Raw genomic sequence first — 67635 nt, 5'->3', positions numbered from 1 at the left:
AACGCTATTGGACATTAGCTGGTGCTTTTTGTAACGATTTGCTATTTCATGCTGGAAAGAAGGAAACCCGACCAACGTTTGCTTTCAGGTGTGGTTCATTCACATAATGGACATCTATTTCTGAGTAGTCTGATTTAAAATCACACGAACCCGGTAGAAGTCGAACCCACAATCTCATGATGCAAAATCAGACGCGTTATCCATTAAACCACTGGCCAATCATGTAACTGAATGGCACCATGGTGAGTTCAGCACTGCAACTAGTAATACACCATCCCATCTAAAATTTCTAAGTGAGAAACGTGTTTTCTACATTTTTATCAGTTTTAAAATATCATCTCTTTAATACAGACAAAGGGTTTGTGTGTCACTTTGAAATTCTGATTGATTTAGAATTCAAAGAAAAAGATGTTTTCTTCAACAACGCAGTGAAATTATGACATCTTCACTCTACTTCTCTCTAGCAGTAAAGCAGACCTTGCAGTGTGAGCATTTGCTACAGTAAATTAGGTCATGTATCATGTTAAATCACTTCTTCAAAACCAAACATTTCCTGGTGCACATTTTCTCCTTGAAAAAAATACATTTTTTCCTTACATGCTTTCTCGTTTTTTTTCCATCAGAGTACAGAAAGAAGAAAAAAGGGAAAAGCAGTGTCGCAAAAGAACTCCGTCACCCTTGGGAGATGTCAAGCTCATCGGATATGAAAAGTGCCCACTAAAAGCAATTTCTCTTCATTTATCTTAGCTTCTGGGCTGCTATTATGTGTGAGGAGGCAACTAGCTCAGCCAGCAGACTCAGCGCTTACTGAATAGAGGTATGTTTTGAGTGTCATGCTGATCGTCTTATAAATGCAAAGGAAACTTTTAAAGCTGATAAAGTAATTTGCATGTGGCTACAACATCCCTGGAAGAGAGATTTTATCAGTTGCACATAATCGGTATTTTTTACTTTTTGTTCAGCACTGGAAATATATTTTTTACGTTTTCTTAAGAAGATCTCATGAAGTATTGCCAGGACCTACCTTTAGGACTCAATAGCGATATTAATGGAGTAGAAATGTAAGATAAATTGATGATCTGAGCTAAAATAGTCCTTACGCGCCTCCTGTAACAGTGTTCGTATTCATAGCAAGTAATATTCTTTTTCAACCCCAAACGTTGCTAATGCATTAAGCTTTGTGCGACCATTAGAGGTTTCGGTAGCTTCTGGAGAGCGCACTTTTCCAAACTGAAACCTATTAGAACATTATTTAAGGTACACCATGTCCCGGAATCGTTCATCGGGACTAGGATTAATATCAATGGAAAGTACTTCAAGATTTAACTGAAATATTAAAAGAGTAGGAAAGCATTTAAAATAGAAAAAATCAGTTCAGATGATATTTAATTTTTGAGAAATGGGCACATACTGTACATCAGCTCAGTGAGCAGTGCGAGGTGCTCTCCTGGAGATGATGTTAAATTAGTTAAAATCATGTGATAGTTGAAAAAGCTTAATACTTAGTGAAACAGCCAGCACAAATGGTTGCGTTTGTGATTATGTTACTTCTCTACTATAGCAGCATTGATAAAAGACCCTCTGAAAGCAGTAAAGCACTGCACAACTGAATTCATTGCTATTTGGAGAAATCCACAAACTCGTGTTTTTCATGTGCTTTTAAAGACAGCAATACTCACCAACAAAATAACGACACTGCAGCTGATTTTTTCCGAAGCACAGTTGACCTTTCTGAGCCAAATGATGAAGCTCACCCAGTGAATACTATAGCAGAAGGTGGAGGAAAGTGAGACTTTGTAACTACTGCAACCACAGGAACAACTGCAAGAAGCAGAATCAATTTCCCATCGAATGGTGGTGTTGTCTGAGGTACGTGATGTGAACGCGTGCAGAGAATCCCACAATCTCTTCAAAACTTGGACAAAGTATTTCTGATGGAGCGCTGTGCGCAAAGATTGAATAAGCTTTGCTCCTGCCGATGATTCTGCGTGAAAAAGCACAGCCTTCAAGTTTCACAGACAAATGCACCATGCCTACAAAACCAATTTTAAAAACAATTGCGGCACACTACGATTCACACTGACTCAAAAGTGATCACGGCAGATGTTGTTCCCTGCATAATGCTGAAGGGACCAAAGAGCATTGCTGTTGGGAACACAAAATGAGGCTTTTTCATGCCTTGATGTTAAGCTGACAAAGACTATCTTGAAACACCTAGTTCAGTCTCTCGACAGACTGTCAAGCAAAGCTTTTACCCATTGAAGTCGCAATAGAAGGAAGGTCTTAACCCACCAACACTTAGCAGCGGCAAGATTCAAACCTAACCCAGCGAAGAAAATGGAGCACAAACCCAGCACATAGACCACCCAGCCACACTCCCAACACCTTACTCTTTTGGAGAACGTCGGGTGGGTTCAGCTCTTGTTGTGCGACGCGTGGAAATGACTGCATCTTCGTTTTCCGAGATGTTTCCTATCACATCTTTGTCAGCTCTGAATATAGTGCTTCTTTGGAGCAGGCTTCAGACCTTTTATTTTATTTATAAAGGAGGGCGCATTCAGAAACATGTAATTTCTGTTTTAGAAATGCTTTGGGCGGTGTGTTTTATATAATGCACAAACAGTATTCTGATTGTATACTGTAGACCTGTGTAGCAATCATACAGGATGTGACTGGGATTCTGAAATGTTTCTTGAAAAGGTATTCAGGGCTGCTTGAATCTATAATAAAAAAGTGACCCGAAACTTCCAACCTTCCAATAACTGATGTCGCTCTCCCTAAACCTGTACGTGATGTTTTGCAGATGTGCAATGTGCCTTTACTCCTGTATTTAAAATGACCTCTGTTGTTGGGCGGAGTTGAAGGAGAACTAAACTGCATAGAAAAAGTACGTAACGATAAAATATTTCTGCACGTGAAACACATCAATCGTTCAGCATTTCTAAAATGTTTAATTGAATTGACAAAGAAATCCTCTCCTTAAACTTCGAAAAGGATTATCTGTTGAGCCAGCAGACGAAACACTGCAGGTGCCTGTTTCTCACAGGTGTTTGAAGTTGTGGATAACATTCAGCAGGTTTGTCACCGTTGCTTAGCTGGTTAAGACGCCTCACTAAAAACCAGGAGACCCTGGGTGCGAATCCCAGCGGTATCTCTTCGTAGACAACAGGCCACTCATTGTCAATATTTATGGAGCTTAATTTAAAGACAACGGGAGAAGCATGAGTTACAGCTTTCTGTAGCTGTTTTATATCGCAATGGTGAGTGCATTGGACTTCTAGGCCTTGATTGAATGAAGTCATTCAAAGGTTGTGGGTTCAAGTCCCACCAGAGTCATGTATCATTTTGATTCAACCTTTCAAAATCCTCTAGGGATTGGTGTTGATCAAGTCAAATAAAGGACTTCTTAAGAGTCCACAGTTGAAAATGAACCAGCAGCCACAAGAAAGAAATTAGCACTGGACTGTGATCACATTACTCCTGTCCTGGAGTCCTTGCACTGGCTTCCTGTCAACTTCAAAATCCTCATGCTCACCTATAAGGCTCCCCATGGCTTGGCACCTCAGTACCTGTCTGGGTTATCGCCCTACTCCCCACCTCACAACCTTCGCTCTTCTAATTCTGGTCTCCTATCTGTTCCCCCGTCCATCTACACTCTATGGGTGACAGGGCCTTCTCCTGTTTTACCCCAAAGCTCTGGATCTTTATCACCGAGGATATCAGAGAGTCACCTTCTCTAAACTCCTTCAAATCCAGACTCAAAACCCTCTTCTTTAGAAGAGCCTTTAATGAACTATTCTTTACCCCTCTGTTCCTACTGCATTTAATACCACCATCTATTGTCTCCTCTAACTGTGTATTCTCATCCTGCTTATCTTGTGTATTTTTTTAACTTTATTGTTGTGATTCTGTAAAGCGCTTTGAAAAGCCAGCTTTAAAGGTGCTATATAATGTAAAGATTATTATTATTAATAATGAACAGTGCATTTAACATTGAGCACATGCGGTCCTTCTTTGCAAAGGATTGCAAAGGTTGGGAATTAGCTTTTCACTCGTGTTGTTGAAGACCATATCCTGGCTTTGTTGCAGGAAATGTCTGGATGCCATCACCAGATCAAGGAGAGGATCATGGTTTTGGGAAGTCTTCTTGATGCCTGACACTGTGTGTTTCCTGGTTGTAACAGGTGTCATTCTGGACCTAAACAACAGAAAACACCATTGAAATCGCTGAACTGCCTAGCGGACACTTTGTCGCCTTCTTCTGACCTGCACTTAATGCGATTCTCTGAAAACGTGGCACATAATATCTGTGCTACCTTTATGGAGGGTGAGCACACTCATAAGAATCATAGATTCGATCACAAGCATCTAAAAATGAGAATGAGAAAATGACATCACGCTATAAGGCTGAATGGCACAAATTCTCCTGTTCCTTCTGCAGCAAATGTGTGTTTTTTGCTTCTTAACACTGAGATAGTTGGAGATATTTGGCAGCAGTGGGATTCCAACTCACACCCCCAAAGAGACTAGAGCTTTAATCCAGCTCTAAATTAAAAACTGGGTGACTTGTAAGGGCTGGTAGGAGAGGAAAGGAATAAATGCTTCTTTTTTGGACTAATTCTTTATCTACTAAAAGAAGGAAAGATATATTTGATTATTATTTTTTCACCAGTTGTTTTGATCAAATTATTGTAAATAAGTGCCATATTAAGGTATAATATGTACATGAACGTCATGTCTGTGTCGATTATAGCAGCTGAGTATCGCTGGAGGACAGTTCATCATGAGTGGGTAAGCCTGCATAATGAGGGAGAAGAGATTGGCCTCTCTAACACAGTGTCCAGTGACACTAACCTTCTGTCCTACTGTTCTCTGCTAATGTAGAGGGTGAATGTTTATTTAGGTGAATGTAAGGTTTCATTCTTGTAAAATATTTCCGAGCACTTTTTTTGTTGCTTTAAAAAAATCTTGAGTGACACATACCTTCTGTTTTACTGCACTACACTTCTCCAGAGGCCAGTTCAGCACACAAGGATCCTCAGTCAAACAAACACTGCAATCGCTTGATAAACGCCATTTCTCATCCTTTCTCTTAGTGTCGGAGCTACTATTGTATGCAAAGGAGGCGACGTGACAATGAAATCTTAAAGAGAGTCTTCATGAAGGTGTGTGTCGGCAAGCTCTCCACTGGCAATTGACTGGGCTTGTGAAGAAATCAATCTCATTCAACAACCATACAAATTGCACAGCTTAAGGCACATGAAGTGAAATCTGTGAGCTGATTGACACAAAACAATGTCACTTCACATTATCTGCAAAGTTGTTTTGCTTGTCTGACCACCTCTTCCTACTTTACAGTGAGCACATATATTTCAGTTTCTTTCCCCCATGTGGAGATGTATCCACTGCCAAAACTGCTGTCTGATTATTTAAATTATCTGTAAAACTGTTACATGACTTCATCTAATTGTAAATGTATAAGACGGTCTATGAGACATTTGTGAGAGTAGCTGAATCCCAGGGCTGGTATGGAATCACACACAGACAGGTCTTCTGTGTGATCTGAGTCCCACTGCTCAGAGCTACAGACTGGTCAAATGGTCACTATTGTAGACACGACCATCGGACCATCGGCTACAAATAATCAATATACTGATCATAGAGTCACTATTGGTGTTTATTACATAAATACTATATATAAATAATAAGATAATTCCACAGTCATATGTGTTATAAAACATTTATAAACATTTTGGGAGGCTGACATACAGTAAAGAAAGTAATACTGAAGGGCTGGAAGTCCTGGAAAGCGTTAATAGAACCTTCTTGCTTTCGACCTGGATCAGAGCCCACAACTGCCAGATCAGTGACCCCTGAGCCCAGTTCACAGAGAGGAGAACCAGGAGCTCTTTTATGTCTCTAAGAGGGCTGGGAGGAAGGATAAAAGGGGGAAATGTGACATGAGTCCAGGCTGTTCTGTCTGATATTGTTCATGTAGCAGCACTGATTGTCTGAATATCTTCTGGTTCTGGATTGTGAGGATAGAGAGCAGTACGGAGTTGAGATCCTGTCTGAGTGTGAGTCTGAGCTGTGAATCTGACTGAGAAGAGAATAATGATTTTTTATTCTGCCTGAGAATTTTTCCTGAGAATTTTTCTTCTTTTCCAAGTGGTGTTACATCCTCTTCAGATACTCTGCACAGACTGCCAGAGAGAAGAGGAGAGAGAGATGGACAGATAAGAGCACACACAGCAAGAGACACATACGTCTTGATTTACTTTGAAGCAAGTGTTCATTTCTTTTCTGGAACAAGCTGTTTCTGAACTTCAAGAAATTCATACAACTTCTGAAAGATAAAATACAAATCTTGCTCCTCAGGACAGAAGAAATGCTGCAAAAAAATGCGAGTGATTTGTAAAAAGCAACGGGAATGTGTCCTTGTGCAGCTGTTAAACAAAGGGCTGGTGGGTCAAACGCACTCAGGGATGCGCTTCAGATTGTGATGATGTAAACATAATCTCCGCTTAAAATTGAAGGGATTTCTTCGCAAACCCTCTTGAATGTTGCAGGAAATATTCGTGTTTTACTCGTGTGCAACTACAACAAGTAAACAATTAAGTACCTTAATTAGTCAATGTCCAAGAAAACCATCTTCACGTGTGGAATTTTTCTTTAACTGGCTGTTGGGAGAATTCATCTATACACCCGTTGTATCCTTAGCAAAAATATTTTAAAATTAGTACACAGATTTGTTGGAGAACTTGACAATCCTTGACAATCATTATTAAATGAGCATTATACAAATGTGCGTTGATATTTTTAATATGTACCTTAATTGTAATATATATACATAATTGCTTTGATATGGATGTTCATTTGAAGGAATTGAGGAAACTATGAAGGATCGCAGAACAACCAAAGATACACTTGGGCATCTGCTATTGGTAAAGATGAAAGAGTACCTTAAGTGTAAAGCTTGCATACACACGAGAGAAAAAAAACAGTTTTAATGCACTTCATTAAATTGATGGTGTGCTTATCAATCGTGCATAAAGTGTACATAGCAGAGGATGGTTTCGATCCCTCGACCTCTGGGTTATGGGCCCAGCACGCTTCCGCTGCGCCACTCTGCTGACAGCTGTCATGTGGCGATTCAACACAACTGCTCTATCTTTGCTTTCTAAAAGTGCGCCCGAGATGAAAAGTCTAAACGGTAAACTCAGACGTCATTGTGAGCACTTGGTCTTTTATAGTACAAAACATCACCCGCTGCTCTACATGGGCGTGTCTTCAATATCGTTGAGAACCAAACCTTCTGCTTTCCGAGGCAACTGATTCTTTCGTCAATTCCCAAATCTTCAATGAGAATCAGTGAAACGAAAATCAAACACATGTACACACTCGCGTCCTAACCTGAAAGAGAAATCTACACCCACTTTTTAATACTGAAAATGATTCAGGAAGTACAGCAAAGTACTAAAACCAGCGAATGCATCTGCATACATAAAATGTCAATTTTTCAAAAGTAAAATCTTCAGCTTTGAAAGATTGTCATCCATATATTTTCGTTTTTCTCTTTTTTTTACATAACACGCTTTCGAGAAACAAACTGTCTTTTAATTAAGGCTTCATTAGAAAATGTGTATCTTGGTTTGCTAAGTTAAAATCGGCACATCCCAGTGAGCAAAAGATGTAGAATATACGACTATTAAACGCATACCTTAGACGTGTAAATGTGCTCCGTAACTGGTCTTGAATGAAATTCTAATATACGTATATCGTTATACATCAATTAGACATCTATGATTATATGTTTATTATACATAAATGGTTGGAGTTCTATTATACGGATAAATTTAGAAGATTATAATACATATATAGTTAAAGGTCTATTATACATCAAAGAAAGATTTTTATAGGTGTAGAAACTAGTAAATAAAGCCAATGATTTATTTTAGATATGTATTCTTAAAATATACAAATATTCACACATGAAAAATATGTAGTTCAAATTATAGATTATATACAATATTGTAATCAACAAATGTCTAATCATCATAAAAAACACAACTAGTAAACTTCAGTTACAAATTCTAGTAACATGGCAATATATATATAGTAATGACAAACACAAACTAATTACATGAACGCGCTAATATTTAACTCAAAACCACATTTCGATTCAAATATAAATTTTAAAATTTACAACTTCTTTATTTCCACGAAAATATTATTAATGTAGCACAAACGCTACTTTATAATAAAGACAGAAAGAAACTGTTTGTTTTGTGTCTCATGGTGATCCTCCTCTCGATACTAATGAAATGTTTAATATGATCCCTCGAGAATAAAAAAGGAGTCAATTTCCGACTGGAATGATTGATGCCCCATCAAACATTTTGTAATATCCCTGGAAGTTTATACAGTAGAATCCTGGTTCGTGGCTTAAATTCAAGGTAAACAAGACTAAGGAAACGAGTTGGAAACTTGATGTTGAAGTGGGATTTAAATCACCCGGAACATTTCACTACATTGGGCAGTATGTGCCAGAAAGTAGTAGATGACTTTCCTTCGATAGCTCAGTTGGTAGCGCGAGGGACTGTAGAAAAATCAGCGGGGTATCCTTAGGTCGCTGGTTCGATTCGGGCTTGAAGGAAGGTGCTTTTTGTGTACTTTAATCAAAGAGTTAAAAAAGCGAATCTGTTTCAATCAGACATTGATCAATAGCTCAATAAACGACGAAGTAGAGGTTCCTGTTCCGAATTCAGCCCACGTCTTATTGTCTTGTTTTGGCCAAGATCTGATCTTTGAATTAAGGGACTACACTGTCTGCTTTGTAATCCAAAAATACATACCAATGTCAAGTTTTTTTGTAGATATAAAGGTGTTCTCTGTTTTCAAAGGATAGGTACTTAATTGGCATAATGATTTGGTATTGATTTTGTATCGTTGTATTATAAAGTTTGTGCTTTCTGTGTTTTTATCGTATTGTGAACTTATTTTTTAAACAAATGCTAACAAAGGCAAACACGGCACACATCTGTTTATACCAGTGGTGAATTGTACATTTTTATTAAGTACAAGCTACTGTGCCCTTCTGGGAGTATAACAGGTTCGATATAAAGTGGCAAAAATATAAAAGGGGAAAATACCCCACACTGCGTGTAAAGCCCTTGTTGTGACTGTTTTAGATTAAAATGGCGTACTGTGCACGAAATGTTGCAGAAACACAGTCTGATATTTTGATAATTATTATTTTAATAATTTGATCAAATTGAGGCCCAGGATCCAAATCTTCAGTTCTGATTTTTTTGAGTGATATTTTTCCTTCCTTTCGTGGAAGTCACATGATGTGAGCAATTGTTTTTTTTTTACGTTACGATCCAAAGAGCCTCAGACGCACTGTAACCAAACCAGGATGGATTGTGCTGGGAGCCGGACTGAGCTCATTCTCACTCCCTGTGCTAAAAACAGAATTAGCTCTTCCCCGAACATCGTCTACAGCTGCTGGATGGTGCTTTGCGTCTTACTGCTCCGGCAATTACTTTGACGAAAGACAGCTCAATTGTGCACTTTTAACCTTCTCGCAGCTACGGGCGAGACTGACGCTCGCGATATAAAGGCACCCGCTGGTACACCTTCTCTAACTTTCACAATCGCGACAGACTTCGCTTTTTTAAAAAAAAAAAGTAGATATAGCCCTGAAAAAAACATAAGCTTTATCAGTTTTTACATTAATCTATTTTGAATCAAAGTTTGATATTTTTTTTCATTTTTTATTGCATTTTACATCATAATAATAATATTAATCATCATCATCAACACTTATATAGCGCTGTTCTGGATACTCCACTCAATGCGCTTTACAGGTAATGGGGACTCCCCTCCACCACCACCATTCTCTTGAATGATCACAGAGAGTCAAGACCTCGGTTTTACGTCTCAGCCGAAGGACGGCACCTGTTTACAGTTTAGTGTCCCCGTTCTTGTACTGGGGTATTAGGACCCGCATGGACCACAGGGTGTACCCCCAGCGACAGGAACCAGACGTGTGTTGGGCTCGGCTGCGAGCAGGACAATGACGTCACGGGGACAAAGTAGAGGAATTCAAAACGGTTCTGTAAAAGACCAGTGTCAGCTGTTGGTTTGCAGTCTGGACTCTAAAAAGTATAGTATGTAGGATGTGACAAATTTATGATTTCTTGGAATAAAACGGTTTTTATTTGCATTCAAAATGAAGCGGAATTTTAGCGCGACACACAAACCCTTTGTCTTTTTTAGAGAGTGATTTTTAAACAGACATAAATGTAGAAAACGTGTTTTTTTAGCACTACAATAGCAGGGTCAGCGGCGTAATGAATAACGCTTCAGGCCTCGCATCAGAAAATTATAGGTTCGACTGCCGTCTGACTCCTTGCGTTTATACCACTTACATTCTTTAATATAAATGAACTGCACCTGAAAGCTATAGAAAACACCTTGGGTAAGTTGTCTGCAGCCTCATGCGAATTTCGACAAATTACCCAAAACACTGTATTGTCTGGAGATCAGCTCCAGCTCTGAACTCATTTGCAATGAAAAACCATGTGTAACAAAACTGGAGAACAGCTGAACTTGTGCTCAGTTCGGTGATGAGGGTTAAGAACTGTCGTTGTTGTAATTAGCACGAACTGCACAGGCTCTGAATCAGACCATGTCAATTAGTCTGATCAGTGTAGGACACGTTAATGTAGAATTATTAATAGGTTTGTTAGTTAGTTCAGGTGTACCCACCTGAACTAATGTAGAATTATTACTTGGTCTGTCTCTTGTTTGTATATAAATGAATGTCTCTGACAACTTAATGTTAGTTTTACGATGTAGTTCAGGCGTTGACATATGCACGAGTATACGAAATGGCTCACTCCTGATTCATCTCACGTTCTATAGGAGACTGGCGATTCCTCCTGTTTCTTGTACAACCATATCAGAACAAAAGCCCGTGTCACCGAGCTAAGATTCAAGATTGACTCGCATCTTTATCCCTTTTTTGTTCGTGATCATTATTTTCTTTAGTTATGATCAATATTGAACTTTTTTTAAATGAAGTGACAATAATCAAATATGCAGGCAGATTTTTGAAAAGTATTCAGAATTGTCAGGGTGCCCCTTTGGAACAGTCGTCAGAAAATGTGAGAAAATGAAAGTTATGTAAGCTCTCACACAAAGCATTGAAGATTGGAATCTGAGTGTAAAAAAGCTACCCGTCTCCCAATGATAGGCAGGGATACACACCATGACTCGAATAGACTCAGCGAACTTTAACGCCTATGATATTACGAGTGCTTTGCACGTGTCGAACTTCAAGAAGGAACTACTACAATAGTTGTGGACATAATTCAATACCACCGGCAAAGTCCAATGCCGGCAACGTCTGAGAAAATAATATTCACTCATGGAATTTGGTCTTTGAATGGCTGGCGAGAAAATTCATTTATACTCCTGTTGCACCCTCAGCTGAAACATGTTAAAATAACAATGCAGATTTGTTGGAGAACCTGACAAGAATTATTGGGTTAGCACTGTATGTTATTTGGTGTCTTTACTTTATTTTATTTATATATTTTAATATAAATGTTAACATACATGCTGTATAATCTATTGTCATTTTAAAATATGTTAGCTGAGGATGCGAGGGGGGGTATTATACCTTGTGAAACATTCAAGGAACTGTAAAAATGGCTGGTATTTGAATAAAATTGGCGATCACAAGAAAACCACAATTTATGTGGTATTATCATCAATATCCTTCAAAATCTACGTTCAAATGAAGGATTTGAAGAAACTATGAAAAAAGCAATAGTAGTAGCAGAGGATTTTGAATTTTGCTTTTCAAGTCAGTAGATCACCATAGAGTTGCGCCCCTACAAACAGCACAAAGGATGAATCCCACCTCCTTCGTTATTGCTGTTTGTGCCGGTGAAAGTAGCGTTTGTGCTATTGAAAGTATCTCGGAAGATGAAGGTGCAGTCACTTCCATATATCATGATATCATTAGATCCGACGACAAGAGCTGAAGCCCCCGGCATTTTCCAAGCCAGCAATGTGAGGAAGATGGGTGTGGAGGAAGGTAGTGTGGCCGAGCAGTCTAAGTTGCTGGATTTTAGGCTTCAGTTTCTCTGGGGGTGTGGGTTTGAATCCCACGGCTGCAAAATGTTAATGTTTTAAGACCTGCAATACGATCAGTAAAAGCACCTTTTGTTAGGCTGCGGGAGGTGTTTAGAGATAGACTTTCTAAAATACAGGCTTAACATCAAGGCAGAAAAAATATTTTGTTTTCTTAACATAAATTCTCTTTGGCATGTTCAGCTTTATGTAGGGAACAACATCTGCCGAGATCACTTTTGAGGCAGTGCACATGATAGTGTACCGGCAAGTACATTTAATATTGGCTGTGGTGGTGAGCTGCTTTTGTCTGTGAAACTTTTAATTCTTCACGCCAAATCATTGGCAGGGGTAAAGCTTATTAAATCTTTGAACATAGCGCTCCATCGGAAATACTTTGTTCATGGTCAAAAGATTTCAGAGGATTAACTTCATGAATTCACATAGCATAACTTACAGGAAAGATTTAAAAGGGGAATTGATTGTGCTTCCTGATGTTGTTCCTGTGGTTTCTTTGGATACAAAGGTGAATGTTCTTTGACGTTCTGCTAGAGTATCCACTGGGTGGGCTTTATCAATCAGCTCGGATAGGTCATCAGTGCTCCGTCTCTGGAAAATAATCAGCACTGTCGTTTTTTCCTGTGCTGTCTTTTAAAACATATAAGATCACGAGTTTACAGATTTCTCCAAATAACAACTATACATTTTAACCCAGCGCTTAGCATTCCTTCAATCCAATAGTTTTACTCTGGGTAAAAAGCAGCGCAATATACAAAGAGATGATATTCAAATATTTCAACGTTCTTATTGGATTACCTGTATGGAGATATCGCTCAGAATTCCTAATATGATTTTGAGTTCAGTTTTGCTTTACTACTTTCAGAGTCTTTTATTGACCTTGCTGAAGCAGAGAGAAGTGACATAATCACAAATGCAACCTACCTGTGCTGCTACCTGTTTCTGGTTAATAATGATTATTGCGAGGAAAAAAAAAACAGCTCCTTGCATTAAGAGCAAGAGCAACCAACGCGCTCGCTTGTTGAGTTGGGTTTTTTCCGTGGTGCTCTTCCTCAGATGCAAAGTTATTTGGCGAGCAAGGACCTCTGAGAAGGAGCCTGAATCCGTCAAAAACTCAGAAATTCTAATATCGCACTACCGTCTTGTGTACAGAGACCTGCTTCTTCCTTTTTGAGTGTTTTGGTGTTTAAGAGCATGCTTCCTACCTCGAATGTTAGTTTCAGGAGATGTGTTACCTGATCACAGATCATCTTGAAAAGATTTGGGATGCACTGGCTCAGTTATTTGAAGGAACCTATACCACCAACGCACTTCTGAGAAGCACCTGCACATTTTCGCAATCCTCTCTCTCACCTACAAAGTTATGAAGACACAGACGACCAACAAAAACTGATTTGATTCACTCAAGGCTTCACTCTTCTGTTGTGATGTCGTTTTAATTAGTGTTAGCTGTGATGAGGTGTTGTTTCTGCCTCTTAAAGTTTAAGAGTCTGCTCCTTTCTTCCTGGTATAGAAATAACATGTTCCATCTTTGTTTACAAACACCACTGTAAATTATTTGTCCATCTCTAAAGCCTGCGTGTATTGACAAGGCAATTCAAAAGCACATATTAAATAAGAACACGATCCTTCTTGTTACCATTCACGTGGTTGGAGCGTTGTTTCGCCCTTTAACGTTCTTCTACAATATTTACAGACAGGGCTTTATCACTGGAGTTGTGTGCATCGGTCCATGAACATCAATTGTACTGCTGTTTTTCTATGCGTAATTTAATCGCAAGCACTTAAAAGATGCAAAAAGGTTTCAAGGAAAACATAATTGAAAGACAATCGAGTAAGGAGGTAGAAAAACGCACCCCCCCCCCCCCCGTTGAAGAATCAACCACCGTCGCCCATGTGACTGGATATAAAAATAAATTATTCATTTTGCCCAGTCTCTGGAAGCTTCGATGCGATTATTTTCCCTTCCTTATTTCTTCATTCCCATTAATTTACTTTGTAGTAGAAGAAACGCGAAAGTGGGAAACTGCAGGCATTCTTCGTGAAGGGTGGATTGTGTTCAGTAAACATATGAACATCTTTACGTCAGTTCCACCATCGGTAGGCTAGGGGATGTAGCTCAGTGGTAGAGCGCATGCTTCGCATGTATGAGGTCCCGGGTTCAATCCCCGGCATTTCCAGGTGTCTTATATTACTGTGCTCACATCGCAATCTTCTGGTGAGTGAGAACTCTTTGCTCGTGTTCATAGAGAGCCAGGTTTACACAATTAATTTCAGTCACACACGAAGTGCTACAGTGTTGCTCTGCTGTTTTAAATGTACCTCCAAAGCATTTCGTTCTGTTAACTACCAAATGATTTGAACTAATTTAACGTCATATTCAGAAAATCCAGAGAAGGTCATCAGACTTTTAGTGGCTGTTGAAGAAAACACCTGTTGAATCTCACCAGGGATTTCTTGAGAGATCATTCAGCGAGCGAGTCCTCCCTCTGGACTCCAAACATTTTTAGTTAAACTGTTATTCACATATTCTAACGAAGAGAAACGTTAGTGTCTTCCGGTGTGTGAGCCCATTTCTCAAAAAAAAGTTATATAAATTTAATTGTTCTACTTTTTAGGCTTGCATAGTCTTATTAATATTTCAGTTAAATTTTAACTGTAGTTTTTTTCTGTAGTAACATCAGTTGATATTAATATTAGTCCTGATTTATATGTTTTTGTCATGGTTGATCTTAAGTAATTTTGTAATTAGTTTCAGTTTTGAAAAATCGCGCAGAGAAGCTACCAAAACTGGTAATGTTCATATAATGTGTAATGCAATAGCAGCATTTTGGGTTGAAAACAAAAAGTATATCTTGGTATGAATCCTAACACATCATAGACAGTGTTCTAGGACTTCTCGCTTCAGATAAAGTTGTCAATACATCATCGATGTCTACTCAATCAATATCAGCAGTGTTATCGCTACCGAGCGGTAATATAGATCCTGGCAATACTTCGTGAAATCATTGTAAGAAAATCCAAAATACTACGGAAGGAATCAAATTTATACGTTTCTTTGGATCGAGAATATGATCATTATGAGACTCAAAACATGCCTGTCTTTTCTTTTTTCGAGGACAAATGGATTATTGAGGTGTAAAGATGGGTTCAAAACCAAAATCACCTGCTATCGCTGCTGTTTCTCCAAATCCTTCAACTGATCATCGATATCGAGGAATAATATATAGTTTCTTCAAATCCTTCAACTAATCATCGACATAGAGAAATAATATTATACAACTTGTGGTTTTCTGTTAATTGCCAATTTGACTGTAATTACATCTTCGTTTACAGATGTCTTGCATGTATCACATGGTATAATAGTCGTCGTGCGTCCTCAGTTAAAATGTTTTAAAAAGTACGACAAAAGTACAACATTTATGGTTACATCCATATTAAAATGAAGGTAAATATACCAAGATATTAAAATACAATTATACAGTTCTAACTTAATAATGCCTGTGAAGTTTTCCAACAAATCCGAACTGTAATTTTGAAATATTATAGCTGAGAATGAAAAGAGAGTACAAAGATCAAATTCAATGAGTGAAAATGCACCAGTAGTTCTCTAAACTGAGTTTCTTCCCTGAAATGACTCGCTAGCGAAGCACCAAGCAGCCTTGAACGGATCGCGGAAATCAAGTATACAGTACAGATGGATTCAGAGTGTGCTTTCCAACTTTTGTGCAACATTTTCCTTTGATAGGGCAGAGTTGTTTTCACAATCTGGGTTAAATAAAAAGGAGTGACGACAGTGTTAAACAGCTTTCCTTCTTGGGGAACAACGGTTGTGTTCCATATTTCTAATTATTTTGGTTTCAAGATCGCAATTTAGTGTGAAACATAAACGCCAGCTGGATAAGCTTTATTAATTTCCCTCACGGGATCAATAAAGTATCTATCTATAAATCTCTTACACGTCATTTACAATGACCTTTCAACTAATAGCCCGTGCAGGGATCAAACTCTAGCTGTTCGTACAGTACGAGTTGCGTAAGGCTCTGTAACGCGCAGATGAGAAACTAACCTCTGCTTCTTCATTATACACACAGTGAGCTATATATGCGGGCTTACTGCCTCCTACGGGATCTGTATTTGATTGCAGTATAAGACCGGCCGTGGAGTTAAAGTGAGACGGGTGTGTACATTAAAAGGCTCATAGCGTCCCTGGGAGGGCTCAACCCACCACCCTTTTGGTTAACAACCGAACCACAAAGACTCATGTACAGCTTAACACTTCTCGGTCTCGGTGAAAGTGATACACTCCGTAAAATTTCCAGAGATTTATTTATTTTTAAATGAAAATCACCAACAGCGGCCGAGATCTACTGGAGTTTTTTCATTCTATACTGCGATTTCTGGAGGGTACCCTGTGGAAATACGAGTTTTGACGAGAAGGGATGGACATATAAGGTCAAAAGGCTTGGGGAATTGAACTTTAAGGTGAAGACTGCGGGTTCAGTAGCAGCAGAACCTGATCAGTATCAGTTGACTCCGATATACTTTGAAAATGAACTTGGGGATTTAGAGTCAGACGTGCTACCGTTGCACCATGGGGTACTTAATTGAAAAAAATAGGAAAAAAAATCAGTGTTCCTGGATCTGTAATTGAGAACAACACCTGCACAAGAGCTGCGCAGGAAGAATAAAATGTGGTCTGGGAAGAAGAGACTCTCTTCGGAAGAGCGGCGCTCTTAACGGATTTTTTTTTGTCTCCTTTGGGGAATTCAAAGGGGCTGAGAGATGTGAACTCGTGGCGCAACGGTAGCGCGTCTGATTCCAGATCAGAAAGCTGCGTGTCAGCTATTGGTTTTTCAGGTTCTGCTGGTCCTGAACACGGAATTCACACCATGCAGTTGAGTTCTATCTGTACACCACATAGATAATCTAAACAAAATAGAGCAGTACAGGACACGCAGTGTGGAGCTCACACAGCGAATAGCCTTGAACACAAGAGAAAAGGCACCGTTCACATCTGCTAAACATCACGTCCAACTTTAGAGACAGCTGCATCAGAGAATGGAATCCCGGAAGTTTCAGATAACTTCTTTTAATTCAGGTTCAATCAAACCTGAAAGTTAATGAGTTTCCGGACACTTTTGTTTTATTAAAAAAGTGTCTGAAGCCTGAAAATGTAATTTGAAAAAAAAAACGCTATTGTACATTTGCAGGTGCTTTTTGTAACGATTTGCTATTTCATGCTGGAAAACAAAGGAAACAGACCCAACGTTTGCTTTCAGGTGCGGTTCATTACATAATAGACATCTATTACTGAGGAGCTTGAATATAATTTACACGAGCCAGGTAGAAGTCGAACCTACAATCTTATGATCCGAAATCAGACGCGTTATTTATTAAACCGCTGACATTTCACATAACCTGAATTCCCCCATAGTGTGCTCAGCGCCGCTACTAGTAATGCACCGCTCCGTCTAAAATTTCAAAGTGAAAAACATGTGTTTTCTGATTTTTATGAGTTTTAAAATATAATCTCTTTAAATATGACAAGGGTTTTATGTTTCGCACTGAAATTCCGATTGATTGAGAATTCAGAGAAAGACTGTTTTCTTCCACAACACCATATAATTATCACATCCACCAGACTCTCCAACCTCTCCAGACCTTGCTGGGTGAGCAATTGCTCCGATAAATTAGGTCACGTATCATGTTAAATCATTTCTTCTCAACACATTTCCTGGTGCACGTTTTCTCTATGAAAAAAAGTACATTTTTCCCTTGCACGATTTTTCGTTTTTATCAAAGCGTACAGAAAGAAAAAAGAAGAAGAAATAGTGTCGCAAAAGAACTCTGTCGCCCTTGGGAGATGTCAAACGCATTGGACATGAAAAATGCCAGATTAAAGCCAGTTCTCTTCGTTTCTCAGTGTCGGGGCTGCTATGTAAAAGAGGCAATTTGCTCTGAGAGCAGGTTCAGCGCTTACTAAACGCAGATGTCTCAGAGCGGTGTGTCCAAGTGGCTGTAAAGGTTATGGTTGTCCTGTCACCGTAGCTTAGTTGGTTAAAGCGCCTCTTTATGAAACAAAAAAAACGAAATTCAAATCCCAGCCGTGTCTTTCTTCCTTTCTTGTAGTACAGAACGTACCATTTTGGGCACTCACAAAGGGCTTGATTTCGTTAAATGCATGTGTTCATTTCCTTTCTGGAAAACTTATTTTTGATTAAATTCAAACAGCTTGCGGAAAATGAAATCCAATTCTTGGTTATCAGTGCAGAAGAAATATTACCGGCTGGCAAAATAAACGGTTAGAGATTTTTTTTTTTAACCGGGAATTTGTGATTCGAGAGAAAAACCTACATGTCAGTCTCTGTGGCGCAATCGGTTAGCGCGTTCGGCTGTTAACCGAAAGGTTGGTGGTTCGATTCCACCCAGGGACGAGTTTCTTTGGCGATGTAAATATTGTCTTCGGTCGATTGGATTTCTCAGCGAAACCATAGCCATTTTAATATTTGCAACAAATGCGAGTGTTTAACACGTGTCAGGATCACCAGGAAATGTCCAATAATGCCCACCATCGTAACTCCCCAGAAAACCATATTCACCCAAGAAAAATGATCGTCGAATCGTCATTTATACTCCAGTTGAATCCTCTGCTGAAATATATTAAAAATACAATGCAGGTTTGTTTGAGAACTTGACAAGCATTGTTACGATAGCACTGTGCAGTTGGATTTTGATATTTTGACATATTTACCTTAAATTTAAACATAAATACTATACAGTCTATTGTAATTATAAAATATGTCAGCTGAGGATGCAAAGGGTTGAAAGGGAAAGGTCAGAGGGTATAGTAACAACAAGGTTAGGATTTGTGGAGGTGGTAGGGGTGTTGATGGTTTCTCTCTGTAGAGGATGATTGAATGTTTTATCCTTCTCTGAAGTGAGAAACTGGAAGAGTTGGGAGTTGAGAGATCTGATGAGGTTAGATATAAAAGGAAGTTGATGTGGAGCTGTTAGCAGTAAAAATTACTTAATGTCTTTGATGTTGTCATCAAAGATAAACTGTAGTCAGCAAAGATAAAAAGAAAATTATCTTTGCTTACTGCCCTGTCTTTCTCACACCTGAAGAAGGCTCCACAGCCGAAACGTTGTGATTCTTTTCTTCTCTTTTCAGCAGGAATAGTCCTTTACTTGTTCCTTTGCAGCCTACGCTTGCTGACACAGCTACTCACCTGATATTTAACATTCCTATAATCACAAATATGAATACCACTGTGGGTATTTTTTCCATGATTATTTATTCTGTCATTGAAGCATATTTTATATCATACCGAAGTGTCATAATCACTGAAAATTTTTTTTTTTCATTTAGAAAATAAGAAAATGATAAATCACTATGAATTGCATTTAGCCTGTTCTGATCTAGATATTCTATATACTTTAACATGCCATGTTCACAACGTCACAACTCATTTGTGTTGTAATAACAAATGTACATACTGTTGGTGACATTGAGATTTTTTGGTAATGAGGAAGGAGGGACATGCAATGTTCACAGGATCAAATTTAAAAAACAATACAGTAAAATTTATTGTACTTCGGGATTATGAGAGCCTGTTACATTGTGTCTCACACCTCAGTGTCAGAATTTTGAGACGTTTTTATAACCAGGGGGAAAACACTTTAACCAAATCAGCCAAGGTGCTGTCAGAGTATTAACATCATGTCTGCGTCGGTGATTACAGCTGACTATCGCTGGAGGACAGTTCACTGTGAACAAGTCAACCTCAACTGTTCTATGCTGCATTCTACCCTAGTGGTAAATATTGGTTTCCGTGCGTGTAATATTCCTTTTTTTGTCAAATATTTTCAAGCACAAAGTTTGCTGTTGAAAATAAGCCTTGTGGTTCTCAATGTTGTGATCCTTTTCCCCCAGTGTCACCCAAATTGATACATTGTGCTTTGGCAATTCTTCAGGCTATATTGTTTAGAGGAGCTCAGTTGAATTAGTTTGCGTAGATAAAGTATTTCTTTTCCCTTTAATCCTTTAAAACATATTACATTTTCAATACATTGTATCTTTCTTCCTACTAATTGTAGCGGCAATGCTTGTTAATAAGACAGAATTAAGTGTTGCTGTGCTTTCCCAAATAAGGCCCCATCTCTCTCTTCATCTCTGTGGTGCAGCCACAGAGAAACTTTTCATGCAGGCTGATTTAAAGATGTTTTCTTTTGATAAGGGACAGCTCCCAAATGGGGATGCACTTAGCTAAGCCTGGCTATCATGATCAATGGTCATCCATTGGCGCCTATCTGTCTAGGGAGTGCCAGATGGACATCTGGACTGCATTCCTAAGTGTCAGGAGTAAGTGACTCACATCTCACCTTGATCAACCAATCAGGGACTGGTAGGGCCGAGTAACCTACGTGGAATTCTGATGCCCATGGAACTTTCAGCCAATGAATGAGCTGAAGTTCCTCCAGGTAAAAACAGGCAACACAGAGCTCCCAGAAGGAGAATTTCTAAGGAGAATTCCAGGGGTGCGAGACTATTCTAAAGAATTCCAGGGAAGGACGGCCCAGGAGCAGAAAGGCTCCCAAGGGCAGGACATTCTCGCAGCGCGCCTCCTGACCATCCTGATACATTTTCAATACATTGTACTGAATCATTCTTCCTACTAATTGTCATCATTTTTTTTCTGGCTTGATCTTGTAATCAGAGATATCAGAATATTCCTTAAAAACTAGTAAAAGAAGAGGGACAGATTCGTGCACACTAAAAAATATGAAAGGGAAGCAGGACACAGTAACCACCAAACATCTTATAGATTATGAATGTGCCTGAATTTTTTCAGTGATTTAGAGGGTTCTGCCATTTTAGATGTTATGCTGTTCCTGTGTGATGTATCAAATGTGTTATTTAAATCTCCAGTCATTACTATATCAGTCTTAAGGCCTTGCAGTATAGATTGCAATTCATCCAAAAATGCCAAGTTTCCCACTGGTGATACACACAAGGAAATTCATGTACATTCCCCCCCCAAATCAACAAATTTAAAATCAAATACCTCCCTCCTCATCTGCAGGTGGAGAGATTAATGTCAGAAGAAATACAGGTTTAAAAGTCAGGAGCATTGATAGTCCTATTTTAAAATTATGCTTAAATGCTCACAATATATTTAAAACGTTCTGTAAAATGCAAAAATAATTAAAAAATATTAAAATAAGGTTAAAAGAAATGATACACAGTTATAAAGCTCAGGAATGATCACTTTGAAGTTACAATCCACTTACAATATGCCAAAAATGGCAAGAATATGTAAAACAAGTGTATAAAATTAAAAAAAGCTTAAAATAAATACTTAATACTTTTAAAATTCAGGAATGTGATTGGTCAGATGCTTACGATGAGTGTTGCTGGTGTTTCGTGTGATTTAGCGAATTGAAACAAAATATTCAATTTAAAAACGGCAAGAGCTCGTATGAAAAAAAAGTTCGTAATGTAAGTATCTTTGTTGTAAGAACTGCGCCATAACTAGTGACTGGTTTATATTCAGTTATGTGCATTGGGAACAAAAGGGAAACTTACATGGATTTTATTAGGTTTTAGGAATCAGAAAATGTATTTTTACACGTTTATGCCTAAGAGCAGAAATAACTTCCTGCTTTCAGCGCTTTTATTGTTTCTGCTTGTAACCTCGAACAGAAAAACCCAGTACTGACTCACAGAAACGCCCCGGAGTTTCGGTGTTTCTGGGATTTAAGAGGGATGTATGAAGACAGTAAAGGGGAGTTTTTTTTCCCCCGCTGTAGAGTATGAAGGCGGTGTGACGAGTCTGGAGGGAGGAGACGCACATTCCGCATGGAGAGCGCAGAGCAATGAGTTTCACCTGCAACTCGCCGAGTCCTGTCCTATATAACCGCTGAGCCCGGGTACCCAAAGTCTCCAGCCAGTGTTGGAGATGTACAATTTCAATAGTTGTTTTTTTAAGCAGGAGCCGGGATTTTTTCGCTGCTATTATTATTATTATTATTTTATTATTGGAGTTAGTGGTTACTGTGCTAGACTGGCGCGAATAGCGCTTCTATTCATTTTCTCTGCTCAAATACTCTGCTGGGCAAAGCTTAAATTAAAACCTTTTTCTGAAACATTGAGTGTGAGGGGTAACAGGTGGAGTTTAAAGCCAAATAAAGGGCTGTTTTGGATGAAAGCAGTAGATTGGGTCGAGCTCGTTACTGACCTCACTCACGCAAACTCCATACGAGGTGTTCGGGGCTACGATAAAGAGAACAGTACCTCCTTGTGATGTATCAAGAATACACATAATAATGAAGCCCATTTCCGCCAGGGAGTGAGAAAAAACCGCGCTATGGTATCTCATATTTGCGATTTCGAAATTATCCCCATATATTTCTGTCCTTTTGTTATTGTAACGGGTTCTAGGGTTTCTGTCCTTGTCGCTCCCGCCCTAGTTCATGCCTCACTGTATAGGCTCGAACCCAGGTCTTGCCAACTAAGCTAAAGACCTTCAAGTAAAAAAGGAATTGTACCAGAACTCGTTTTGGATAGGTTTGTGAAATTTGAGTTAGATACCTAACTCACCAGAGCTGTTTTTATAACAAAATATGGGAACTAGAAGAAAAGCAATAGGGCACTGATGGAGTTTATAGACTGTGATGCAAATACAGGAATAACTAAGAGAGGAGGGACTAGTTCAGGAGCACAACCAGCTCTCCCCTGCCCAATCTCACAGCAGGGTCTGTTGTACCCCAACATGAAATTCAGAATCTTGGAGCTCAGCTTTTGATCACTCAGCTGAGAGATGAGCCCTGGGCGTATGGGGCAAATACGGGAGACGCGTTACTCGAGGGAGAGTTTTTATCCCTAAGGGATGACTTGTTTTACAACAGCAGACAATATAATGAAACAAAACCTCTGTTCTGCTGCTTCAGGCTGGTTCCACTGGGAACAAGTGGGGCTAGGAGCTCGTGAACAGCAATTGGCCCAGTGGGCAAAAGATGTAGAATATACTTCTATTAAACACATACCTTAGACATATAAATGTGGTCAGCACAAAGCAGACAGAGCAGTCCCTGAATTCAAAGAACAGATTTGTTAAAATCCCTTGTACCACTTTAGATTGATCTCGGTTAGAACAAGACCATCAGACGTGAGGGGAATTCGGAACAGGAGCCTCTGCTTCGTCGTTTATTGAGCTTCTGATCAACGTCTGAGTGAAAATTATTTATTGTCTTTGATTAAAGTACACAAAAGGGACCTTCCTACGAGCCGGAGTCAAACCAGCGACCTAAGGATTCAACGCTGTTTCCACAACAGTCCTCCGCTTTATCAACTGAGCTATCGAAGGGATGACAGGAGTTGTTTCTTTACACATACTGCCCAATGTAGTGTCATGTTCCGGGTGATTTAAATCCCAGTTTAACATCAAGTTTCCAACTCGTTTCCTTAGTCTTGTTTACCTTGAATTTAAGACACGAACCAGGATTCTACTGTATAAACGTCCAGGAATATTACACAATGTTTGATGGGGCATCAATCACTCCAGGCGGAAATTGACTTATTTTTTTTCTAGAGGGATCATATTAAACCTTTCATTTGGATCGAGAAGAGGATCACCATGAGACACAAAACATACCTGTCTTTTTTCTTAAAATCGAAGAATTCTTGAATTTAAGACTACAACGAACTCAGCCTGCAGCTCCTTAATTAACCTGTTCTCAACTTCAAGGAACTCAATCCTGAGCCCTCTAGAGGTTACTGAAATAGAGGACTGATTGAAATGAAGAAATTCAGAAGCAGACTAAGCGGAACACTGGATCACATTAGAATATTACCCTTTATAGTGGGAATAAAACTGTCACGACATAATGAATTTACGCATCAGTTGCTTGGAATATCATTGTAATATTTAATTTGCTTTCCTGTCACACCACTTTTATTAATTATGAAGTTTATCAATACACGTTTATTTAAAACAATGTCATTTATTATTAATACAGTTTCATTCCGTCTTTATTAGAAGCTGTATCACAGATAATGCATATAAAGCCTTCAGTATGCGATTGTGAGTTCAGTTATCCCAGGGAGTGAAGAGAACTGAAATTAAGTAAAATGACATTTAAATAGAGTGTAAGTCTTAAAAGTTACCTCTCACTTCAAAATATTTACAAGACTCTACCAGGAGTGGGGTTTGAACCCACATGGACATTTGTCCATTAAGTCTTAAATCCAATGCCTTAACCACTTGGCCATCCTGGTCAACAGCGACTTTATCTCCGTTGTTTAACATTTCAATATGATTCAACTATTTAAAAAAAATAAACCAGGGCCCTGTCACAGAAACGTACCCCGTTCTGCCGCGCAACAAACGGGTACTTAGCACAGTACTAAAGAGGAGCTGTGTTTACTGTCAGCAGACATTTCCTCATTTCGAAAGACGTTTTCGCCTTCTCTCAGCTTTTTAAATACGGTCATAAACGATCAAGAAGTAATTAATTTCAGTTTGAAGTCTGTTTCTTTTGTCTCCGCTTTTGATGAAGAAAAGCCGTGCGTGGGAGATCCCCTCTCTGAAGAAGTTTGCCGTCACCCTGCAAGAGAGAAGATCCATCATTCACCGAGGCAACCGCTGAGACAATTAACATTAAACACGTGAAATGCGAGATGCTTTCTACTTAGGGATTTTTTCGTTTCTACTTTGTCAGAAGTAGGACTTAAACAAAGGTCTCCAGGAAAAGCTGCAACCTAAACGCAACACCTTAGACCACCAACCATCCAACCTGTGTCTCTTATATGGAATTATATTTTATTTCTTTCTACTTGTTGAAAATAAAAAAGTGAAATCATGTAATGAGGGAAATGTCTTTTTTCATGGGAAAAACTAGTACGAGCAAATGTAAAGTTAGAGCAGCGCTCAATAAAAACGATCAGAAACCGAAAGCGCTTCTTATGCGGATCAGTATATTCCGATGCCGGTGGTTCTGCAGAATAAGAAAAGCCGATCTCAAAGCAGTGGGTTGCCATTACGGCTACTCTGGCTGCAGCTGTTTTAAGATCTACTCAGCGGCACAGAAAGTTGTAGGAGGTCAGACTGGTTTGCGCTGTCTGAAAAACAGTATGCGAATTTAAGCTTATTTAAATAAGATTATTTACAATATAATACATGCTCCAAAAGCGTTAATCCTGCAGTGGCTGCTATTTGAAACGCCTTCATAAATGACGTGTAATAGAGATTTATGCAGCTGGCTTCTATGCTTCACAGTATGTTGCAATCAGGAAAATAAACCTATAAGAAATGTACAATACAAGGTCTGTTCCCAAACGTGAAAGCTGTATTACACTGATGTCGGTCTTTTTGAAATAATCCAGATTGTAAAAACGACTGCGCCCTAGCAGATCAAAATATTACAAGAAGGCTGTAAAGCACACTCTGAATCGATCCGAATATTTAATTTCCCGGTCCGTTTAGGCTACAACAGGCAATTTTACGTTTATCCAGCAAAGCATTTCTCAGTTTAGTGAACTACTGGTGCTTTTAAGAGATCTGAACGTAGTTCGTCAGGATGGCCGAGCGGTCTAAGGCGCCAGACTCAAGGGCTCCTGTCTTTCCATTGCTTGGGTGTTCTAGTCTCTGAATAGAGGCGTGGGTTCAAATCCCACTCCTGACAAATAATACCTTTTCTCTGTCCTGCATTTTCCCTTCTTGTTGCGCTCGCTGACAATGACAGGAAGAGGAAAACGGATAAACCGGTTTGCGGGCACATGATGGGCAGGGAAATGCTTCGTGAACACTTCAATGTGATTAGCAGAAAGTCAAATAGGCTTCGATTCTCCCTTACGTTCGGGCTGCCTGTAATCGAGTAAAGATTTACTGCAAAGTATGTATTCCAATGTGAAAGACCGAAATATAAAGCCAGAAGAAGATTTATTAAAACATATCTGTTTTCCTTGTGGTTTATCCTTTATTTAATTAAATGTGGCATTGTGAAATCAACCTGTAGCCCTACCGAATTTAGTCACTCTCCCAGTGACAGCGGCAGGAGCAGAGAGATTATATCAGAGCTCGAACAGAGAGTTCGGAAATCGAGGGAAATTGATTTACAGAACATTTTATTAAACTTTCCTATCTGCTCGGCCATACTGAAGTATTTTAGCTTTTTTTTTTGTCTATTTCTATACTTTACAGTTGTAAACTTAAACTTGTCCGTTTAGCCAGAGAAGAGAGATATAAGCGCTATACCCCACGGTAACCTCCGATTCCAATAACCTTGACTAAAGCAGGAAGATCAGTTTCTGCTCGAGACAGCAGTTTTCTGAACTGTAAATCTCCAACAGTAGCTGGAGACGGTGTGTGTCCGGGTTCAGCAGCTATACAATTCACGTGTCCTCCCTCCTTTATTACCTTCATACACTCCTCTTAAACCACAGCAAACTCCCGGAATATTTCGGTGAACAGGTAGTGGGTCTTTCTTTCCGAGATCACAGGCAGAAAAAATAAACACGCTGAAATAAATTTCCTAAAATCCAAAGAAATACAGGTACGATTCTGATGTATCTCAATAGTTTTGGCACGAATTTGCAATGCTAATCTATTGGGCTCTGCACGCGTGGGCTCGAATCCCACTCCCGTCGGTTTGAGCCTTTGTGTTCTGTTTCTAAGTTGGGTTGGCGGTCTTTTGCTACTTTAGGAGAGCAGCAATATTTCTAGCGTTGGCTGAACATGGCTTAGTAGCTGACAGACAATAGTCTCTTAATATTTCGGCTAAATTTATGTTTTGTACTGCTTTCACCTGATATTAATAGTAGTCCTGATAAACGGTTTTGGGACATGGCGCATCTTGAAAAATGTTCTTGTGAATTTCAGTTTGAAAAAAATGCACGCACCAGAAACCGGAACTGGTCGTGTTTACATAATACGCAATGCAATAGCAAAGATTGGATTTGAAAATAAATCTTGCTACGAGTCCTTAGTTGTTACAAGAGGCGTTTTAGCACTTTTAGCTCATAAATCCATCTTCCATTTGTACTCCATCAATATTAGCAATGTTATCTTTACCTAGCACTAAATGTAGCTCTAAATAAATGCAAATTTTAAAATACATTTAAAAATAAATGCTATTCCATATATTGTAACTTTGTGGTATTTAGAATTTTTATCTGAGGATGCAGGGGAAAGTATTATACAACTGTGAAAGAGGCTCGGATTTTAATACAATTTCGATCAAAAGAAAACCAAAATCCGTAAGATTGAATTTGACCTTCAGTTGAAATATTTGAAGAAACTCTCAAAGAAGCAACTGCAGTAGTGGAGAGATTTGATCCGATGTTCCGATGTTTGCAGTTCAATAATCCATTCGTCCTCGAAAGAAGCAAAGGCAAGTATGTTTTGAGTGTCACCATGATCCTCTTCTCAATTCAAAAGAAAGTTTTTATGTGATCCTGTTCCCACTAGAAAAAGAGTCGATTTCTGCCTGCACCGATGTCCCTTCAAATGTTTTATAAGAACTATGGACGTTTATAGAGTAGAAGCCTGGTCCATTTCTTCTACTAAACGAGACTATGGGAGTGAGTATTTTGATATCGAACTGGGATTTAAATAAAGAGGAACACTACACTGCATTGGGCTACGCGTGTGACAAAACATTTACTTTCCGACCTCTCGATAGCTCAGTTGCTAGCTCTTAAGACTGTAGACAACAACAGCAGGCGTTTCTTATGTCCCTGGTTTGAATCCAGTTCAAATGATGGTGTTTTCTTGTTCCTTAATCAAAAAGTGAAAATTTCGAATTTGTCTTTCACTTTGATGTTCACCCGAAACCTCAGTATACAAAGAAGTAGAGGCTCCTGTTCTGATTAATCCTCAAGTCTGATTGTTTTGCTTAGACCTTTAAAATGTACACTGTTGACTGTTTGCGCTTCCTAACACAATTAAAAACCCGCCGACAAGTTACCGATCGGGAGTTTAGTTCAGTGATAGCGCGCACTTAAGACTCTCCGTTTTCTATCGCCGGCATCTTTGTATTCTTTTTAAACGCGATATCTTTTATTCTTCGTGTGTGAATTTCAGGGAGACTCATAAACCCTTTGTCTGTTTTAAAGATACATTATTTTAAACCAGACATAATGAAAGACGGAGTAATTAGACACACGTACAAAACACATGAATCTAATTGAGAAAATGTTGACCGTGGCGATGTACAGTATTACTAGCTGCTCTGAACTCAATGTGGTGCTGTATGGGAATGCGATGCAAACGCCAGTGGCACAATGGATAACGTGTCTGATTACGGATAAGAAGACTTTAGATTTCTACTCCTTCCCGGTTCGTGAAGAAGCTTTTAAACCACGCTACTCAACACTGACATCGTAGTGTGTGCGGTCCTACACAACCTTACTATCAACTAGATGAGTCTTCTGTTCCATCCCGATTCTTTCCGCACATTCCTGCTATTTCACTACCGTTATTGTAGGACAACAGCCACAGACACGAGAAGATATACTATTCCGAACAAATGTCTTAAATAATCAAGTTGAAAAGGGTGACAATAAGTTTTTGTTTCTTTAACGTAACCTTACTTTTGCCTGTAAAGTTCACATTCTTTTCTGTAGCCGCAAATCCCCAATATTTCTGCTGTCTCCCGAGAAACACAAGCGTGAAGTCAAATCATATTAAATAACACAACACATCTATTAATTTAACACCCAGATGTGACAGAACACATGTAAGACTTACACACAGCCTTTAATGTGCGATAGTGAATTTGCAGGTATCCTGGGGAGGGAAGAGAACTGATATTAAGGAAATACATATTTAAAGGGGATGCAAGTCTTAAATGTGTTTTGTCACATCTGGGTGTTAACTGAACAGTTTTTTTAGCATTATTTATTGTGTTTTGACTCTATACTTGTGTTTCTCAGGAGACAGCAGAAATATTGATGTTTACATTTATATTCACATTCCCGGTGATATTGACTTAGGTACTCAACTATTTACTTGTAGTTTGACTCGTGTCAAAAGTTGAAAATCTCTGCAAACATCAAGATGGCTAAGGACGTGGAAAGAAACTCAATCACATTTAGAGAAGGTAATGTTTAGATCGGATTAATTCGAAGTGTGTCTCTGGGTGCGTTTGATCTACTAACGTTGTGTTTAACTGAAGGACACCCTGACTGAGTGTGCCATAGAAACTGACACACGTCGTATTTTTTCTACATTCACAGATTTTTGGCTAAAGTAAAAAAAAAAATCGTTGTCATTTTCTTGCCTGCTGGCAGTAATTCTTTTGCACTGATAAGAAAGATGAGCAATTTATCTTTCGCAATGTGTGGATTTCTTGAAAAACAAGTCGTGCCAAAAACGAAATGAACATTTCATTTAAACATAATGCTGAAGAATATTGTCTGTAACAATAAACGGTGCGCGAAGACAGGATGACAGGCACCGCTGGGATTTGAACCCAGGATCTCCTGTTTACTAGACAGGCGCTTTAACCAACTAAGCCACGACGCCGGCAGCATTCGCCTCTTTTACTTCCACTTGGACACACCGCTCTGAGACACCTGCGTTCAGTAAGCGCTGAGTCGGCTGGCTGAGCACGTTGCCTCCTTTACATTCAATAGGAGCCCCGACACTAAGAGAAAGGTACAGAAATGGCTTTTATCGGGCACTTTTCATGTCCAATGCGCTTGACATCTCCCACGGGCGGCAGAGTTCATTTACGACACTTTTCCTTTCTTTATTCTTTCTGTACTCTTTGATGAAAAAAAACGAGCAATCATGTAAGGGACAATGTATTTTTTCATAGAGAAAACGTGCACCAGGAAATGTTGTGTTTAGAAGAAGTGAGTTAACATGAAAAGTGACCTAATTTACCGGAGCAAATGCTCACCTAGCAAGAGCTGCTTTGCTACAAGAGAGAAGTAGAGTAAAGACGTGATCATTTCACACCGTTGTGGAACAAAACGCTTTTTTTGTCAAGACAGAAAACCAGGCTGCTCCAGGTGAGGCTTAAACTTTCAACCTCGGCATAACTCCACTGATTGTCATTTTACTGTACATGGCCTGAACCAGGAAGAAGATTGGAAGTCAAGACGTTATGGTGTTGTTTTAATACTTTCCTGCTCTTTTAATATTCAGGTTTAATCTTTTATTTGGGAGTACTTTCAATTGATATTAATCCTAGTCCCAATGAACGATTCTGGGCCATGGTGCATCTTAAATAATGTTCTTATAGATTTCAGTTCCGAAAACAACTCAGTAGCAGGCTATGCAGAACAAGTGAACACATTTCGAACTGTTGTGAATGCAGTGGAAATAATTTAGTCACTAAATAACAAGCTTATGCACCACTCGCTTGAAAATTGTTATATTTAACAAAAATTGCTTTCCAGACACCACAACTATTCACAATAATTTTATCAATACATGTCTTAATGAAAAGTGTAATTTTTTAATAATTAACTTTAATGTCCATCTTTATTAGTAGATGTATTACATGTACAGCCTTTAATATGTGATAGTGAATTTTCAGGTATCCTGGGGAGGGAAGAAAACTGAAATGAAGGAAATACATATTTAAAGGGGTGTGTTCTGTCATATCTGGGCGTTTGAATAGATTTGTTGTATAAGTTATTGTGATTTCACTCTATACTTGTGTTTCTCAGGAGAAAGTCGTTACATTGGGGGTTTGAGGGTATAGAAAATATGTTGTGCTGTACAGGTAAATGTAAGGATATGTTGAAAAAAATGTATTGTCACCTTTGTGAACGTCATTATTAGATATCTGTTGATCGTTTAGCGACCTAGGCCTCCCTCTGGACTCTGCACTGAGTTGAAAGCTACAGTAGCTCCTCACTGCTTGTCCTGTATTGTTACCTGTGCTCTCGTCTGCATTATCGATGTGCAGCACAGCACCAAGAACACCATAAACTTTGTGACGGAAAGTGCTTAAGAGCATAAAAAATATTGAACATTTTAAACATTCATAGAACAACTTGAAAACTGAGGGACAAAAGACCATCTATTTTGCAGGTTCACAGTAGTTGCAAGAAAACCAGTCGCCTGACTAGTGACCTAGAGATAAAAAGTTCGATATTCTACTGACTGGGCTATTCCTGTCTACTCAGTTTCTCTCTGAAACAACGTTTTTCAAGAAATTTGCAAAATTTGAAATACAATACTTGCTTAAAAGTGCAGATTATTTTTTACGCAAAACTGCAAATGGAGAAAACAGACTCTTTGGAGTCTCTGTGGTACAATTGCTTAGTGCGGCCAGGTTGGGACTAAAATTATAGTAAGGTGATGGTTCAAGTGCATCCAGGCACACCTTTCTCACTGTTCCAATGTGAACATCTATGGAAAAAATGGCATAAAATATTTAACAGATTATTGACCTAATTGATACCGATGTCTTACCACTTGGCCACCACGCCTGCAGTTCCACTTACTTTCCCATCAAGGCTAGCATGTTTTTTAAAATACAAAAAAGTTCCATCTTTGAGCACAAATTGCCATGGTAGGAGGAATAAAACAAATATGACTGTTCAAATGAATTCTATTGAAACTGATTTAATCGCGCAGAATCTACAACAACAAAACCATGATTCTTAACAAGGAGATACTGGGCAGCAGTGGGATTCCAGCTCACGCCCTCGAAGAGATGGAGCTTTAATCCAGCTCCTTAGAGCGCTCGACCAGGGTTACGCTTGATAGCAGCTTTTCAGCACTTGTAGTCTGACTTTGTGGTGTTATGCTCCATGGAAGAGACTGCACCTCCTTTTTTCGAGATGCTTTCTCTCACTTGGTGAAATATTCACTTCTTTGGCCCTCTGAATATAGTTCTTCTGTTAAGCAAGCTTCAGACTCTGCTTATAGCGCCCGTGTAGAGATTTTATTTTTACAGGAAGACGCATTCCGAAACGTATCTCTGTAGTTTTAGAAAAGCTTTGAACAGCGCACAAACAGTATTCTAATTTCAACACGGCAGATCTGTGCAGCAATCGTACTCGATTTGACTGTGATTCTGAAATACTTCTAGCAAACATATTCAGGTTTCCTTGAACCTTTAATAAAAAAAAAATACTTTGCGATGTTCCGCAGATGTGCAGTGTGCCTTTCCTCTTGTCGTATTCAAGAGTACTCACTGCGGGAGCTCCTCACTGCGTGTCCTTTACTCTACTGTGATTTCTTTTAATTTATCTACGTGGAGTGTGGTGAGAAGATCACCTTGAACATTTTCGGTTTGTGAAAGGAAACACTAAAGAAAATACAAGTGATGAACATTTAAAATAACCACAGTACAGCTAGCAGAGGGAAAGATAAAAGATGATTTAGAATGACATTCACAATAGATTGAAGAAAAGCACAACCGCTCAAACAGGGACTTGAACCCTGGACCCTCAGATTAAAAGTCTGATGCTCTACCAACTGAGCTATCCAGGCCCCACAAGAAAAGCGATACTGTCGGGATTCTTGCAAGTCACGTCTCTTCTTGTTCCGAAGCGCAGTCGTACCTGACCCGTCTGGAATGACCGCTGACGGACTTTATCCAGAAGTGACGGCGCCACTCCCAGTAGAATGAGAGAGAAATACAGTACGACACGAGGAGTCAAGGGACTCCCACAATTCATCTTTCCTCACATTACTGATTTTTTCACAAAGAATTTGACCTTTTCACAATCAGATTTTTTCACATTTAATAAGATCCTTTAATCAACAACATTTAAGAAAGAAAACAAATGGAACATTTTTTGGAACAATAATAAAAAAAAAACCTTCAATGTCTTGGTTGTATACGTGTGCACACCCTTTATAAAGGGGGTAGCAACTGTGCTGAAATTTAACCAGTCACATTCCAGATCATGTACAAAGGTTATTTGCCTTTGCCAGACATCAATTGTATTGATTCGTATTAGTCCTATTTAATATCAGCTGATCACATACAGACGCAGCCATTCAAAGTGCGTGTTATAGACACGTACTGCAGGTGGCGTCGCGCATTGTGACGCAAGATGACGCGAGGCACCGCAGTACGTGATTGGTTGACCGACAGGGGCACTCGTGGTCCGTTGGTCTGTCGTAGAAAGACTTACAGTAAACGTCTTTGCTGTGCCCGTTGTAGATATTGAATTTTACCACTGAAAGGAAATCTTAGTAGCTGAGCATAAAAAGAATAGGAGCATACTGTAACGCGTGTGAAGGCCATAAACGATATTAATTTTGGAACATAAACATACAGTATATGGCTGGTCTTGGTACTTTAAAGAAAAAATACACACCAGTATTTCATTTCTCCCTAAACATTTTAAGCATCGAAGTCTTTAACTAAAGAGATACTGGAGTCAACAGGCATACTTTTAGAATTTGATTAAAAGGGAATATAATTTTGAATCGCGTATATATTTTATGAAAGCAAGATTGCTCAGCTGGACAAAAGTACACAACCTACCTTTATCAGAAATATTTATGCATCAAAGCCTTTACTGAAGATATTACTAATAGTATTGATAATGAATGACTTTGGACAAGCTGTATACTCAAAGTATAATTTCTTTAGCACATTTGTACAAGCACTTGAAATCTGTCCAAGCCATATTTTGTCAGGCATTTTGTTTTACTTCAACGGGCATAAAAACTCCCTTGCTTTTAACAGGGCATTTCATAATTTCTAACTACGAAAATGATTTAAAATGTGACACTTATCATTCAACTAGAGCTCAAAATATCACAAGGATCCTCAAGAGCACAGCAAAGACTGTATTAAAAGATACTTGTATGAGATACATGAGAATCCAGGCTTTTTTTATCAACGCTTTCTTTTCCGTATACCAGATTTTATGGAACCACTTCAGAAGGGTGTCAGCCAGTCAGATTCCAGGAATCGGTACTTTAAAAGAAAAATACACACCGGTATTCCATTTCTCCCTAAACATTTCAAGCATCGAAGTATTTAACTAGCATGTGAAATAGCGTGTGAAAAAGTGGTAGTTTTAAGCTTTTCTGCTAATATAATATGGAATCGCGTATCTAAAGAATTTAATAACGATATGATTATATTCGTGTACTGCGACAGGGCTATGTAGGGCTGTTTCGCCTCCCTATCATGCGAGTTGTGTTGTAGCCTACTGGTCTACGTGCCTGATTAGCAATTTTCAGATTGTGTGTTCAATTCCAGCTGGTGCTGGACTTTTCTTTTAACAAACATTTCTTCGAAAAAATAGAATAGCGATATTATGGACAATCAATTGACTTTTATATTTCAAAATATCGCAACATGATCAATTCTAAGTCATTTTTGATAACAATGAATAGTCACCTTCTTCCCTTCTGCGGGAAACGGTCCCTGCTTCTGCTTCCTGCTTCTATTGTGTGTGTGTGTGTAATAGAGTAAATTTGTATAGAGAAATGGAGGCTGGACAGTATGCGATACAATATAAACATTTATATTGATTTAAATCGTGTTTTGATTTAAATCGCAAACGCGTGTTTAATTATATGTGTTTTTTTAATCATAATCAGGCTAATGCAACATAAATTGATACAGTATCTCTGTCTTATTTTTAGTAAATAAAGTGCATTTTTGCACACTATATGTGCAAACGTTTTATGATATGTCGCTGTTGTGAATGTCTGTGGACATGTGCTGGCTGGACAGGAGGTTCCACTGTACACAGAGATCTTAGAAGACAAAGATCAGACCTGGGCGCCGACAGTCAATCTGGACAAGACCAGTTATGGTTTTCCAGAAAAAAAGCCAGACCCCAGGGAAACAGCTACAAATTCACACTTAACAACACATTAACACCTAACAACGGGAGCAGGGACGAATTAGGCCAGTACCCACTATTGTTAAACATACAGAAAAGGATATTAAAGTATTGAATATTAGTATTGGCTTTAGTATTAGCCATACAGAACATTAAAGTGCCCCTTTTCCATTCAGCGGGTGCCTGAGCCGCTGTGTCCTATCTTCTGACAGTCGCCGTTGTGAACAAACATTTCTTTGGAAAAATGAGACGTTTCCCTTTGTCAGAGATATAAATATATAATATATAAATAAATTAAATTTAACTAACATTTGAAATAGCATGTGAAAAAGTGGTAGTTTAAGCTTTTCTGCTAATATAATATGGAATCGCGTATCTAAAGAATTTAATAACGATATGATTATATTCGTGTACTGCGACAGGGCTGTGTAGGGCTGTTTTGCCTCTCTCTTCATGCGACTGTACCAGGAAGAGGATTTCTTTCTATTCGAAACGTGTATTTTAAAAGTTTAAGAAGTAAAAACCTGACACAGATTTCTAAACTGATCAGGATCGTTATCTTTGTCTTGCATAATAATGTTCACCGCTCTGTCCAGCAAATTAATAATAAACTTTATTTTATATAGCTTTTTAAACGAATAAGTAGTTAGATTGCTCATAAACCTAATCACTTGCTTTCTCTTTTTATTTAGGCTCAGATTTCAACTATAGATCGTATTATTAATAACCATAATAACAACCAACCAACAAAAACAACCATATAAACATAATACCAACCAAAAACATAGATAACAACCACAATACAAAATCAAATATATCAAACCATTATACTCTCGCAAATTCCTCCAATTATCATAGTCCCGCCCCTTATGCAAAACCAAACCCTCCTCCCATCCCAGTTTCTCCTCTTTATCATAAACAAAATCCACCTCAATTTTCAACATAAAGCATTACTGCTTACTGGGTTTTTGAGTGGGGGGGGGGGAGGTGTCTTTCGCTGGAAATCTCGCCTGCTTCTACTTTACGACTACAACCCCCTCTCTGCAGGAGTGCTGGCTGTGACGAATTAAACCGGTTTCACAGGTATTTTCAAAGTAGGAAGTACAGTGTTAACTGGTAGCTGGGCTCCTCAATGAAATCGCTTTAACATGCTAATGTGTTGGTGTAACAGTCCGGGAGTGGCAAGCTTCTAATGTCAACTCGACTCGATTGGAAGACAATGAACGTATTTTAGCCCTAAATGAATTAATAGCAAACATGGTTTACATAAAATACAGTTTTCCAAGAAAGTTTATAATAATGCGATCTAAAGTTGAAATCTGAGCCTAAATATAAAGGAAAAGCATTTTCAGAGAGCAATCACGCTGTGTTTATGTAGAAAAAGCGATTAGGTTTATGAGCAATCTAATTACCTATTCGCCTAAAACGCTATATAAAATAAAGTTTATTTAGAGATGAATGATCAGTGTCGCAGTTTAAATAATTTTCGTAGGAGGGCTTGGACAGATTCCAAGTGCATTTTTGCAATTTACGTTGTAATACAGTTTAGAATACAGTTAGTCTAAGCTTTATCAGCTTTATTTATGGGTTGCAATTTAGAAAAAGTCAAAAACCGCACTCAAAATGCAATTTAGAGCTTTCTGGCAAGAGGAGACACCCAAATTATAATGTAACATACCACTGTTTGTGCATTAACAAAGTTATACTGCAATTTTCCTTAGATACGCGATTAAAAAAATAAATTTTTTGAATCCCCGGCGGAACACACTCCATAAGAATCAGCGCTTTTATACAGTATATCGCCTTTAAACACATATATTTAAACACGCGTTTACGATTTAAATCAAAACGCGATTCAAATCAATATAAATGTTTATTTTGTAACGCATAGGTGACTAGTCATTGTTATTAAAAAGACTTCAATCCGATCATGTTGTGATATGTAGAAATATAAATTTGTTTGGTGCGAGTGAGGTTTTATTTAATCTCTGACCAAGAGAAACGTTTCATTTTTTCAAAGAAATGTTTGTTAAAAAATAAAGTCATAGTTCCATGGGATTCAATCACAGACCATGTGACATGGGAGTCAAGAAACTAATACACAGCGCCACCAGATTTGATAACGCTATAAAAACGCTATAAAATAATGTGACTAGGCACAGAACAAGTTTACAGCACAGTACAATAATAAATGCTGACCATGACTTTAGAAGCATAAATTACCTTACACTCAATTTAAACACAAGCTGTCTTTAGCCCTCTAAGCTGGTTCATACAGAAACGTAGAGATCCAGGCTCAGAACACACAGCTTCATTAGCGAATACATATGCAGAACTAGAGAAGATGTTTTACAGAGGATGGATTTTTAGAAACATCCCATCAGTGACATCACTGAAGTCAACTCCTAGGTACTGTAACTGTCGTGTGGATAGTTCCACAAGAATCAGACAAAGGTTTAAGCATCGCTTGTTCTAGATAAAACTGCAAAAAAAAAAACAACAACCCATAATGTACTTCTTTGCGGCTCTGTTTGCCCAAATCATATATTCTCATCGTGAAATTTAGAAAATAATATTATGTAACCAAAATCCGCAATATGGAAACAGAACCTGTGTAATTGTTGATAGATGATGTACTCGTAACATTTTTACAAGACGAACTACAACATTTAAAAAATGACTTGTATGTACTTGATATCTCTAATCAATCCACGGCGACATTGTTAAAGCAGAGTCCCAGCACAAAACGAAACTAAAACGCCCTGGGCATATCGTTTCGCGCTTCTTATTAGTTTCTCAAAAGTAATTTGACCGTATGAAATGCATAATATAAACCTAGAAACATACAGATGCAGCCATTCAAAGTGCGCGTCACAGACACGTACCGCAGGTGACGTCGCTCAGTATGACGCAAGATGACGCGTGGCACCGCAGTACGTGATTGGTTGACCGACAGGGGCACTCGTGGTCCGTTGGTCTGTCGTAGAAAGTAAAAACGTCTTTGCTGTGCCCGTTGTAGATATTGAATTTTACCACTGAAGGGAAATCTTAGTAGCTGAGCATAAAAAGAATAGGAGCATACTGTAACGCGTGTGAAGGCCATAAACGATATTAATTTTGGAACATAAACATACAGTATATACTGTAGCTGGTCTTGGTACTTTAAAGAAAAAAATACACACCAGTATTCCATTTCTCCCTAAACATTTTAAGCTTTGAAGTCTTTAACTAACATGATACCGGAGTCAACAAGCATACTTTTAGAATTTGATTAAAAGGGAATATAATATGGAATCGCGTATCTAAAGAATTTAATAACGGTATTCGTGTGCTGCGACAGGGCTGTGTAGGGCTTTTTCGCCTGCCTGTTCATGCGAGCTGTCTTCTAGCCGACTGGTCTAGGTGCGTGACTAGCAACTGGGAGGTTGTGTGATCGAATCCAGCTGGTGCCGGACTTTTCTTTTAACAAACATTTCTTCGAAAAAATAGAATAGCGATATTATGGACAATAAATTGACTTTTATATTTCAAAATATCGCAACATGAACGATATTTGCGATATTTTGAACATATCTTCCCTTCTGACAGCGGTTCCTCCTTCTATTGTGTGTGTGTGTGCAACAGAGTAAATTTTTATAGAGAAATGGAGGCTGGACAGTATGCGTTACAATATAAACATTTATATTGATTTAAATCGTGTTCTGATTTAAATCGCAAACGCGTGTTTAATTATGTGTTTTTTAATCATAATCAGGCTAATGCATTTCTACATTTTCTGTATGAACCAGCTTAGAGGTTCATACAGAAAGACAGCTTGTGTTTAAATTGAGTGTAAGGTAATTTATGCTTCTAAAGTCATGGTCAGCATTTATTATTGTACTGTGCTGTAAACTTTTTCTGTGCCTAGTCACATTATTTTATAGCGTTTTTATTGCGTTATTAAATCCGGTGGCGCTGTGTGTTACAGTAGTTTCCTGACTCCCATGTCACATGGTCTGTGATTGAATCCCATAGAACTATGACTTTATTTTTTAACAAACATTTCTTTGAAAAAATGAAACGTTTCCCTTGGTCAGAGATTAAATAAAACCTCACTCGCACCAAACAAATTTATATTTCTAAATATCACAAAATACGTTCATTGTCTTCCAATCAAGTCGAGTTGACATTGGAAGCCTGCCACACCCGGACTGTTAAACCAACGCATTAGCACGTCAAAGCCCATCGAGGGTATTGAGCCAGTATTGGCTTTAGTATTCCCCCCTCTCCCCTCAATTCAATTCAATTCAAGGTGTTTTATTTGCATGACAGATGGGTACAAGCAGTGTTGGGTATGTATATTGTAACGCTTACGGCAGACAGGCACTGTGTAAGAGCCGGCGCACCAGAGCAGCGCACCGAGGGAGCGTCTGCATTTCTAACTTAGTTTTTAAAATTAGTCAAGCAATATGAAGCATCTCCTTTTACTTAGTGCCTGAGCATAAAAAGAATAGGAGCATACTGCAACGCGTGTGAAGTCCATAAACGATATTAATTTTGGAACTTAAACATACAGTATATGGCTGGTCTCGGTACTTTAAAGAAAACATACACACCAGTATTCCATTTCTCCTAAACATTTTAAGCATCGAAGTCTTTAACTAACGCGATACCGGAGTCAACAAGCATACTTTTAGAATTTGATTAAAAGGGAATATAATATGGAATCGCGTATCTCAAGAAATTAATAACGATATAATTATATTCATGTTGCAAAAGAACTGCAACGGACATAAAAACTCCCTTGCTTTTAACAGAGCGTTCCATAATTTCTAACTACGAAAATGCCAGGTGAAAGGATTTGTAAACATATTTTGTTAAAGCAAGTCAGAACCCATTCAGAGCCTACATTACATTTTAGCGTTTCATTCTGAGCAGAAGACCCTCACACCTGAAGAAGGGGGAGGTGTTTTTCGCTGGAAATCTCGCCTGCTTCTACTTTACAACCGGAGTGCTGGCTGTGACGAATTAAACCGGTATTACAGGTTACAATCACAGACCATGTGACATGGGAGTCAGGAAACTAACACAGCGCCACCAGATTTGATAACGCTATGAAAACGCTATAAAATAATGTGACTAGGCACAGAACAAGTTTACAGCACAGTACAAAAATGCTGACCATGACTTTAGAAGCATAAATTGCCTTACACTCAATTTAAACACAAGCTGTCTTTAGCCCTCTAAGGTGGTTCATACAGAAATGTAGAGATCCAGGCTCAGAACACACAGCTTCATTAGCGAATACATATGCAGGACAACTAGAGAAGACGTTTTACAGAGGATGGATTTTTAGAAACATCCCATCAGTGACATCACTGAAGTCAACTCCTAGGTACTGTAACTGTCGTGTGGATAGTTTCACAAGAATCAGACAAAGGTTTAAGCATCGCTTGTTCTAGATAAAACTGCAAAAAAAACAACAACCCATAATGTACTTCTTTGCGGTTCTGTTTGCCCAAATCATATATTCACAACGTGAAATCTAGAAAATAATATTACGTAACCAAAATCCGCAATATGGAAACAGAACCTGTGTAATTGTTGATAGATGATGTACTCGTAACATTTTTTCAAGACGAACTACAACATTTAAAAAATGACTTGTATGTACTTGATATCTCTAATCAATCCACGGGTCCCAGCACGAAACGAAAGTAAAACGCATACCGTTTCGCGCTTCTTATTAGTTGCTCAAAAGTAATTTGACCGTATGAAATGCATAATATAAACCTAGAAACATATACGTGAGTAGTACTTAAGCACTGTAGTATCGGTGTTAAGACATACCTCTCAAATACTGTAAATCAAGTTAAAAATATCTCAAGATTCTGGTCATAATGAAACCATGTTTCGTGTATGTTTTCTTTAAAGTACCGAGACCAGCCATATACTGTATGTTTATGTTCCAAAATTAATATCGTTTATGGCCTTCACACGCGTTGCAGTATGCTCCTATTGTTTTTATGCTCAGCTACTAAGATTTCCCTTCAGTGGTAAAATTAGATATGAATATTCAATACTTAAACGGGCACAGTTAAGACATTAAATATACATATACATACTGTATACAGTACAGTTTGCATACGGTAATATGTTTATGTCCCTAAATCAATCTCTTATGAGCATGTGAAAGGCATGGTGAATCACTGTACTTTGCATGATTGGAAAAAAATGCGTGATTGCGAAATGCTGTGGCGTTACTTTTACAAAGACGGTCAATGAAAAAAAGAATGTGGACCAGGGCAATACTTTGAGTTTACAGCTTGTCCAAGGTCATTTATTATTAATACTATTATTAATATCTTCGTTAAAGACTTTGATGGCTACAGCTCAAACATGAGAGGTTGAGCTTTATTAGCTCCACCTTGCGGAAATTCCGGATACTATTATTTTGCTAGCGGTATTTACCGGTAACTCGCGGTATTTACCGGTAGCTTGCGGTAGACTGCGTACAGCGTACCGGAAAATAATGCGGTATCGCCCGCGCATTTTGAATGGCTGCATCTGTATACGTGAGCAGTATTTACGTACTGTAGTATCGGTGTTAAGACATACCTCTCAAATACTGTAAATCAAGTTAAAAATATCTCAAGACCGATTCTGGTCATAATGAAACCATGTTTCGTGTATGTTTTCTTTAAAGTACCGAGACCAGCCATATACTGTATGTTTATGTTCCAAAATTAATATCGTTTATGGCCTTCACACGCGTTGCAGTATGCTCCTATTCTTTTTATGCTCAGCTACTAAGATTTCCCTTCAGTGGTAAAATTAGATATGAATATTCAATACTTAAACGGGCACAGTTAAGACATTAAATATACATATACATACTGTACAGTATACAGTACAGTTTTTATACGGTAATATGTTAATGTTCCTAAATCAATCTCTTTTATGAGCATGTGAAAGGCATGGTGAATCGATTCTCAAAAATTACTGTACTTTGCATGATTGGAAACAAATGCGTGATTGTGAAATGCTGTGGTGTTATTTTTACAAAGACGATCAATGAAAGAAAGAATGTTGACCAGGGCAATACTTTGAGTTTACACTTACAGCTTGTCCAAGGTCATTCATTATTAATACTATTAGTAATATCTCCGTTAAAGACTTTGATGGCCACAGCTCAAACATGAGAGGTTGAGCTTTATTAGCTCCACCTTGCGGAAATTCCGGATACTATTATTTTGCTTGTCGTATTATAGGAGAATTTACGGTAACTAGTGGTATTTACCGGTAACTCGCGGTATTTACCGGTAACTTGAGGTAGACTGCGTACAGCGTACCGGAAAATAATGCGGTATCGCCCGCGCATTTTGAATGGCTGCATCTGTAGCTTGTTGTTAAGTAATTACCACCCTGAAGATGTTTACGTGCTCCGTCAGTCTCCTCATGTGTGTGTATATTCTGTGTTTGGTTTTGTGTGGTTGATAAAGAATAAAGCTATCGCTTGGTTCATTTATCTCATCTCCATTGGTCCTTTGTCCTGAGAAGAACCTGTAAACGCTACATTGGTGTCAGAAGCGGGCAGGATGAACAAACCGTGGCAGACATTAACCGATTCTGTCAAGCGCTGGCTGACTCTAAAAGAGACAGAACCCACCGGCAGCGCACATATGGAGCCTGAGCAGCTCCTGGGTGCGACAGGTGGCCACAGCCCTTACCAGGGCTACTCAGTAGTGGTTCTGCCGGTATAATTGGGGCAACTGGCTGCTACTCCTGGCCAGCGGATACCCCAGAGAGAAGATACCCTCCCTGCCGGAGCCGACCAGCGATTCCCACACTCATCAGCGCAGGTGCGACCCGGTCTCTACGACTGGGAAGCACCTTGGGAAACCTAAGGCAGTTCCAGCTCGCGGCCCGAACGAATGGCTGGAACCGGGCAGAGATGGCCAGCCACCTGGCTGTGGCGCTGGAAGGAGCAGCCTGCCAGCTGCTCCTGGATGTCCCGGAGGAGGACAGAGGAGAATATGCAGCACTGGCAGCAGCTCTCCGGCTGGAGGTGGAGGAGGCGCCTGACCTGATGCGGGAGAGGCCGGCCCTACGGCGGCGCCGACCAGGAGAGCGACTGGGCTCGGTCGCCGCTGATGTCATGTTCCTCGCCCGCCAAGGATACCCAGCTTTCCCCCAGGAGGCGCAGCAGGAGATGGCTCTCCAGGCCTTTCTCAAGGCCCTCTCACCTGAGGAGCTGCGGCGCCACGTACAGCTGGCCGCGCCAGCCTCGCTGGGGCAGGCCTTGGCCCTTGCTACATGGGCTGAGGCCGTATTTGGGGTGGCTGGAAGCACCAGCAGATGCAGTGCGCCCTGCCAGCTGACCAACGGTTTTGGTTTTACCAAGGCTGTGGGAAGAGGGGACACCGAGCCCGGGACTGCCGGGCCCCAAAGCCTCGCACAATTACATCGGCATCGGAAAACGGGAACGGGGCGGCTCAGCGCGGGGACGGCCGCCATTGGAACACCTCAACCCCAGCTCCGGAGAGCGCTGTGAAGACCGGCGCCCTGCACGCCACTGTGGGGCGAGTCAGCTGTAGCCAGGGCCTGTACCTCCACTGCCGAATCGAGGACCAACCCTGCCTGGCCCTGCTCGACACCGGTTCATCGGTAACCCTACTCCGGCCTGGCGTCCTCCCCGACACCGAGGGCACCAACCCCCCAGGATGGGAGGCCTCCGGCCTGCAGCTGAAGACCGTGATGGGACAGCTTGCTGCAGTCCAGGGGAAACAGGTGCTTGCCTTCCGTCTGGGTACAGTGACGGTGCGCCACCCCTGCTACGATTGATCAACGATTGATGCCCCATCAAACATTTTGTAATATCCCCGGAAGTTCATACTTTAGAAACCTGATTCGTGGCTTAAATTCAAGGTAAACAGTATTCCCCACTTCCCTTCGATAGCTCAGTTGGTAGAGCGGAGGACTGTAGTGGAAATGGTGAGGCATCCTTAGGTTGCTGGTTTGACTCCAGCTCGAAGAAAGGTGCTTCTTGTGAACTTTAATCAAACAGTTAAAATAGCAAATCTTTTTCACTCAGACGTTGATCAAAAGGTCAATAAACCACGAAGCAGAGGCTCTTGTTCCGAATTAAACTCCCGTCTGAATGTCTTGTTTTGGCCAAAATCTGATCTTTGAATTAAGGGAGTACTCTGTCTGCTTTGTAATTCAAAAGTATATACAAATGTCACGTTTTTTTTTTGTAGATATAAAGGTGTTCTCTGTTTTCAAAGGAAAGGATATGTACTTAATTGGCTTTATGATTTGGTATTGATTTTGTATCGTTATATTATTAAGTTTGTGTTTTTTGTGTTTTTAACGTACAAAGGCAAACAAGGCACACATCTGTTTATACCAGCGGTGAATTGTACGTTTTTATTTACAAGCTACTGTGCACTTTTGGGAGTATAACAGGTTCGATATAAAGTGGCAAAAATATAAAAAGGGAAAATACCCCAGTCTGCGTGTAAAGCCCTCACTGTGACTGTTGTTTTATTGTTAAATTCGGCGTACTGTGCACGAAATGTTGCAGAAACACAATCTGATATTTTAATAATCATTATTTTAATAATTTGATAAGTATGAGGCCCCGGATCCAAATATTCAGTTCTGATTTTTTTTAAGTGATATCTTCCCTTCCTCTCGTGGAAATCACACGATGTGAGCAATTGTTTTTTGTTCTTTTTTTTTTCACGTTGTGATCCGAAGAGCCTCAGACGCCCAGTCTGACAGTAACCAAACCAGAATGGATTCTGCTGGGAGCCGGACTGAGAGTACCATCTACAGCTGCTGGATGGTACTCTGCGTCCTGCTGCTCCAGCAATTATTTTGACGAAAGACAGATTACTTGTGCGCTTTTAACCTTCTCGCAGCTACAGGCGAGATATGAAGGCACGTGCTGGTACACCTTCTCTAACTTTCACAATCGCGATAAACTTTCTTTTTAAAAGACCTTTGAAAAACTAGATATAGATATAGATAAAGATAAAACTAGATAAAAAACATGAGCTTTTTTGGTTTTTACATTAATCGATTTTAAATCAAATTTGATCTTTTTACATTGTATTTTACATTGAAAAAAGCGTGCATACCTAATCCACCAACAGACAGAGCAATATTTTATGTTGCCTTCCGGAGCTTTCAGCGTGTGATGGATTTGTATGGGCGTCTGTATGATACCACTACAGCACTGGCGCAGGTGCAAAATCCACTTTTTGGACCGAATGGACCGAAGCACAGGAGCCAATATAAGAGAAAACGACAGGTGTTTAAACAGAGTATGTCCCAATGTCTGCGACAACGCATTGTGATTTTGTATAAACGCAAATGGTTTATCATTTAAAAGCCAACATCATTCTTTTTATCCCTGGCGCTAATACCCTACCACACATGCGAGCTGTTGTGTGAAAGAAAATTCATATGTGCGTAGGAAGGCAGAATAAAATCCAGAACTGTATTGGTGATATCGATAAACAGGGCTCATGTTCACAATAAAACTTTATTGTATAAAACGTTAAAATTCGTAAATATTTGTTTTAATCATGCAAAGTTTCTGTTAAACCATTCATGAAGGATTCTTAGACAGAAAAACACACCATTATATGAGAAAATATATTTACTATATGTGCATTTAACTTACTTTTTAACAATTTTAGTTTCAAGGTCAATGAAAATTGTTGCCCTGCTTTTTTGTCATAAATACACAAGCTTGTTATGTCTTGTGTCAGAAATAAACTGCATGAAATTTGCTAAAGCAACAAAACGTAAGTGCGACAAAGAAGACAAACATTTGCGTTCATAGTGCAATGTTTTCTCGAGCCTTTAAAATTACTTTAAACGCAATTTGTTTTTTTCTCTGTAGCTCTAAGGCTTTATCATTTAGGTGTGCTGTTTTTTTTTACATGTTGAAAAAAAGTCGCTAAATCATACGAAACATAAAAACTCCAATTGTAAACAATTGACCATTCATATTCCTGAATTTTAAACCTATGGAGTATTTATATCTTGTCTTTGTATTTGTGCATATTACAGAGCTCCTTTTCAAAAGCTGTCAGTATAGAATAGTGCTTAGGTTTCCTGTTTTTTTACCCAGGTGGTCCAGATAAGACTCTTGGTATAGGAGCGCGTCTGTGTTGCCTTCTGGATTTCAAATGAGCAGCTCAGTGCAGAAAAGAACCCTGTAGATCAGCATGTACATTTGCATGGACAGTAGATTTTTCAGAAAGTGTAATTGGATTACACGGGGCACGTGCCCCTGACGATGTTGTTGATACGTCATATGTGATCTTTTTTGTATTATATGTATTTTTGTTGTTCAAATAAAAAAATATAAAAAAAACTTTCAGGATGCTTGCTGCTGTAAAAATAAAATGACATCAAGGGCGCTGTACGCAGAGGTCTAAAACCTGCTCCACTTTATCCAAGAACTTTATCCAGAGGTGTTAAAGAAAGTTGATTTATTTTCCCGACTGCAATGTATGGTGAAGCATAAAATCTAGCTGCATAAATCTCTATTACGTGTCATTTATGAAGGCGTTTCAAATAGCAGCCAGTGAAGGATTAACGCTTTTGGTGCATGTATTATATTCTAAATACTCTTAAATAAGCTTAAATTCGCATGCTGTTATTTAGACATCGCAAACCAGTCTGACCTCATACAACATTCTGTGCCCGCTGAGTAGATCTTAAAGCAGCTACAGCCAGAGTAGCCGTAATGGCAACACAGTGCTTGGAGTTCAGCTTTTCTTATTTCTTCTGCGGAACCACTGGTATTGGAATATATTGATCCGCATAAGAAGCGCTTTCGGTTTCAGATAGTTTTTATTGAGTGCTGCTCTAAACTTTACATTTGCTTAGACTTTTTTTCTCCATATGAAAAAAGACATTTCCCTAATTACATTTAACTTTTTTTTCCCCTTATCATCAAGTAGAAATAAAACATATCATTCCATTTAAGAGCCACAGGCAGGATGGCTGGTGGTCCAAGGCGTTGCGTTCAGGTTGTAGTTTCCCCTAGAGATGTTTGTTCATATCCCACTTCTGACAAAGAAGTTAGAGTGGAAACGGTAACATCCTTAAGTAAAAAACATCTCCCATTTCATGTGCTTAATGTTAAGTGTCTTGGTGGTTGATGGCTCTTCTCTCTTGCAGGGTGATGGCAAAATTCTTGAGAGAGGGAGTCTCCTACGTAAGGCTGCTCTTCGTCAAGAGTGGAGACAACAGGAACAGACTTCAAACCGACATTAATTACTGAGAGCAGGCGAAAACGTCTTTTGAAATGAGGAAATGTCTGCTGACAGTAAACAGAGCTCACGCCGAGCTGCGGACAAGCGCTCCTCGTTAGTACAGTGCTGAGTACCCCTGCTTGTTGCGCGGGAGACCGGGGTACGTTTCTGTGACAGGGCGCTGGTTTAATTTTTTTTAATAGATGAATCATATTCAAATGTTAAACAACTGAGCAGCATATTGCTGTAGACCAGGATGGCCGAGTGGTTAAGGCGTTGGACTTAAGATCCAATGGACGAAAGTCCACGTGGGTTCGATCCCCACTCCTGGTAGTGTCGTACTAAGTTTGAAGTGACAGAACACTTTGATGATTTACACTCTATTTAAATATGAATTTACTAAATTTCAGTTCAGTTCTCTTCACTCCCACTCCCTGGCATAACTGAACTCTCACTATCGCATATTGAAGGCTTTACATCCATTAGCTGTGATGCAGCTCCCAATAAAGATGGAATCAAACAGTTTGTTCTGTCTCGCATGGTGATCCTCTTCTCGATCCAAATGAAATGTTTAATATGATGCCTCGAGAAAAAAAAGGAGTGAATTTCCGCCTGTAATGATTGATGCCCCCTCAAACATTTTGTAACATCCCCGGAAGTTTATACAGTAGAATCCTGGTTTGTGGCTTAAATTCAAGGTAAACAAGACTAAGGAAACGAGTTGGAAACTTGATGTCGAACTGGAATTTAATCACCCGGAATATTTCACTACATTGGGCAATATGTGCCAGAGAGGAGCACTTTAAATCCCTTCGATAGCTCAGTTGGTAGCGTGGCGGACTGTATTAAAAACAGTTAGGAATCCTCAAGTCGCTGTTTTCACTCCTGCTCGAAGGAAGGTGCTTTTGTAAACTTTAATCAAAGAGTTAAAATAGCGAATCTTTTTCGCTCAGACGTTGATCAAAAGCTCAATAAACGATGAAGCAGAGGCTCTTGTTCCGAATTCAGCTAACATCTAATTGTCTTGTTTTGGCCAAGATCTGATCTTTGAATTAAGGGACTACTCTGTCTGATTTGTAATTCAAAAGTATATACAAATGTCACTGTTTTCAAAGGATAGGTACTTAATTGGCTTTATGATTTGGTATTGATTTTGTATCGTTATATTATTAGGTTTGTGCTTTCTGTGTTTTTATCATATTGTGAACTTCTTTTTTAAACAAATGCTTACAAAGGCAAACACAGCACACATCTGTTTATACCAGCGATGAATTGTACATTTTTATTAAGTACAATCTACTGTATTTTTAGAAAAAATGGCGTACTGTGCACGATATGTTGCAGAAACACAACCTGATATTTTCATAATTATTATTTTAATCATTTGACAAGTATGAGGTCCCGGATCCAAATCTTCAGTTCTGATTTTTTTTTTGTGATATCTTCTCTTCCTCTCGTGGAAATCACAAGATGTGAGCAAATGTTTTTTGTACTTTTTTTTTCACGTTGCGATCCAAAGAGCCTCAGACGCACAGTCTGACAGTAACCAAACCAGAATGGATTCTGCTGGGAGCCGGACTGAGCTCATTCTCACTCCCTGTGCTGAAAACAGAATTATCTCTTCCCCGAACATCGTCTACAGCTGCTAGATATTGCTCTGCGTCCTACTGCTCCAGCAATTCCTTTGACCAAAGACAGATCACTTGTGCGCGCTTTTAACCTTCTTGCAGCTACAGGCTCTTTGATGGTTCATGCTGATCATCCTGTGGATCCAAAAGAAAATTTTAAAACTCATACATTTTCGATTGTAATTTGCATCTAGCTACAACGTCCCTGGAAAAGAGATTGTATTAGTTGCGTGCAATCGGTATCTTTTACTTGATGTATGGTAGTAGAAATAGTTTGAATAATGTTTTCTAAAGAAGATTGTATTGCCAGGACTTGCCTTTAGCGCTCAGTAGCGATTTCGCTGTTGATATAGATGGAGAAGAAATGTCAGATGAATTGATGATCTAAGCTAAAATAGCCCTAACACGCCTCCTGTAACAGTGTTTGTATTCATAGTAAGTAATATTAGTTTTCAAACCCGAACGTTGCTTTTGCTTAAGTGTTATGTAACCATTAGCGGTTTCGGTAGCTTCTGAAGAGCGCACTTTTCCAAACTGAAGCCTATAAGAACATTATTGAAGATGCACCATGGCCCAGAATCGTGCATCGGGACAAGGATTAACATCAACTGAAAGTACTCCCAGATAAAAGATTTGACCGAAAAAATTGAAAGAGTAGGCAAGTTTTAAAACAACGCCATGACATCTCGATTTCCAATCTTTTTCCTGGTTCAGGCCATGTCCAATGACATGAGCAGTGGAGTCATACCGAGGTTGTGAGTTCAAGCCTCACCTGGAGCAGCCTGGTTTTCTGTCTTGACAGGTAAACAGTGTTTTGTGTTATTTGCTAAATGGAGAGAGGATTCTGTGTTAATGGTGCTCCTCCTGGGAGAGGTCAAGATGAGAAGTTCACGAGGCTGCTGGTAAATATCCTGTCCAGGAATATCGTGGCTGTAGGGGGTCAGATCTATAGATGTAGTAAACACATCAGTGGAGACGGTGTGTCTGCTCTCTGTGAGAGAGCCGGGCGGAAAGAATAATCTGTGGTCTGGGAAGAAGAGACCCTCGTTGGAAGAGCGGCGCTCCTCACAGGAGAGAATGAAAAAAAACTTTTCCAGGGACGCTGATTGTTCTCTTTGGGGGAATTAAAAGCACTTGAGGCAAGTGACCTCGTGGCGCAACGGTAGCGCGTCTGACTCAAGGTCAGACGGTTGTGTGTTCAAATCACGTCGAGGTCAGCTGATGAGTTTGCAGGTGCTGCTGGTGCCGAACCCGGAACTTACACCACGCAGTCGGGTTTTATCTGTACACCGCATGGGTAATCTGAACGAAGTAACAGCGCAGTACGGAACACCTAGTCAGGAGCTTATGCAGCGAAGCATCTTGAACACGGCAAGAGAAAAGACACACTGCACATCCGCGAAACATCACGTCCGGCTTTAGAGACAGTAACATCAGAGAATGGAAGTTTCAGACCTCCTTTCTGTTACAGGTTCAAGCAAACCTGAAAGTCAGGCAGTGTTTGGTCTCTTTTGTATGAAAATGTGTCTGAAGCCTGTAATTATAATTTGCTCTTTTTTAATTGTGGTTGAAATCCTCTCCCATGTACCAAGACCTTACAGTATATTCATGTTTACTTAAATGACTAACGCTATTGGACATTAGTTGGTGTTTTTTTTTTGTAACGATTTGCTATTTCATGCAGGAAAGAAAGGAACCCAGACCCAACGTTTGCTTTCAGGTGCGGTTCATTTACATTACGGACATCTATTTCTGAGGAGCCTGATTTAAATCACACAACCCCGGTAGAAGTCGAATCGACAAACTAATAAACCGAAATCAGACGCCTTATCCATTAAACCACTAGCCCGTCACGTAAATGAATTGCACCATGGTGAGTTCAGCGCCGCTACTAGTAATACCCCACCCCCATCTTAAATTTCTACGTGAGAAACGTGTTTTCTACATTTTTATCAGTTTTTAAAAATCATCACTTTAAGCAGACAAAGCCTTTATGTGTCGCTCTGAATTTCTAATTGATTTAGAATTCCAAGAAAAAAGCGTTTTGTTCCACAACGGCGTGAAATGCTCACGTCTTTCACTCTACTTCTCTCTTGTAGTAAAGCAGATCTTGCTAGGCGAGCATTTGCTCCGGTAAATTAGGTCACTTTTCATGTTAACTCACGTCTTCTAAACACAGCATTTCCTGGTGCATGTTTTCTCCATGAAAAAAAGTCATTTTCCCTTACATGATTTCTCGCTTTGTTTCATCAAAGAGTGCAGAAAGAAGAAAGAAAGGAAAAGTGTCGTAAATGAACTCTGCCGCCCTTGGGAGATGTCAAGCGCATTGGACATGAAAAGTGCCCAATAAAAGCCATTTCTCTTCGTTTCTCTTACAGTCGGGGCTCCTGTTGCGTGTAAAGGAGGCAGCTTGCTCAGCCAGCAGACTCAGTGCTTACTGAACGCAGATGGCTCAGAGCGGTGTGTCCAAGCGGCTGTAAAAGAGGAGAATTCTGCTGGCGCCGTAGCTCAGTTGCTTAAGTACCTGTCTCTTTAACTGGAGATCCTGGCTCCACATCCCGGCTGTGCCTTTCTTCCTGTCTTTTCCTGCAGAAAGTACCATTTTGGACAACCGCATAGGGCTTGATTTAGTTTAATGCATGAATGCATTTCCTTTCTGCAACAACTTGTTTTTCAAGAAATTCATACAGCTTGTGAAAAATGAAATTTAATTCTTGGCTATCAGAGCAGAAGGAATATTGCCGACTGGCAAGAAAATGCAAGCAATGTTTATTTTTTGACCGGAAAGGTGCGAATGGAGAGAAGCCTCTCTCGTCAGTCTCTGTGGCGCAATCGGCGAGCGCGTTCGGCTGTTAACTGAAAGGTTGGTGGTTCGAACCCACCCAGGGACGGTCTTCTTATTATTGTCAATGTGAACACTGGCTCCGCTAAAGCCGAAACCTTAACCCTCTTTATATTTGCCGGATATGCGAGTCTTTTGCCCGTGTCCAACAACAACACTTGAGACCGGGGAAGTCCAATAGTGACCAACACCGCAACTCCCCAGACAACCATATTCACCCATGGAAAAGTATCTTTGAAGGGCTGGCGGGAGATATCATTTATACTCCTGATGCGTCCTCTGCTAAAATAGTTTAGAAATACAACGCGGATTTGTTTGAGAATTTGACAAGCATTGTTACGTTAGCACTGTGAAGTTGGATGTTGATATTTTGATATATTTACCTTCATTTTAACATAAATGCTGTACAATCTATGCTGTACAATCAAACACAGGCATATTTTGAGTCTCGTGCTGATCGTCCTGTGGATCCAAAAGAAAATTTTAAAGCTGATACATTTTCGATTGTAATTTGCATCTAGCTACAACGTCCCTGGAAAAGAGAATTTATTAGTTGCGTGCAATCGGTATCTTTTACTTTACGTGTGGTCGTGGAAACAGTTTTAAAAATGTTTTCTAAAGAAGATTGTATTGCCAGGAGCTGCCTTTATAGCTCAGTAGCGATTACGCTGTTGATATAGATGGAGAAGAAATGTCAGATGAATTGATGATCTAAGCTAAAATAGCCCTAACACGCCTCCTGTAACAGTGTTTGTATTCATAGCAAGTAATATTAGTTTTCAAACCCGAACGTTGCTTTTGCTTAAGTGTTATGTAACCATTAGCGTTTTCGGTAGCTTCTGAAGAGCGCACTTTTCCAAACTGAAGCCTATAAGAACATTATTCAAGATGCACCATGGCCCAGAATCGTGCATAGGGACAAGGATTAACATCAACTGAAAGTACTCCCAGATAAAAGATTTGACCGAAAAAATTGAAAGAGTAGGCAAGTTTTAAAACAACGCCATGACGTCTCGATTTCCAATCTCTTTCCTGGTTCAGGCCATGTCCAATGACATGAGCAGTGGAGTCATACCGAGGTTGTGAGTTCAAGCCACACCTGGAGCAGCCTGGTTTTCTGTCTTGACAGGTAAACAGTGTTTTGTGTTATTTGCTAAATGGAGAGTGGATTCTGTGTTAATTGTGCTCCTCCTGGGAGAGGTCAAGATGAGAAGTTCACGAGGCTGGTGGTAAATATCCTGTCCAGGAATATCGTGGCTGTAGGGGGTCAGATCTATAGATGTAGTAAACACATCAGTGGAGACGGTGTGCCTGCTCTCTGTGAGAGAGCCGGGCGGAAAGAATAATCTGTGGTCTGGGAAGAAGAGACCCTCATTGGAAGAGCGGCGCTCCTCACAGGAGAGAATGAAAAAAAACTTTTCCAGGGACGCTGATTGTTCTCTTTGGGGGAATTAAAAGCACTTGTGGCGAGTGACCTCGTGGCGCAACGGTAGCGCGTCTGACTCCAGGTCAGAAGGTTGCGTGTTCAAATCACATCGAGGTCAGCTGATGAGTCTGCAGGTGCTGCTGGTGCCAAACCCGGAACTTACACCACGCAGTCGGGTTTTATCTGTACACCGCACGGGTAATTTCAACAAAGTAACAGCACAGTACGGAACACCCAGTCAGGAGCTTATGCAGCGAAGCATCTTGAACACGGCAAGAGAAAAGGCACACTGCACATCCGCGAAACATCACGTCCGGTTTTAGAGACAGTAACATCAGAGAATGGAAGTTTCAGACCTCCTTCTTGTTACAGGTTCAAGCAAACCTGAAAGGTAGGGAGTGTTTGGTCACTGTTGTATGAAAAAGTGTCTGAAGCCTGTAATTATAATTTGCTCTTTTTTAATTGTAGTTGAAATCCACTCCCATGTACCAAGACCTTACAGTATATTCATGTTTACTTAAATGACTAACGCTATTGGACATTAGTTGGTGTTTTTTTTGTAACGATTTGCTATTTCATGCAGGAAAGAAAGGAACCCAGACCCAACGTTTGCTTTCAGGTGCGGTTCTTTTACATAACGGACATCTATTTCTGAGGAGCCTGATTTAAATCACACAACCCCGGTAGAAGTCGAATCGACAATCTAATAAACCGAAATCAGACGCGTTATCCATTAAACCACTAGCCCGTCACGTAAATGAATTGGTGATGTTCATGGTGAGTTCAGCGCCGCTACTAGTAATACCCCACCCCCATCTTAAATTTCTACGTGAGAAACGTGTTTTCTACATTTTTATCAGTTTTTAAAAATCATCACTTTTAAGCAGACAAAGCCTTTATGTGTCGCTCTGAATTTCTAATTGATTTAGAATTCCAAGAAAAAAGCGTTTTGTTCCACAACGGCGTGAAATGATCACGTCTTTCACTCTACTTCTCTCTTGTAGTAAAGCAGATCTTGCTAGGCGAGCATTTGCTCCTGTAAATTAGGTCACTTTTCATGTTAACTCACGTCTTCTAAACACAACATTTCCTGGTGCATGTTTTCTCCATGAAAAAAGTCATTTTCCCTTACATGATTTCTCGCTTTGTTTCATCAAAGAGTGCAGAAAGAAGAAAGAAAGGAAAAGTGTCGTAAATGAACTCTGCCGCCCTTGGGAGATGTCAAGCGCATTGGACATGAAAAGTGCCCAATAAAAGCCATGTCTCTTCGTTTCTCTTACAGTCGGGTCTTCTGTTGCATGTAAAGGAGGCAGCTTGCTCAGCCAGCAGACTCAGTGCTTACTGAATGCAGATGGCTCAGAGCGGTGTGTCCAAGCGGCTGTAAAAGAGGAGAATTCTGCTGGCGCCGTAGCTTAGTTGCTTTAAGTACCTGTCTCTTTATTTGGAGATCCTGGCTCCACATCCCAGCTGTGCCTTTCTTCCTGTCTTTTTGTGCAGAAAGTACCATTTTGGACAACCGCATAGGGCTTGATTTAGTTTAATGCATGAATGCATTTCCTTTCTGCAACAACTTGTTTTTCAAGAAATTCATACAGCTTGTGAAAAATGAAATTTAATTCTTGGCTATCAGAGCAGAAGGAATATTGCCGACTGGCAAGAAAATGCAAGCAATGTTTATTTTTTGACCGGAAAGGTGCGAATGGAGAAAAGCTTCTCTTGTCAGTCTCTGTGACGCAATCGGCGAGCGCGTTCGGCTGTTAACTGAAAGGTTGGTGGTTCGAGCCCACCCAGGGACGATCTTCTTATTATTGTCAATGTAAACACCGGCTCCGCTAAAGCCGAAACCTTAACCCTCTTTATATTTGCCGAAAATGCGAGTCTTTTGCCCGTGTCCAACAACAGCACTTAAGACTGGGGAAGTCCAATAGTGATAAACACCGCAACTCCCCAGACAACCATATTCACCCATGGAAAGAGACCCTCGTTGGAAGAGCGGCGCTCCTCACAGGAGAGAATGAAAAAAATATTTTTCAGGGACACTGATTTTTCTCTTTGGGGGAGTTAAAAGCAAATCTTGTGAGTGACTTCGTAGTGCAATGGTAGCGACTCTGACTCAAATTAGAGCTTTGTGTGTTCAAATCACGTTGAGATCAGTTGATGTGTTTGCTGGTTCTGCTGGTACCAAACCTGGAATCTACAACACGTAGTGAACTTGTACCTGTACACCACATACAGTATGGCAGTACCCAGCGGAGCTATGCCGAGGTTGTGAGTTCAAACCTCACCTGGAGCAGTATGCACTGTGTCTTTAGCTACTGAAGGCAACTGACGAGTTTAGGTACTGGAGATGAGGTTTAAATTCATTTGAAAGAAACAAGTAAAGGTTTATTCTATATCACACCCAAAGAAGGCTCCACTGCTGAAACGTTGTTTCCTGCTCATTTCAGCATGGAATAAGTAGTTGCAAGAATATCAGCCGCCTGAATAGTGACCCTGAGAAGAAAAGTTCGATATTCTACTGACTGGGCTATTCCCGTCTACTCAGTTTCTTTCTGCAACAGCGTTTTTCCAGAAATACTTACAATTTGTGAAATTTGAAATACAATCTTGCTTAAAAATGCAGATGATTTTTTTCCCAAAAACCGTAAATGGAGAAAACCGACCCATTTGAGTCTCTGTGGTACAATTGCTTAGTGCGGTCAGGTTGGGACTAAAATGATAGTAAGGTGCTGGTTAAAGTACAACCTGGCATGCCTTTCTCACTGATCCAACATGAACATCATCTAGGGAAGAAGTGGCATGTAATGCTTAATACATTATTGACTTTATTGATAATTGGAGGGAATGCAAATGCTTTGCATGTATCGAATTACAGCACGTAACAACTGAGTACCTGAGTCAATATCACTGGGCAATTTCCAATAGTGACCAACATCATCAACTTCACGTAAAATAAGATTCACACATGCAGTTTTATCTTGGAATGGAGGGCGGGAGAATTCATTTATACTCCCGTTGCATCTTGAGCTAAACTATTTTAAAAATATGACACAGATTTGTTCAAGACATTTGTAATCGCCTTAAAGAGCGTTTTCATGAAGACATACGTCGGCTAGGTCTCCACTGTTAATTGACAGGACTTTTGAAGAAACTGTTCTCATACAATCAACATACAAATTACAGATCTTAATAAACATGAATGGAAATCCGTGTTGTGAATAACATAAAACTGTCACTACACATGATTGAGTCCTTGAGTCTGGCACCTAAGACCACTCAGCCATCCTAACAAGCAGTGGAGGCTGGTGTTTTGAATGCACCCGTTTCTTTGTCGAAGGATTATTAACTACTACTGATAGTTCTTTTCTTCTTATTACAGAGATTTCTACATTGCAAGACAATTGACGATATAGATAAAGTAAATCTTGGCAAACGAAATAGGAATGGACGGGGTTGGACCCTGCGATCTTTTTAAGTTGTTTCATTTGTTTGTTTTTATAGCTGTTAGACTTCTACAGGGATTTACCTAGGTTTCCGGAAGACTTCTCGTGTTGTGGTTGTTGTGTTTTCGGGTTACAACTATTTTTTTTCTATTGATAGGACCCCACGCATTACTGTGGGATTAGTTAACTTTAGTTCTTATATTCTACCTGAAATAACCTCAATACCTACAACTCTGTTTTTCTTTTTTTTTTTTAAAGGCACAAGTGATGTTTTTTTCTTGAGGCTGATCAGTATCTACAATGGGTCGATTGCAACGAACTTGGCCGCTGAAATTTGTCTTCATCTCTGTAATAAAGACGGAACAACAGTTCCGTCAACACTGTTGTAAAACCAACAGAAAGCACAGACTGCTATAACTAGTCTAGTTATATAAGAATTTTAAGTATAAGGATAAACTACTGCAAGGAATCGGTCCAGCTGAGCAAACAGGATCGTAATGTTGACACCCAATAATGACACTGATATGTGCCGTTCCTGGACGGATAGCCCTCCTTCACATCAAACAGTCCGAGTGACTGTTAGTGTCAATTAGTGTTATCTGACCATTGACAAAGTACAACTTTTTTTTAGGGTGCAGGTTAAGTGAGAGAAAGTGTTCAAAAATCCTTTTGTCCAGAACTGAGGGGGCGACACTCCTCCCTCCCCCCGTGACGCCAGGCCTGTCCCCATCCTATTCCATAATGTCATTATATATAATACCTTACAACAGTGACCGTTTCCTTACTAACTGCATGCGTTAAAGTTGCACATCAGCACACAGCAGGGAGCACATTGCTGCGATGTATTATCAATGTTAAATTGCAACTGTAATATCGACAACATTAATAAACGCATATATAATTGACATTGGAAACACAGTAACTTTTCCGGTTATATACCACAATGCATTGCTGATATTCGTTAGTCGCCATTTTGGTTAAATACTTTCACGTTTTTCAACGAAGAAGAAATCTGCAAAAATCTCAGAAGTCCTCTTTTGACAAGTAAGTATAAATAATAATAATACTATTTGAATACATACAGGTCTTACTTAATATTATTTTGGTTAAAAATAGTACGTTAATAAGCAATAAATGGCACATAAAATAGTGTGAAGGTGAAGATCACACAAAATCAACTACAAATGTGGGAATTTTAAAATTTTAGGATTATAAATTGCATGTAGCACATTAGCAACACTACAGTAATGCTAATATAACAATAGTGTAAGAAAATCCTCACCTAATTCCTTTCAAATGCTGATACAAAATGTGAATGATTTCAGAGTTTCAGAAGTGGGTATTGAGTCTCCTATAGAGATCAGAGATGAATTGAGGCATGTGAGAAGGTGTACAGAACCGTTGGACTCCCAATTCCACATCAAGAGGCTGAGCACAATGGAAGAGTTCTGTACACACGAGCGAGTCCTTGCTGCTGGCATGATATTATATTTTCTCTGTGGTGTAGCCAAAAGCAATATTAAGTGGAACTGATGGCACACTATGGTTTGCACTGACTCTCGGCAGCTGTTGTTGCCAGCATAAAGCTGAAGGGACCAATGAGCATTTCTGTTGAGAAGACAAATTAAAGCTTTTTTCTGCCTTGATGTTCAGCTGACAAAGACTATCTTGAAAGACTTAGCTCAGGACAGACTGTCAAATAAATCTTTCACTGATTTAATCTCTGGGGATTGGTGTTGATCAAGTCAAATAGAGGACTTATTAATAGCCGACAGTCGAAAATGAACCAGCGGCCACAATGGAGAAATTAGCACTATGCCTGATCAGTGATCACATTATTCCTATCCTGTAGTCCTTGCACTGGCTGCCTGTCAAGTTTTGTGTTGACATCAAAATCCTCATGCTCACCTATAAGGCTCCGCATGGCTTGGCACCTCAGTACCTTTCTGAGCTGTTATTGCCCAACTCCCCACCTTGCAATCTTTGCTCTTTTAATTTTGGTCTCCTATATGTCCCCCAAGCCCGTCAACACTCCCTGGGTGATAGGGTCTTCTCCCGTTATGCCCCATAGCTCTGGAACTCTCTCCCCAAGCATATCAGAGAGTCACCTTCTCTAAGCTCCTTCAAATCCAGACTCAAAACCTTCTTCTTTAGAAGAACCTTTATTTAACTGTTCCTTACCCCTCTGCTTCTACTGTACTTAGTATCACCATCTACTGTCTCCTCTAACTGTATATCCTCATCCTGCTTATCTTGTGTATTTTTTTTTATTTTATTGTTGTTATCATTCTGTAAAGTACTTTGAGAAACCACCTTTAAAGGAGCTATATAAAATAAGGTTTATGATTATTATAAATGATGAACAGTGTATTTAACACAGACCACACACGGTCCTTCGTTGCGAAAGATTGCAGGAGTAGGGAGTATTCTTTTCACTCGTTTTTTTGGCTTTGTTGCAGGAATTGTCTGGATGCCATCATTGTAGGAAGGAGAGGATCAGGGTTTAGGGGAGTCTTTTTGATTCCTGACACTGTGTGGTTCTCTAAACAAGCTTTTCAATTGTGTTGTTGAAGACCGTATCCCGGCTTTGTTGCAGGAAATGTGTGGATGCCATCATCGGAGCAAGGAGAGAATCAGCGTTTTGGGGAAGTCTTTTTGACGCCTGAAACTGTGTGGTTCCTGGTTGTAACGGCTGGCACTCTACACCTAAACAACAGAGAACACCGATGAAATTGCTGAACTGCCTAGCGGACATTTTGTCACTTTCTTCTGACCTGTATTTAACTCAATTCTCTGAAAACGTGGCACGTTATATGTGTGCTACCTTTATAAAGGGTCATAGATCTGATCATAGATTCGATCACAATCATCTAAAAACAAGCATGAGAAAATGACATTACACTATAAGACTGAGTTCTCCTGTTCCCCCTGCAGCAAATGTGTGTTTTAAAGACGGTGTCATGTTATTTTTTTTTTGCCGTGCCATAAGAACAGCATGGTTGTTTAAATTAATTGGTCTGAAATTGGTTGTAACCACAGGGATGTAACAAGAAAAAAACAAGTTCTTCTTGACACAGAGATAGTTGGAGATATTTGGCAGCAGTGGGAATCCAACTCAACGCCCCCAAAGAGACTGGAGCTTTAATCCAGCTCTTTAGAGCGCTCGGCTGTGTTAGCCTTGACTGCCTCATACTTCACACTGTTGGCTCAGAGAAAACTGGGTGACTTATAAAGGCTGGTAGGAGAGGAAAGGAACAAATGCTTCATTTTTGGACAAAGACTTTATCTACTAAAAGAAGGAAAGAAATATTTGATTATTGTTTGTTCATTAGACATTTTGATCAAATTATTGAAATGCAGTGCCAGGTACAATTAAGGTATAATATGTACACGAACATCATGTCTGAGTCAGTAATGGCAGCTGACTATCTCTGGAGGACAGTTCTTCATGAGTGGGTAAACCTGCATAATGAGGGAGAAGAGATCAGCCTCTGTGACGCAGTGTCCAGTGACAAATCTTGTGCATTTGAATGAATTCCAATATTGTCACCTAATTCTATACATTTTATCATCAGTCTACAACATTTAGAGGAGCTCAATTAAATAATGATAGTATTTCTTGCCTTTTAAATACATCAGTCAAAAATGTAGAGAAGGTTTTCAGCATTATACTGTGAACTGTGATGTACCACTAATATTTACGCTCATAAAAGCATTGTAATTGTATTGTTCTGTTCTGTTACAGTCTTGAATGACACAAACCTTCTCTTTTACTGCACTACACAGTTCAGCACACAAGGATCCTCAGTCAAACAAACACTGCAATCACTTGATAAAAGCCATTTCTCATCCTTTCTCTTGGTGTTGGTGCTACTACTGTATGCAAAGAAGGCAACATGACAATGAAAGGTGTAATCATCTTAAAGAGAGTCTTCATGAAGGTGTGTGTCGTGAAGCTCTCCACTGGCAATTGAGCAGGCTTGTGAAGAATCTCATTCAACAATCATACAAATTACAGCTTAAGGCACATGAAGTGAAATCTGTGAGCTGATTGACACAAAATAATGTCGCTACGCATTATCTGCAAAGCTGTTTTGCTTGTCTGACCACCTCTTCCTACTTTACAGTGAGCACATATATTTCAGTTTCTTCTTTTGTATTTTCCTTACTATTTTACTGTCCCTTTCCCCCATGTTGAGATGTCCACAGCCAAAACCCTGTGTTTCACCCTACGTTTGTGCCAGTTTTACAATCTGTGTAGGAGCCTGGCTTACAGAGGTCCAGTGGTGCAATCGATCAGTGTATGGTACATACACAGCTGTGCACAGTGGATGTTGGTCTGGACTCTAGACCGTGTTTCAATTCACAAGCTACGCTGGACCTCAACACCTGTTGATGGGTCACTTCTGTCAAACACACCAGTGGGGCCCACACTCATTTACACACACTGACAGATATATACCTACACACTCACACACATTTACACCCACAGACACAACACACTCTCACAGACACAACACACATTATACACACACTCACAGACTCACAGATACACACCCACACACTTACTCACACACATTCACAGACACACAAATTAGCACTATATACACAAATAGACACCGCATACACTCTTAGGTACAGATGCACTATAACTAACACTAATGCAGATACTGCTAATATTACAACAATAACACCATCACCAAAACTTACACTATCATTGTTACTAACACTGACAAAATCTACTACTAGACTAATAATACTTATAATTACAGTAATACTGTCATGAAAACTAACATGATGATGATACTCTGACACTAACAGTATAATTATCACTAATATTTACATGAATACTACCATTACAACTAAAATTAAAAGTATCTATCATCACAAACTCTTACATGTTTACTTATATTATTAGTAAAACTACCAGATATTCTCTCACTAATATTAACATGAATACTAGCATTCATACTAAAACTATCAGTAATCCTATCATCATTAATACTCACATAGACACATAGACACTACACACACTGACAGACATACCCACACATACACTTACAAATATAAAACTACATACTGAGACACCACACACTCACAGACACACACCATACACACACATTCACAGGCATGCATTCACAGAAACAAATAGACATTACACATACGTACAGACACACACTTATAGACACCACACACTCAGAGACCCCACACACTAACAGACACAACAAGCTCACAGACACTCACAGACACACAGCCCACACATGAACAGACAACACACACACAGATACCACAAACACACTTATCTACATATACATGATAACTAGCACAAATTGATTCTACTAATATTACAACAGTAACACTATCACTAACACTGACACAAACTACTAATGATAACAGGAATGATATTATTAAAATTAACATTACTACTGGTGTTAATACTCTAACCGTAACACTTTAGTTATAATTAATATTAACATGAAAATGAACATTAAAAGTAGCGTTATTGTCATTAATACTCACTTGAACACTAACATTAAAACTACCAGTTGTACTCTGATTAATATTAACATGAAGACACTGGTATTAGTATTAGTTGCTGCCTGTGACGTCACACCGCTCTCTGTGACAAATGCAACAGGGCGCCTGTCGCCGTGGTTACCATTCTTATGATTTATAAACATTGGAAAAATTCATTTAAACTGTTACATACATTTATCAACTTGGAATATAATTTTCTAGCTCTAGGATACAGTTGCCTAAATAATAATATGAATAATCATTGTTTAATTTTGGATTGAACATTATTAACACTAAACGCATTATGGTAATTGATTGATATAGTCTTTATTGAGTGTTTTCTAGATATTCAAACAGGGTTGAGAAAAGAATCAATACTCACCAATCGGTGAAGTTAATCGATTTTTCTACGGTTCTTCAGTTGAATTAATTGGTTGTCGATAGATAAGTGATCAATAACTCTCCTGCGTGCTCTCCGCGCACCTCCCGCGGTCTTGCTCTCTGATCCCGGCGATCCTGTTAGTGTCTGTGACATCACAGCCCTGTTTCTGACAGAGCAGAGCGTCTCCGCTGGAGGAGACTCCTGTCCGGAGCCCGGAGGGCTTTTCTTAAAGATATAACATCTCCAAATAAAAAAAGAAAACACCGGGCTGTGAAGAGAAGCGAATCATCACAGTTGGAAAAGGAGAGTGACGGACCTAGGAAAGATATTCATTAAACAGAAAAAAATAGTTGACTTCGCAGATTAATGCGTTACAAAGCGTACCCATGTGGAGCAGTAGAGAACAAGCATGAGTCCCTGAAATAAGCGCTTTTAAGGGTTTTACACGAATCTTCAGTGTAATCTTCAGACTCCTGATCTCTCAATTCCTCTGCGGGTTTGATGATTTAATTAACTGTATAAATGTTATTAGACTCTGTTTAACTGTATATTTATAAGACTCTGAGAGACGTGTGGGAGATGCTGAATCCCAGGTCTGGTGTGGAATCACACACAGACAGGTCTTCTGTTTGATCTGAGTCCCACTGCTCAGAGCTACAGACTGGTCAACTGGTCACTATTGTAGACATGACCTTCAGACCATTGGCTACTGATAATCAATATACTGATCACAGTGTCACTACTGGTGTTAATTACATAAATACTAAGATAATTCCACACTCACTTGTGTTATAAAACGTTTATAAAAAACATCTTTGGAGGCTGAAATACAGTAAAGAAAGTAATACTGAAGGGCTGGAAGTCCTGGAAAGGGTTAATAGAAACTTGTTGCTTCTGACCTGGAACAGAGCCCACAGCTGCCAGATCAGTGACCCCTGAGCCCTGTTCACGAAGAGGAGAACCAGGAGCTCTTCTCTGTCTCTAAGAGGCTGTGAGGAAGGAGAAAAGGGGGAGATGTGACCTGAGTCCAGGCTGTTCTGATATTATTCATGTAGCAGCACTGATTGTCTGAATGTACTCTTGTTCTGGATTGTGAGGATAGAGAGCAGTATGGAGTTGAACTTCAGTCTGAGTGTGAGTCTAAACTGTGAATCTGACTGAGAAGAGAATAATGATTTTTTATTCTGCCTCAGAATTTTTCTTCTTTGCCAAGTGGTGTTACATCCCCTTCAGAGACTCTGCACAGACTGTCAGAGTGAGAGAAGAGAGAGATGGACAGATAAGAGCACACACAGCGAGAGAGATATGTCTTGATTTACTTTGAAGCAAGTGTTCATTTCCTTTCTAGAAGAAGCTGTTTCCAAACTTCAAGAAATTCATACAACTTCTGGAAGATAAAATACAAATCTTGCTTATGAGGACAGAAAAAATACTGCAAAAAAAATGTCAGTGATTCTTTCTCCTTTTAACGAAAAGTGCAGAAAAACAACAGCAGTGCATCTCCGTCGGCTTGATTTAGCTTAATACAAGTATTCACTTCCTTTTCTGGAAATTATAGCCTGCGAAAGATTAAATAAAGTTCTTGATTATTCTTCGTCAGTGCAGAAGAAATACTGCCAGCTGGCAGGAATATGCTAGTATTTTATTTTCTTTAACTACAAACGTATGAATGGTGAAAAAATGTGTCCCTGTGCAGCTGTTAAACAAAGGGCTAGTGGTTCAAGCTCAGATTGTTACGATGTAAACATAATCTCTGCTAAAAATTGATGGGATTTCTTTGCAAACCCTTTCGAACTTTGGAGGAAATGTGTTTTACTCGTGTGGAACTACAACAAGTAAAGAGTTAAGTACCTACGTCAATGTCCAAGAAAACCATTTTCACGTGTGGAATTTTATCTTCAACTGGCTTTCGGGATAATTTATTTATACACCTGTTGTATCCTTAGCAAAAATATTTTAAAATTAGAAAACAGATTTGTTAGAGAACTTGACAATTTTTATTAAATGAGCACTGTACAAATGTATGTTGATATTTTTTATATGTACCACATCTGGAATATATATATATAAACATAATTGCTTTGATATGGATGTTCATTTGAAGAATTTGAGGAAACTATCAAGGATCTCAGAACATCCAAAGATACATTTGGGCATCTGCATATTTGTAAAGATTAAAGAGCACCATAAGTGTGAAGTTTGCACACATGAGAGAAAAAATCAGTTTCAATGCACTTCATTAAACTGATGGTGTACTTATCAATCATGCGCAAAATGCTCATAGCAGAGGATGGTTTCCATTCGTCGACTCCAGCATGCTTTTGCTGAGGGGAGCTATTCAACACAACTGCTTTTTCACCCGAGATGAAAAGTTTCAATGGTAAACGCAGACGTCACATTAAGCACTTGGTGTTTTGTAGTACAAATCATCACATGCTACTCTACATGGGCGTTTCTTCAAGATCATTGAGAACCAAAGCTTCTGCCTTCCGAGGCAACTGATTCTTTCGTCGTTAATTCCCAAATCTTCAATGAGAATCAGAGAAACGAAAACCAAACACATGTACAGACTCGCGTCCTAGCGTGAAAGAAAAACAATGGAAGCATTTGAGAAATAACAAGAGTAGTCTGAACAGCTCCAGCCTATCAACTGCTCTACACAGTGATGGCTCCCTCGACACCCAGTTTATAACACTGAAAATGATGCAGGAAGCACAGCAAAGTTCTAAAACCAGCGGTTGAAAAGCGTTTAGATACATAAGATGACAATTTCTCATAAGTAAAATCTTCAGCTTTAAAAGATTGTCATCCATATATTTTTGTTTTTCTCTTTTTTACATAACATGCTTTCGAGAAATAAACTGTCTTGTAATGAAGGCTGCATTAGAAAATGTGTATCTAGCTTTGTTCAATTAAAATCGGGACATCCCAATGGGCAAATGATGTAGAATATACGTCTATGAAACTCATATCTTAGACGTACTGTATAAATGTGGTCCATAATTCCTCTAGAATGAAATTCTAATATACGTATTTCGCTATAGGTCAATTAGACATCTATGATTATATGTTCATTATACATAAATGGTTGGAGTTCTATTATACGGATAACTTTAGAGGACTATTATACATATATGGTTAAAGGTCTATTATACATCAAAGATAGATGTTATAGGGGTAGAAACTAGTAAATCAAGCCAATGATTTGGTTTAGAAATTTATTCTGAAAATATACAATTATTCACACCAGGAAAATATGTAGTTCAAATTATACATTATATACAATATTGTTATCAACATATGGCTAATCATCATAAAAACACAACTAGTAAACTTCAGCTACAAGTTCTAGTAACATGGCAATATATATATATAGTAATGACAAACACAGACTAATTACATGAACACGCCAATATCTAACTCAAAACCACATTTCGATTCAAATATGTTTTAAAATTGACAACTTCTCTATTCCAAGAAAATATTATTAATGTAGCAGAAATGCTACTTTCAACGGCACAAACACAGCACTAAAGACCAAGGTGGGTTTCATCGTTTTTGCTGTTTGTAGGGGGCCAACTTCACTGAGCTGAAACAAGCTCGTCCAGCAGCTCCGGGGTTGAGGGTGAACATGTATCATATTCTAATGGCTTCTATTTCAATTGATGAATGAGACAGATTCACGAGGAGATCCTTCACACAATTAAGCAAACACATTGCCTTTTCTGTCTGATGTAGAGGCTACATTTGTGTCAGCAGTACTATACAGGTAAGTCGAATACACTTTCAGGGGCTGCATCTGTAGCGCTTCATCTAAGAGGATTGTTAGAGCACAATTACATTCACCCACCCAACTTATTCTTTGATCATCTAAGGGGATTTTTTAACTTTCGCACACGGTTACATTGGCCCACACAACATATAATCTCTGAATGTCCAATGGCTCAATAACCCTGTTTTCCCCTGGGAACCACCAGTGTACAGTCCCATCCCATTCAAAAATATAATAGATATACTCAATTGATATATTCAATTAACAAATATAAAAAGATATTATGAACAAGAGAACTGTTGTTCATATAGATCCAGGTTTTCACAATTAATTTAATGCATACTCGAAGTGCCTAAAGTCTTCCTCTGCTGTTTTAAATATACCTCCAAAGCATTTAGTTGTGTTAACTACCAAATTATTTGAACTAATTTAATGTTACAGTATATTCAGGAAATTCAGAGAAAGTCAGACTTGTCGTGGCTGTTGAAGAAACCACCTGTTGAATCTTACCCGGGATTTCTTGAGAGATCGTTCAGCGAGTGAGTCCTCCTTCTGCACTCCGCACTGAGCTGAAAGCTGAATCGTATAAAATATCCATGGTACAACTCGAGAAAAAACTGAAGACTAAACAACGACTTTAGTCGAAGAGATTCAAGAAACACAACCGTCCGCACACGGGCTTGGATCCTGAACGCTTAAGTTAAAACACAAAACGAAGGATACGAACTGTAAACTCTCTTCACGTCTTACAGTTTATGAAATAAAACAATTTCTTACTTTCTTAATAATTTCTTACTGTTGATAGACGATTTATTGCATTTGAACAAAATCACAATTACAAACATTCTGGGTTAAACTGTTATTCACGTACTCTAGCGGAGAGTCTTCAGCTGTATGAGCCCATTTCTAAAAAAATAAAAGTTATATTAAATTAATTGTTCTACTTTTAAGGCTTGCATAGCCTTATGAATGTCTCGGTTAAATCTTTTTTTCTGTAGTAATTTCAGTTGATATTAATATTAGTCATGATTTACAATTTTTGGACATGGTTCATCTCAAATAATTTTGTAATTAGTTTCAGTTTTGGAAAATCGCACCCAGAAGCTACCAAAACTGGTAATGTTCATATAATGTGTAATGCAATAGCAGCATTTTGGGAGGGAAAACAAAAAGTATTTCTTGGTATGAATCCCAAGTCTTCATAAGCGGCGTTCGAGGACTTCTCGCTTCAGATAAAGGTGTCAATACATCGCAGATTTTTACTCAATCAATATCAGCAGTGTTATCCCTACCGAACGCTAAATATAGACCGGGGTAAAGTTAGCTTAAAGTTCGAAAACGATTTTACACGAAACCTCTTAGAATCGCGAGAATACTTGCTTTGTGTATAAAATACATTGTGAATGCTTTCTAAGCCTTTACT

The 67635-nt window shown here is 39.2% G+C and overlaps 9 non-coding genes across 9 annotated transcripts; 8 read left to right on the top strand and 1 right to left on the bottom strand.

Moving 5' to 3' along the window:
* The first annotated feature begins 14270 nt into the window (after positions 1–14270).
* trnaa-cgc (transfer RNA alanine (anticodon CGC)) lies at positions 14271–14342 on the top strand. The gene has a single exon. It is a non-coding gene; the product is annotated as a tRNA-Ala (tRNA).
* A 4183-nt stretch (positions 14343–18525) lies between these two features.
* On the top strand, positions 18526–18599 carry trnan-guu (transfer RNA asparagine (anticodon GUU)). Its single transcript has one exon. It is a non-coding gene; the product is annotated as a tRNA-Asn (tRNA).
* A 7138-nt stretch (positions 18600–25737) lies between these two features.
* On the top strand, positions 25738–25848 carry trnal-caa (transfer RNA leucine (anticodon CAA)). The gene is made up of 2 exons: positions 25738–25775; positions 25803–25848. It is a non-coding gene; the product is annotated as a tRNA-Leu (tRNA).
* A 3768-nt stretch (positions 25849–29616) lies between these two features.
* Positions 29617–29690, bottom strand: trnat-agu (transfer RNA threonine (anticodon AGU)). Its single transcript has one exon. It is a non-coding gene; the product is annotated as a tRNA-Thr (tRNA).
* A 14183-nt stretch (positions 29691–43873) lies between these two features.
* On the top strand, positions 43874–43961 carry trnay-gua (transfer RNA tyrosine (anticodon GUA)). The gene is given in 2 exon segments: positions 43874–43910; positions 43926–43961. It is a non-coding gene; the product is annotated as a tRNA-Tyr (tRNA).
* A 3491-nt stretch (positions 43962–47452) lies between these two features.
* Positions 47453–47535, top strand: trnal-uaa (transfer RNA leucine (anticodon UAA)). Its single transcript has one exon. It is a non-coding gene; the product is annotated as a tRNA-Leu (tRNA).
* A 2440-nt stretch (positions 47536–49975) lies between these two features.
* On the top strand, positions 49976–50047 carry trnal-caa (transfer RNA leucine (anticodon CAA)). The gene has a single exon. It is a non-coding gene; the product is annotated as a tRNA-Leu (tRNA).
* A 1600-nt stretch (positions 50048–51647) lies between these two features.
* On the top strand, positions 51648–51721 carry trnan-guu (transfer RNA asparagine (anticodon GUU)). Its single transcript has one exon. It is a non-coding gene; the product is annotated as a tRNA-Asn (tRNA).
* A 1423-nt stretch (positions 51722–53144) lies between these two features.
* trnaw-cca (transfer RNA tryptophan (anticodon CCA)) lies at positions 53145–53216 on the top strand. The gene has a single exon. It is a non-coding gene; the product is annotated as a tRNA-Trp (tRNA).
* Positions 53217–67635: the final 14419 nt, after the last annotated feature.

The sequence above is a fragment of the Atractosteus spatula genome, assembly GCF_055471065.1.
Source record: "Atractosteus spatula isolate fAtrSpa1 chromosome 10 unlocalized genomic scaffold, fAtrSpa1.hap1 SUPER_10_unloc_5, whole genome shotgun sequence".
NCBI classification, from domain to species: Eukaryota; Metazoa; Chordata; class Actinopteri; order Semionotiformes; family Lepisosteidae; genus Atractosteus; species Atractosteus spatula.
Note: the sequence above shows the minus strand (reverse complement) of the source record. Positions and strands in the feature narration are given on the sequence as shown.